The sequence below is a fragment of the Bufo bufo genome, chromosome 1, assembly GCF_905171765.1.
Source record: "Bufo bufo chromosome 1, aBufBuf1.1, whole genome shotgun sequence".
NCBI classification, from domain to species: Eukaryota; Metazoa; Chordata; class Amphibia; order Anura; family Bufonidae; genus Bufo; species Bufo bufo.
In genome coordinates, this window is record NC_053389.1 from 191,128,667 (window position 1) to 191,200,755 (window position 72,089).

Consider the following 72,089-nt stretch of genomic DNA (forward strand, 5'->3'; position numbering starts at 1 on the left):
ATAAGGTATTACCCTTTGGCCTGCATGACGCCCCCGCCACTTTTCAGCAGCTAATGGATATTGTACTTCGTCCACATCGGTGGTACGCTTCGGATTACCTGGACGATATTATCATTCACAGTACCGACTGGGAAAGTCACCTGGCCAAAGTACAGGCCGTAGTGGACTAAGAAAGGCGGGACTAACAGCTAACCCAAAGAAATGTGCGATAGGGTTAGAGGAGACTAAAAACCTTGAGTATGTCATTGGGCGCGGAGTCCTCAAGCCCCAAGTAAACAAAATAGAGGCGATACGGAATTAGCCCAGACCTGCCACCTCTAGACAAGTAAAGTCGTTCCTGGGAATGGAGGGCTATTATATGAGGTTTGTCCCCCATTTTGCCACTTTAGGGGTTCCGTTAACAGGGCTCTTAAAGGGACAGAAGTCCGTGATAGTCCGCTGGAATGACCAGGCGGAAGAGGCTTTCTCCGATTTGAAGTCAGCCCTGTGTGGGTCCCCGGTTTTGGTGACGCCCGACTTCAAGAGGGAATTTGTGGTACAGACCGATGCCCCCAAAGTAGGTCTCAGTGCGGTACTGTCTCAGGAAGTCAACGGGGAGGAGCATCCCGTTGTCTTCCTCAGCCGTAAGCTCACTCCAGCGGAGACCCGGTACAGTATAGTGGAGAGAGAGTGCCTGGCCATCAAGTGGGCACTCGAATTTCTCCGCTATTATCTGTTGGGGAGAAAGTTCCATCTGGTGACCGATCACTCCCCTGTCAAGTGGATGAGCCAGGACAAAGAGAGGAATGCTCGGGTCACTAGGTGGTTCTTGTCTCTACAGAACTTTAAATTCTCCGTGGAACATAGGGAAGGCAGTTTACAGGGAAATGCAGATGCCCTGTCCCGGGTACACTGTCTGGCGTGTGTTCACCCTCTCAGGGTTGAACAAAGGGGGGAGGTATGTAGGAGGGTACAAGGGTCCGTCATTGACGGAAGGTTCGTGTCACAGAGGTTCCTGGCCTCGGTGAGATAAAAAACAGTAATTTTGTGTGTCAGCAGCAGCTAGCGCTCGCTGACACTGTTTTACTTAGTGTGGCTGTAAAGCCAAAACGGGCCGGTTCTTTTTGGGAGCAGCCACAGAGCAGGGTGGGTGGCTGTTCCCCACGTCCAGGCCAGGTTTTGGGCTGGGGTTTAAAAACCCAGCCAGCAGCTCAGCTGGGTGTGGTATGTTCCTCCAAGTGAGAGTGGAGCTGTGAAAGCTCTGTGTTTTTGGGAGCTGCATGAGAGCCGCCTGCTAGGAGTCAGGCGCCCTAAAGCCTTCTGTGGTCTGCCAGGTGATTTATGTTATTTTTGGGAGCTCTTGCTGTGTGAACTAACACCAGGACTCTGTAAAGCATTGTTTTTTCTTTTCTGCCTTTTCTGTGTGAATAAACACTAGACTTTTGTTTTTTCAACCGTGGTCTTGCCTCTGTATTGCGTCTGCTTACCCTGCCTACCAGAGCAAATTCCTACACTAGATATATGATTACATTTTCTCCTGATATCCTTTTCTTATATTAGTCATATCTTATTTATATTCTTTTTGTTTTTACTTTTCTTTTTTATTTTTGTTCTTATTATTTATGGGGTCTTTAATTTATATAGATCTACTATATGTCAATTTCATCAACTGTCTTAAGTGGTATATCTCTCACTAGCTCATTTTCTTTTTGGATCAATACAGGGAGTGCAGAATTATTAGGCAAGTTGTATTTTTGAGGATTAATTTTATTATTGAACAACAACCATGTTCTCAATGAACCCAAAAAACTCATTAATATCAAAGCTGAATATTTTTGGAAGTAGTTTTTAGTTTGTTTTTAGTTTTAGCTATTTTAGGGGGATATCTGTGTGTGCAGGTGACTATTACTGTGCATAATTATTAGGCAACTTAACAAAAAACAAATATATACCCATTTCAATTATTTATTTTTACCAGTGAAACCAATATAACATCTCAACATTCACAAATATACATTTCTGACATTCAAAAACAAAACAAAAACAAATCAGTGACCAATATAGCCACCTTTCTTTGCAAGGACACTCAAAAGCCTGCCATCCATGGATTCTGTCAGTGTTTTGATCTGTTCACCATCAACATTGCGTGCAGCAGCAACCACAGCCTCCCAGACACTGTTCAGAGAGGTGTACTGTTTTCCCTCCTTGTAAATCTCACATTTGATGATGGACCACAGGTCATGTCATTAGATTTTCTTCTTTTATACCCTTTCTTGCCAGCCACGCTGTGGAGTACTCGGACGCGTGTGATGGAGCATTGTCCTGCATGAAAATCATGTTTTTCTTGAAGGATGCAGACTTCTTCCTGTACCACTGCTTGAAGAAGGTGTCTTCCAGAAACTGGCAGTAGGACTGGGAGTTGAGCTTGACTCCATCCTCAACCCGAAAAGGCCCCACAAGCTCATCTTTGATGATACCAGCCCAAACCAGTACTCCACCTCCACCTTGCTGGCGTCTGAGTCGGACTGGAGCTCTCTGCCCTTTACCAATCCAGCCACTGGCCCATCCATCTGGCCCATCAAGACTCACTCTCATTTCATCAGTCCATAAAACCTTAGAAAAATCAGTCTTGAGATATTTCTTGGCCCAGTCTTGATGTTTCAGCTTGTGTGTCTTGTTCAGTGGTGGTCGTCTTTCAGCCTTTCTTACCTTGGCCATGTCTCTGAGTATTGCGCACCTTGTGCTTTTGGGCACTCCAGTGATGTTGCAGCTCTGAAATATGGCCAAACTGGTGGCAAGTGGCATCTTGGCAGCTGCACGCTTGACTTTTCTCAGTTCATGGGCAGTTATTTTGCGCCTTGGTTTTTCCACACGCTTCTTGCGACCCTGTTGACTATTTTGAATGAAACGCTTGATTGTTCGATGATCACGCTTCAGAAGCTTTGCAATTTTAAGAGTGCTGCATCCCTCTGCAAGATATCTCACTATTTTTGACTTTTCTGAGCCTGTCAAGTCCTTCTTTTGACCCATTTTGCCAAAGGAAAGGAAGTTGCCTAATAATTATGCACACCTAATATAGGGTGTTGATGTCATTAGACCACACCCCTTCTCATTACAGAGATGCACATCACCTAATATGCTTAATTGGTAGTAGGCTTTCGAGCCTATACAGCTTGGAGTAAGACAACATGCATAAAGAGGATGATGTGGTCAAAATACTCATTTGCCTAATAATTCTGCACTCCCTGTATTCATATTTCTAGCTTCATTTTCATAGCTACAGATGGTGTCAGTCCAGTTCATAATGTCACTTATAAGATGGAAGAATAAGTAAAACCTTCATTGAGTCCCAATGGTGATATCCCAATCGGTAAATCCATTTTGTTTCCTCCTGTTGCAGTTTCCTATCAATGTCTCCTTGTCTCGGACCGATTTAAATTTTCTGTATTCCCCATACTTTCAAGCTAGAGGGATTTCCTTGATCATAGTTCCTTACATGTCTGGAAAGAGGCGTATTTTCTTTTGTGTTTATACTTCTCAAATGTTTGGAAATACGTCTCCTCAATTCTTGAGATAATAAGATAATGTACAAGAGGCATTATTGTGGGGAAAAAAACATTTCTCAGCTTTTATTTACATTTGAGCAAAAAGTGTCCAGTCAAAAATTATTCATACCCTTCACAAACTGCCACAGTCTGTGGGAAAATCAAAAGTTCTATACCATTCCAAATAGTCCAAGCTGTTCTAAAGCATCCTAATTACCCTGATTAATTGGGAACAGCTGTTTTAATCAACTCAACAGGTGAAAAACAGCAGCTCTCTGCAGTTTGTTTGTGGACAGTTATGGCTAAGACAAAAAAAAAGAGCTCAGTGAGGACCTGCGGCTACGCATTGTGGCTGCTCACAAGTCAGGAAAGGGCTACAAGGTCATTTCTAAATGTTTTCAAGTTCCAGTGGCTACAGTGCAAAGTATTATTAAAAAATACAAGATGTTCCGCACTGTGGAAAATCTCAGAGGAAGTGGTCGGAAGCCAAAAGTGACACCTGTGCTGGCCAGGAGGATAGTTAGAGAGGTGAAAAAAAATCCAAGGATCAGCACCAAGGCCATCCTGGTGAATCTGGGCTCTGCTGGTGGCAATGTCTCAAGGCAGACAATCCAACGGACACTGCACACTGCTGGGTTCCATGGATGCAGACCACTTCTCCAGATAAGGCACACAAAAGCTCGCTTGGCCTTTGCAAAAGCTCATCTGGACAAAGAAGAAGACTTCTGGTCTTCTGTATTATAGTCAGCTTAAACACAAATTGAAATGCTTGGTCACAATTAGGGTTGAGCGAACCCGAACTGTAAAGTTCGGGTTCGTACTGAACTTTAGGATTTTTTTTAACCTGGACCGAACCCGAACATTTTAGTAAAAGTTCGGGTTCGGTGATTTCTCAGCACTTTTTGAAGGGCTGCAGAGCAGCCAATCAACAAGCGTTTAACTCTGTGCCCTTAGAAGCCATCATAGCAATGCCTACTAATGGCATGGCTGTGATTGGCCAGTGCAGCATGTGACCCAGGCTCTATATAAGCTTGAGTCACGTAGCGCTGCACGTCACTCTGCTGTTACAAGTGTAGGAAGAGGATGCTGCTGGACTGGTGATTTCAGGGAGAGAATAGGAGAGAATCTAACTCAGCGATCTACATACAATTAGTTGTGTGGGTGCAGGGCACAATCTTTTTACCCTGCCCTGAGCCCATTGACCGAAAAAAAAAAACTTTTATCCGTCTATTAGTTAGGTGGGTGGCGGCCATTTTATGCAAGCTCAGTGCACCAGCACTGCATCTGAGCTTTGTGACATTCTAATCCAAGCTTGAAAAACTGCACTAATAATCTGGTTGTAAAAAATCACCCTTTTTTGGCAATATACAACATCTGGTGCATTTGCAGGATTAATCAGTGTGCAATATTAGCTAGAAATACAGCCATAATTTTCAGCGTTTTTTAAAACACCCTTTTTGTGCAAAACACGCTATTTTACATCCCTAGCTGTATCTGGACGTGTGAAATTCAAACGTTATATACAGCTTTCATATTCTGTTAATAAATAAAACACTTTTTTGGCAATATACAACATCTAGATTAGTCAGTGTGCAATTTAAGCTAGAAATACAGCCATAATTTTCAGTTTTTAAAAACACACATTTTTTTGGCCAAAATCCACTATTTTACAGCAAGTGTGAAATTCAAGTTTAATATATACAGCTTTCATATTCTGTTAGTAAAAAAACACACTTTTTTGGCAATATACAACATCTGGATTAGTCAGTGTGCAATTTAAGCTAGAAATACAGCCATAATTTTCTGGGTTTTTAAAAACACACTTTTTGGCCAAAATACACAATTGTTGCGCCCTTTTGGCAGCCTTTGCTGCAGATGTCATTGTGAGATACACCCTTTATATATTTGGGTTATATTCAGATATTTTAAATACCGCCATTTTGTACACAAATCTTTAATTGCGGCCTAGTGTGGGTCAGGGCGTGTGAGATACACCCTGTATATACAGGTGTTCTATTCAGTTATTTGAAATACCGCCATTTTGTGCACATATCTTTAATTGAGGCCTAGCGTGGGTCAGGGCGTGTGAGATACACCATTTAAATACAGGGTTTTTATTCAGGTATTTGAAATACAGCCATTTAGTGCACAAATCTTTAATTGCGGCCTAGTTTGGTTCAGGGCGTGTGAGATACACCCTGTATATACAGGGCTTATATTCTTCTATTAATAAAACACCCTTTTTTGGGCAAAATACACAATTGTTGCGCCCTTGCAGCATCAAGACATTTGAAATTCCAGGGTTATATACTGCTGTCATATTCAGTTATTAAACAAACACCCGTTTGGGCAAAAAAAGTTTATTTGGCAGCCTTTGCTGCAGATGTCATTGTGAGATACACCCTTTATATATTTGGGTTATATTCAGATATTTGAAATACAGCCATTCAGTGCACAAATCTTTAATTGCGGCCTAGTTTGGTTCAGGGCGTGTGAGATACACCCTGTATATACAGGGCTTATATTCTTCTATTAATAAAACTCTTCTATTAATAAAACAAACAGTGGTTTGTGCCAGTCAGCCTCAAGCCTGGCCTGGTGGTGTGCGTTAATGGGCGAAATCTCATAGCAGCTCTGGGACTAGCTGGTTTGACACACATCCCTTGCCTGGCGCATGTGCTGAATTTGGTGGTGCAGAGATTCCCATAAAAATTACCCCAATATGTCAGAGCTGCTGCATAAAGTGCGGGCCGTCTGTGCACGCTTTCGGCATTCTCACCCTGCTGCTGCTCGCCTGTCAGCGCTGCAGCGTAACTTCGGCCTTCCCGCTCACCGACTCATATGCGACCTGCCCACAAGGTGGAACTCCACCTTGCACATGCTGGCCAGAGTGTGCGAGCAGCAGCAGGCGATAGTGGAGTTTCAGCTGCAGCACGCATGGATGAGTCGCGCTCAGCGGAACAGCACCACTTCACCACCAATGACTGGGCCTCCATGCGAGACCTGTGTTCCTTGTTGCGCTGTTTTGAGTACGCCACCAACATGGCCAGTGCCGATAACGCTGTTCTCAGCGTAACTATCCCACTTCTATGCCTCCTTGAAAAAACGCTGCTGGCGATGATGGAAGAGTATGTGGCACAGGAGGAGGAGGAGGAAAAGGGATCATTTCGTAGGGTTTCCGGACAGTCATTCCCAAGAGGCTCCAAGGGTGGGTTCCTGCACCCACAAACGCCAGGTACACAATTGTCCAGCCAGGGCACAGTTCTGGAGGATGACGAGGTGGAGGATGAGGAGATGAGGAGGAGGAACCATGTTCACAGCAGGATGGCACCCAGACCAGCTCATGGCCATCACTGGTGCGTGGCTGGGGGGATACAGAGGACACAGACGATACACCTCCCACAGAAGACAACTTGAGCTTGCCCTTTACGCCTTGGAGGTGCTGGCCTCCCACAGAAGACAACTTTTCGTTGCCTCTGGGCAGCCTGGGACACATGAGCGATTACATGCTGCAGTGTCTCCACAACGACCGCCGAGTTGCCCACATTCTAACTTGTGCTGATTTCTGGGTTGCCACGCTGCTGGATCCCTGTTCCAAGGACAATGTACCATCCTTAATTCCGTCACTGGAGCATGATCGTAAGATGCGCGAGTACAAGCGCACGCTGGTAGATGCGCTGCTGGTGGCATTCCCACCTGACAGAGGCACAGTGGAAGCACAAGGCGAAGGTAGAGGATGAGGTCGCCAACGCAGCTGGGGCACCGCCAGCACCTTAGAAGGCAGGGTTAGCATGGCCGAAATGTGGAAAAGCTTTGTCAGCACGCCACAACAACCTGCACCACCAGCTGATATGGAACGTCTTAGCAGGAGGCAGCATTTCACCAACATGGTGGAGCAGTATGTGTGCACACGCCTACACGTACTGAATGACGGGTCTGCCCCCTTCAACTTCTGGGTCTCCAAATTGGGCACATGGCCTGAGCTTGCCCTTTACGCCTTGGAGGTGCTGGCCTGCCCTGCAGCCAGTTTATTATCTGAACGTGTGTTTAGCACGGCAGGGTGCGTCATCACAGACAAGCGCAGCCGCCTGTCCACAGCCAATGTGGACAAGCTCACGTTCATTAAAATGAACCAGGCATGGATCCCACAGGACTTGTGCATAATAGACATGTATACCGGCACTAACCAGCCATTGTTATACTGCAGCGCAATTGCTCATTCTTGTATTTTGGATATTTCACACTCTTTTGGAGTGTACCCTAATTTAAAAAAATAAAATTAAAACCCAAAAACCTGTGTTGGCTACCTCGTCCTCCTCCACCGCCGCTTCCACCTACACCGCTACGTCCACCGCCTCCTCAAACTCCTACTCCATATGAAACTTCACCTCATAAATCAAATTTTTATTTTTATTTGTACGTATTTTATTTTATGTAATTTCACTACTTTGTCAGTTACATTTTCGGGTGAAATTCACCAATTTTTGGGTGTGATGTACCACTGCTATACCTAGTAGACAGGTAAAAAAAAAATATATATTTGTCAGTTACATTTTCAGTTGAAATTCAACAATTTTTGGGTGTGATGTACCACTGCTATACCTAGTAGACCGGAAATTTTTTTTATAATAATTTGTCAGTTACATTTTTGGGTGAAATTCACCAATTTTTGGGTGTGATATACCACTGCTATACCTATTAGACTGGTAAAAAATAAATAAAAAATTCAGTTACATTCTCTGGTGAAATTCACCAATTTTTGGTTGTGATGTACCACTGCTATACTGAGTAGACAGGTAAAAAAAATAAAAAATTTGTCTGTTATATTTTTTGGTGAAATTCACAAATTTTTGGGTGTAATATACCCCTCCTTTACTTAGTTGACAGCTTAATAAATTTCAATAATTTTTCTTTTACATTTTCGGGTGACAATAAACCATTTTTTTCTGTCATAGACACCTGCTCTACCAAGTAGACAGGTTATTAAATTTCAGTAATTTTTCTGTTACATTCTTGGGTTGACATTATACAATTTTAAACGTAAATAAACCCTCCATAGGTGACAGGGAATAAAATTTCTGAAATTCTTCTTTAACCACCTCAGCCCCCAGTGCTTAAACACCCTGAAAGACCAGGCCACTTTTTACACTTCTGACCTACACTACTTTCACCGTTTATTGCTCGGTCATGCAACTTACCACCCAAATGAATTTTACCTCCTTTTCTTCTCACTAATAGAGCTTTCATTTGGTGGTATTTCATTGCTGCTGACATTTTTACTTTTTTTGTTATTTATCGAAATTTAACGATTTTTTTGCAAAGAAATGACATTTTTCACTTTCAGTTGTAAAATTTTGCAAAAAAAACGACATCCATATATAAATTTTGCTGTAAATTTATTGTTCTACATGTCTTTGATAAAAAAAAAATGTTTGGGTAAAAAAAAAATGGTTTGGGTAAAAGTTATAGCGTTTACAAACTATGGTACAAAAATGTGAATTTCCGCTTTTTGAAGCAGCTCTGACTTTCTGAGCACCTGTCATGTTTCCTGAGGTTCTACAATGCCCAGACAGTACAAACACCCCACAAATGACCCCATTTCGGAAAGTACACACCCTAAGGTATTCGCTGATGGGCATAGTGAGTTCATATAACTTTTTATTTTTTGTCACAAGTTAGCGGAAAATGATGATTTTTTTTTTTTTTTTTTTTCTTACAAAGTCTCATGTTCCACTAACTTTTGACAAAAAATAAAAAGTTCTATGAACTCACTATGCCCATCACGAAATACCTTGGGGTCTCTTCTTTCCAAAATGGGGTCACTTGTGGGGTAGTTATACTGCCCTGGCATTCTAGGGGCCCAAATGTGTGGTAAGGAGTTTGAAATCAAATTCTGTAAAAAATGACCTGTGAAATCCGAAAGGTGCTCTTTGGAATATGGGCCCCTTTGCCCATCTAGGCTGCAAAAAAGTGTCACACATCTGGTATCTCCGTACTCAGGAGAAGGTGGGGAATGTGTTTTGAGGTGTCATTTTACATATACCCATGCTGGGTGAGAGAAATATCTTGGCAAAAGACAACTTTTCCCATTTTTTTATACAAAGTTGGCATTTGACCAAGATATTTATCTCACCCAGCATGGGTATATGTAAAAAGACACCCCAAAACACATTCCTCAACTTCTCCTGAGTACGGAGATACCAGATGTGTGACACTTTTTTGTAGCCTAGGTGGGCAAAGGGGCCCATATTCCAAAGAGCACCTTTCGGATTTCACAGGTCATTTTTTACAGAATTTGATTTCAAACTCCTTACCACACATTTGGGCCCCTAGAATGCCAGGGCAGTATAACTACCCCACAAGTGACCCCATTTTGGAAAGAAGACACCCCAAGGTATTCCGTGAGGGGCATGGCAAGTTTCTAGAATTTTTTATTTTTTGTCACAAGTTAGTGGAAAATGATGATTTTTTTTTTTATTTTTTTTTCTCATACAAAGTCTCATATTCCACTAACTTGTGACAAAAAATAAAAACTTCCATGAACTCACTATGCCCATCAGCGAATACCTTGGGGTCTCTTCTTTCCAAAATGGGGTCACTTGTGGGGTAGTTATACTGCCCTGGCATTCTAGGGGCCCAAATGTGTGGTAAGGAGTTTGAAATCAAATTCAGTAAAAAATGACCTGTGAAATCCGAAAGGTGCTCTTTGGAATATGGGCCCCTTTGCCCACCTAGGCTGCAAAAAAGTGTCACACATCTGGTATCTCTGTATTCAGGAGAAGTTGAGGAATGTGTTTTGGGGTGTCTTTTTACATATACCCATGCTGGGTGAGATAAATATCTTGGTCAAATGCCAACTTTGTATAAAAAAATGGGAAAAGTTGTCTTTTGCCAAGATATTTCTCTCACCCAGCATGGGTATATGTAAAATGACACCCCAAAACACATTCCCCACCTTCTCCTGAGTACGGAGATACCAGATGTGTGACACTTTTTTGCAGCCTAGGTGGGCAAAGGGGCCCATATTCCAAAGAGCACCTTTCGGATTTCACAGGTCATTTTTTACTGAATTTGATTTCAAACTCCTTACCACACATTTGGGCCCCTAGAATGCCAGGGCAGTTAAACTACCCCACAAATGACCCCATTTTGGAAAGAAGAGACCCCAAGGTATTCGCTGATGGGCATAGTGAGTTCATGGAAGTTTTTATTTTTTGTCACAAGTTAGTGGAATATGAGACTTTGTATGAAAAAAATAAAAAAATAAAAAATCATCATTTTCCACTAACTTGTGACAAAAAATAAAAAATTCTAGGAACTTGCCATGCCCCTCACGGAATACCTTGGGGTGTCTTCTTTCCAAAATGGGGTCACTTGTGGGGTAGTTATACTGCCCTGGCATTTTCCAGGGGCCCTAATGTGTGGTAAGTAGGTAAATGACCTGTGAAATCCGAAAGGTGCTCTTTGGAATGTGGGCCCCTTTGCCCACCTAGGCTGCAAAAAAGTGTCACACATCTGGTATCTCCGTACTCGGGAGAAGGTTGGGAATGTGTTTTGTGTTGTCATTTTACATATACCCATGCTGGGTGAGAGAAATATCTTGGCAAAAGACAACTTTTCCCATTTTTTTATACAAAGTTGGCATTTGACCAAGATATTTATCTCACCCAGCATGGGTATATGTAAAAAGACACCCCTAAACACATTCCTCAACTTCTCCTGAATACAGAGATACCAGATGTGTGACACTTTTTTGCAGCCTAGGTGGGCAAAGGTGCCCAAATTCCTTTTAGGAGGGCATTTTTAGACATTTGGATACCAGACTTCTTCTCACACTTTGGGGCCCCTAAAATGCCAGGGCAGTATAAATACCCCACATGTGACCCCATTTTGGAAAGAAGACACCCCAAGGTATTCAATGAGGGGCATGGCGAGTTCATAGAAAAAAAAAATTTTGGGCACAAGTTAGCGGAAATTGATTTCTTTGATTTTGTTCTCACAAAGTCTCCCTTTCCGCTAACTTGGGACAAAAATTTCAATCTTTCATGGACTCAATATGCCCCTCAGCGAATACCTTGGGGTGTCTTCTTTCCAAAATGGGGTCATTTGTGGGGTGTTTGTACTGCCCTGGCATTTGAGGGTCTCCGCAATCATTACATGTATGCCCAGCATTAGGAGTTTCTGCTATTCTCCTTATATTGAGCATACAGGTAATGAGATTTTTTTTTTCCGTTCAGCCTCTGGGCTGAAAGAAAAAAATGAACGGCACAGATTTCTTCATTCGCATCGATCAATGTGGATGAAAAAATCTCTGCCAAAAAAAGAAAAAGGAGGGGAAAGGCGTCTGCCAGGACATAGGAGCTCCGCCCAACATCCATACCCACTTCAGCTCGTATGCCCTGGCAAACCCGATTTCTCCATTCACATCAATCGATGTGGATGAATAAATCATTGCCGGGATTTTTTTTTTTATATATACAAAGTGTTTGCCAAAGTATATGAACACCGCCACCTCCTCAGCTCATATGCCTCGGCAAACATATCTTTTACTGCAGAGGAGAAATCTCGTCTTGCAGCGCCGCATACACCAACTTGCGTGTAATGTGACAGCAGCGCAATGCTTCTGTCCGAATGCACATCAGTGCTGCAGCTAGTCGATCGGTTGGTCCACCTGGAAGGTAAAAAAAACAAAACAAAAAAGAAAAAACCAGGCCGCAAAGCAATAACTTTATTAACTTTAGAACAGAACATATTAACTTTTTTTAACTTTTTAAACTTTTTTACTTACCGGTAATTTTTTTTTTGTTTAGTTTTTTTTACCTTTATAGAACAAACCTCTCCTTCCCCATGGGACAATGTGCAAAGCGCAAATCGCCCAAAGATGTGGCGAAGTACGTTATGCACTTTATCCCAGGTGAAAGGAGAGGTTTGCAGCAGCTGTGAGTAAAAGGGCCCTAATAGCCCTGTGTGCCTGTCCTGTGAGATGCAATCCCTATGCTAGGTGTACCTGTGTGTGGTACTTCCGGAAACACTCACCTAAGCATAGGGCAGGGTGGTCAGGGCAGTCAGGACAGAAATAGCGGGTGTCACGCCTTATTCCACTCCTGCTACAGACACGACATTTTTTTCGGGGTGGCGGTTGGGTTGAGGTACCAGCAACGACACTGGGGAAATGTCGCTCGTGTAGACGGCTAACTACACTGGTGGATGGGGCCACGGAACCTCCTGGGTAAAGGAGGTTCGCGATGATCTCTTCCTGGAATTTGAGGAAGGATCCTGTTCTCCCAGCCTTACTGTAGAGAACAAAACTATTGTACAGCGCCAATTGAATTAAATATACAGACACCTTCTTATACCAGCGTCTGGTTCTGCGGGAAACTAAATAGGGAGCCAACATCTGGTCATTGAAGTCCACCCCTCCCATGAGCGCATTATAGTCGTGGACTGAGAGGGGCTTTTCAATGACACGGGTTGCCCTTTCAATTTGGATTGTCGTGTCTGCGTGAATGGAGGAGAGCATGTAAACGTCACGCTTGTCTCTCCATTTCACCGCGAGCAGTTCTTCGTTACACAAGGCAGCCCTCTCCCCCCTTGCAAGACGGGTGGTTACAAGCCGTTGGGGGAAGCCCACGCGACTAGTTCGCGCGGTGCCACAGGCGCAAATCCGTTCTAGAAACAAATGCCTAAAGAGGGCCACATTTGTGTAAAAATTGTCCACATAAAGATGGTACCCCTTGCCGAATAAGGGTGACACCAAGTCCCAGACTGTCTTCCCACTGCTCCTTAGGTAGTCAGGGCAACCGACCGGCTCCAGGGTCTGATCTTTTCCCTCATAGATCCGAAATTTGTGGGTATAGCCTGTGGCCCTTTCACAGAGCTTATACAATTTGACCCCATACCGGGCACGCTTGCTTGGGATGTATTGTTTGAAGCCAAGGCGCCCGGTAAAATGTATTAGGGACTCGTCTACGCAGATGTTTTGCTCAGGGGTATACAAATCTGCAAATTTCTGGTTGAAATGGTCTATGAGGGGCCGAATTTTGTGGAGCCGGTCAAAAGCTGGGTGGCCTCTGGGACGGGAGGTGGTGTTGTCGCTAAAATGCAGAAAACGCAGGATGGTCTCAAATCGTGTCCTGGACATAGCAGCAGAGAACATGGGCATGTGATGAATTGGGTTCGTGGACCAATATGACCGCAATTCATGTTTTTTTGTCAGGCCCATGTTGAGGAGAAGGCCCAGAAAAATTTTAAGTTCGGAAACTTGGACTGGTTTCCACCGGAAAGGCTGGGCATAATAGCTTTCCGGGTTTGCGGTTATAAATTGTGTGGCATACTGGTTGGTCTCTGCCACGACTAAGTCCAAGAGCTCCGCAGTCAAGAACAGCTCAAAAAATCCCAGGGCCGAACCGATTTGAGCCGTCTCAACCCGAACTCCAGACTGGGCGGTGAAAGGGGGAACTACAGGTGCGGCTGAAGTTGGTGACTGCCAATCAGGGTTTGCCAGCACCTCAGGGACTCTAGGGGGTCTACGGGCCTGTCTGCGCGGTGGCTGCGACGGGGTAACTACTGCACGTGCCACCGTACCAGCTTCAACTGCCCTTCTGGTGCTCGCTACTTCACCATGTTGTACGGCAGTGCTGGTACTAGGTCCGGGAAGGGCTGCGCTGCTGGTGTATGCCTCACCACGTGATCCGGCAGCGACAGCCCCACTCTGCTGCTCTTGAAGCGGATCCTGCGTAACCTGTGGTCTAGCGACACGGGGCCGGGTACGCCTGGTGCTGCCAGGGACCTCCACCTCCTCGTCCGAACTTTGGGTCAGAGAGCCACTGCTTTCCACAGGTTCATATTCTGACCCGCTAGATTCGTCAGATGAGGGTTCCCACTCCTCATCCGACTGGGTCAGAATCCTGTAGGCCTCTTCAGAAGAATACCCCCTGTTTGACATTTTGGACTACTAAATTTAGGGGTATTCCCTGAGACTACCCAAGAAAAAAAGCAAACCTGTCTTACAAAGGGGAGGCTAGCGAAGTACCGGAGGCCGCTGCGGTTGATAAAAAATATCAAAACTGATTTTTTTATCGCCGCAGTGCGTGTAAAGTGAATGTGCAGTGATCAAAAAATTATAATTTTTTGTCACTGCGGTGGGGCGGGTGTGGGTGAACGCACGTGTGGGCGACCGATCAGGCCTGATCGGGCAAACACTGCGTTTTGGGTGGAGGGCGAACTAAAGTGACACTAATACTATTATAGATCTGACCGTGATCAGTTTTGATCACTTACAGATACTATAAAAGTACAAATGCTGATTAGCGATACGCTAATCAGCGAATAAAAGTGACTGCGGTGCGGTGGGGTGGGCGCTAACTGACGCTAACTACCTAACCAAGGGGCCTAAACTATCCCTAAAACCTATCAGTCAATACCAGTGAAAAAAAAAAAGTGACAGTTTACACTGATCACTTTTTTTCCTTTCACTAGTGATTGACAGGGGCGATCAAAGGGGTGATCAAAGGGTTAATTGGGGTGCAGGGGGGTGATCTGGGGCTAAGGTGTAGTGTTTGGTGTACTCACAGTTCAGTCTGCTCCTGTGCTGGATCCAACCGACGAAAAGGACCAGCACAGGAGCAGAGAAGCCATATAACAGATCATATTTACTAATATGATCTGTTATCTGGCTTGTGATTCGATTTTTTAAAAATCAGCAACCTGCCAGCGACGATCATTGGCTGGCAGGTTGCTGATGCAATTCTCCTCGAACTTTTGCCGGCCCGCGATGCGCATGCGCGGGCCGGCTGAGACCGAAATCTCGCGTCTCGCGAGAGGACGCGCCGGCGCGTCCACTCGGAATGAAACAACCACCTCCAGGACGCGTCTGTGCGTACAGCGGTCCGGAGGTGGTTAATTGATGCGTGCCACCTCCTTCGATTCAATACTTAAACCTTAACAAGTTGTACCACATTTGCACTTCAATAATTTGTCCCACATTTCCGCGTTACACTTTTGGCCAACATTTGTGCTTCAATACTTTGTCCCACATTTCCGCTTTACTCTTTTGGCCCATATTTGGGGTTCTGTAATTTGTCACGCATTTGCGCCTCAATAACCTTTCCCATATTTCCGCTTTACTCTTTTGGCCCACATTTGGGCTTCTGTAATTTGTCCCACATTTGCGCCTCAATAACTTTTCCCATATTTCTGCTCTACTCTTTTGGCCCACATTTAGGCTTCTGTAATTTGTCCCACATTTGCACCTTAACAGCTTTTCCCACATTTCCTCTCGATCCCCATTTTTTAAAATAAATGTATCTCGCTTAAATTTGGTCTCTTTTTCTCACGCTCCCTCTCCGGCGTGGAATCCTGATTCGCTGATAACCGTGATCAACATGGTAGGCTCAGAAAAGAACATCGAAAGTTGATAGAGAAGATATCGAAATGGATGGTGGATTTCACTGGGGCACCTCTACATAGGTGACAGGAACATAAATTTAAAAAAATTGTCAATTACATTGTCAGGTGACATTTTTCAAATTTTGCTGGATAGAAACCCCTGCTCTGCATAGTTGACAGGGAATAAAATTTTATAAATTCTTGATTAATTAATGCGCGCCACATCCTTTCATTCAATGCTGAAACTTTAAAAAGTTGTCCCACTTTTTTTTTTTTTTTTGAACAATAATTTTTATTAATATTTTCATAAAAATAGGTTACATTCTGAATGAGTACAGTCACATGTACAAAATTGTAACAAAGATAATTTAAGGCACTTGTGAAACTTCTTTTGAGTCACTTTTACACTTTAATAATTTGTCCCATAATTCTGCTCTATAATTTTAAATTTGAAAAAATTAATCCTCCCTTGGATGTGGTCTCTTTTTCTCACGCTCCCTTTCCGGCATGGAACCCTGATTCCCCGCCAACCGTGATCACCATGGTAGGCGCATAAAAGAACATTGAAAGTTGATAGAGCAGATATCAAATTGGTCCTCGTGAACATCACGGGGACGTGCGACATGGTGGGGCAGTAGGTGTGCACACGCCTACACGAACTGACTGACAGGGGTCAGCCCCTGCAACTTCTCCAAATTGGGCACATGGCCTGAGCTTGCCCTTTACCCCTTGGAGGTGCTGACCTGCCCTGCAGCCAGTGTATTGTCTGAACATGTGTTTAGCACGATTGGAGGGCTATATTTCCCAATGTTTTGGGGTGTACCCTTATTAAAAATTAAAATAAATTTAAAACCAAAAACAGTGTAGACTACCTCCTCCTCCACCGCCGCTTCCACCTACACCGCCACATCCACCGCCTCCCCAACCTCCTACTCCATATGGACCTCGTCCTCCTAGATCAAGATTATTATTTTTTATTTTTTACGTATTTTCTGTTATTTAAAGTCATTTCCCTATCCACATTTGTTTGCAGAGCACTGGCCATGCTCTTAACCACATTTTGATGCCATTTGCAGCCCTCTAGCCCTTTCCATGACATTTTTACAGCCATTTTAGTGCTCAAAAGTTCGGGTCCCCATTGACTAAAATGGGGTTCGGGTTTGGGGAAAGTTCGGGTCAAGTTCAGGTGCCGAACTCGAACTTTTTTCTGAAATTCGGTCGAACCCGTCGAATCTGAACATCCAGGTGTCCGCTCAACTCTAGACACAATGATGTTTCCTTGAATTGGCGTAAAAAAGGAGAAGCCTTAAATCCAAAGAACACCATCCCCACTGTCAAACATGGTGGTGGGAACCTAATGTTTTGGGGGGTTTTCAGCCAATGGACCAGGGAACCTAATCACAGTAAACGGCACCATGAAAAAAGAGAAACTTGGCCTTGGGCACCAGTGGACATTTCAGCATGACATTGACCCAAAACACACAGCAAAAGTGGTGAAGAAATGATTAGCAGACAACAACATTTACGTTTTGGAGTGGCCCAGCCAGAGTCCAGACTTGAATCCAATTGAGAATCTGTGGAGGGAGCTACAGATCAGGGTGATGGCAAGAAGACACTTCAACCTGAAAGATTTAGAGCTCATTGCTAAAGATGAATGGGCAAAAATACCTGTGGAGACATGCAAAAAGCTGGTCTGCAATTATAGGAAGCGTTTGATTGATGTAATAGCCAATAAAGGCTTTTCTATTGATTATTAAGAAGGGTATGAATAATTTTGGACTGGACACTTTTTGCTCAAATGTAAATAAAAGCTTAGAAATGTTTTTTTTTCTACAATAATGCCTCTTGTACATCGTCTTATCTTTTGGGAGACACCTATGTCATTTCCCGTCCAAAAATTACTTGCTGGTTGAATAAAAGTAACTTTAAGTCAAAATTTACCAGGGGTATGAATCATTTTGGGCAGCACTGTATAGTTTAGGACAGCTGCATTGGATGGCATATACTACATCTGTGGTTTTACAGTTGATGTAGTCTTTTATTTCATATCTTTTTCCATCAATTGGATTCATAAATTCCTTTATTGGGTTCATAAGTGTACAAAAAGTACCTCCCCGCATAGGTATGATCCCTTACTGACTAACCATGTTTTCGTTTTTCTTTTTTTTTGGAAGTGACCATGTACCAATATTTCTTTGAGGTTTCTACCTTTCCTATATGTAATTGTGGGATTAGTGGATATCACTTCTTCAAGGTCCCTATCTGCTCGCAGGACACGCCAGTGTCGCTTTAAGATCCTATAAATTGTTTGGTGTTGTATATCGAAAGTACCTATACAACGTATTTTCTTTTCTCCTTTATTTTCTGTTTCTCTCAGTATTTTTTGCTCTATTATAGGCTTTATGGAGGACCTTTTTCGGATAGCCTCTGGCCAGTAATCTTCGATATAATAGATTACTCGCATGTTCAAAATCAATTTCATCTGTACAGTTCCGTCTTGCTCTCAAATACTGTCCCACTGGGGTACCTTTTTTAAGTGACACAGGATGAAAACTTTTCCAATGTAGGAAGTTATTTGTTGCTGTCAGTTTTCTATAAATATCTGTTGAGACACTGCCGTCAGGTTAGAGGACAATTCTCAAATCCAAAAAATTTATGCTCTAACGTTGTATTTTTGCTGTAAACTTAAAGCCTATCTCGTTCTCATTTAGACTCTTCGTAAAGTTCAAAAATTCTGTTTCAGTGCCATCCCAAAAAATAAAAATATCAATGACCCCAAAATAAAACATGATTTCTGTGATGTGTATTTGATTCAGTGAATACTATACGATCTTCCCACCACTGTGAGAACAGATTAGCGAAACTCGGCGCACAGATCGTGCCCTTTGCTGTCCCGTTAATCTGTAAATAATATTTACCATCAAATGTGAAATAATTGAGTTAACAAAAACCGTAAAAGTGCAGTGACAAAAATATTGTGCTCCTGATATTGTGTGCCTTTCGTGTTGAGAAATGACTCTACTGCCCTGATGCCCAGTTCATGTTGAATACTAGTATAAAGTGCCTCTACTGTACATCAAAACTGGCTATCAACGTATTTTCATTTATATGTATCTCCTGCAACCTGCCGACAGTGTCCTTCGTGTCTTTAGGTAGGAGGGGAGAGTCTGAACAAATGGAGAAATTATTTAATCAACATATGTACTACCGTAATTCCTTCACAGAAGTTCTGATTCCCGGAGACTATCGGTTGACATTTTTTGTGGATTTTTGGTATTGCATACAATGTTGCAATGGTTGGTTGTGGTCTATATAGAACTTTGAACTCCTATTTGGTAATCAATTGTCTTTCTTTAGCATCAAGAAGTATTTTTTTAAGTTCCCTAATAAATTTTTCTGTCAGATTTTCTTTTAATAGTTGATATGTGGTTGTATCATTAAGCAATGCCATAACCATTGCTACATAATCTTCATTATTCATCAGTACTACATTCCCCCTTATCTGATGGTTTTATCTCTAGGTCATCTCTATCCAATAGTTCTTTAATAGCTTCCCTTTCTTCCCTGGTTAGATTAGCTCCTATATCACTTTTTTTAGATTCAATTTTCTGGAGATCCATGGTAACCAGATCTAAAAACGTTGGGACACTTGCATGTCCTGCGAATGGGGGAGTAAACCTGGATTGTGGAGTCTACTGGTACTAAATGGAGCATAAGGAGGTATGAGTTCTCCTTCTTCTTCTCTAAAGAGCTGCTCGAGGGTATTTAGGGCTTCAGTTTCCTTCCTTTGAATTTCACGTACATCTTTCTCCCTATTCTTAAATTCTTTATGTAGTGCTAGTTTAAGGGCGAACAGATTGTCATCTTTCACCCAGGTGAAACACTCAAAACCTGGCGTTGATGTGAATGAAAGGCCTCTTCTTATCAATGCTTCATATTCTGGTTTTAAAGTTCTACGTGACAGATTGATAATTTGCATCTCTAATTCCTTGGTATTATCCGTTAGGTCTTTTGATTGAGGCTCCATTTGTCCCTGTCTCTCCGTTGTGTGCCTGAGACCAAAAAAGAACTCTGTGCTGTTAACATTGGCATCACTTGAGGGACATTTGGAGCCACAGAAGAAGCAGAGATAGAACATAATATGGAGGGCGATGGCTGTGAAGCTTTATTGTATACATTTATTCCTTGATTTGTAGATTGGCCTTGTTGCCATCCTTGATTAGTATTATAGTTTGGGGGATTTTTTCTCTGTGAATATCCTGTTTTATTTTTCGCCTTCCTCTTTACACCGACTTTTTGGTTTATCGTGCCCCCTTCTGATTCTGAATAGTCAGATTCTGATATGTCAGTATATTGTTTCCAATTAGTTCTAATATTCTGAGGGGACTTTCCTGTTGTTTTAATATAAATATGCCCATATCAAAATCTCGTTTATCTCTATTCCGGTGCTTCCTCTCTTTAATTTCTCCTTGTAGATTTTCAATGTTTTTTGTAATTTAGATTCCAATGTCCCAAACTCAGGCTGTGTCCTCAAAATTTGTATATCTTGAATTTCTTTTTGTAATTGTATTGAAATCTTATTGAGTAGCTTTTTCTCATAGTCAAGAATATATGCTTGCATATGTAAAGAGTTCTCAGTCAGTAGGGATTCCCAGCCTTTAATAAACAAGTGTCGTCTTGATGTAAATTGGGTGTAATGTTTATTCTCATTCCTCTATGTACTATCTTTTGTTGTAAATATGTTTCCAAACTGGTTATTTCCCAGATGGATCTGACATACCGTTTGTATGTCTTCTTAATTTATTTGAAAGCTTGGGTTATGTCCAAAGTGTTTAATATGGGGGATTTCCAGTGGAGAAAACTCTATTTGCTTCCGCTAAGAATGTTTGACTGTTTAATTGATAAGATAGAAAGCCTGCCATAATCTTCATCACCACAAAAGGGAATTCAATAAGAGAGAACTTTCTCTTCTTTTCAGACACCTCTATAAGCTATTCAAAGGTCCAAAAATGAGGGTATTAGCCCTCAATAATTTAGCAATTACAAAATAAAGGACCAATCAGCACCGTGTATGACGCTTATAACATTGTTCATTTAATTACACTTAGTCTTTATGACTATAGAACGTCTATATACACGTGCTATAGTAACTAAGACATAACTTTAAATTTTTATTGCTTTTAAAACCATAAATAAACACACAAAGTGAGACTGATTAAAAATCTCAGTACTTGGCAGAATTTTGCCACATATTTTATCCAGTCTCAAAGGTTAATTCAGCTGCTGTTTGTTTCTCCCAAGCAGATTGTTAGATGAGAAACAATGTAGCCAGCTAGTTGTGCACCTCACTGGCTACATAGCTATCTTGTTTTCTACTCTTTCCCTATATAATTAAGGTCATAAAAATAATGGCTAATTATAATCATGAGTAATATATAATAATGAGGTGGAAGATCATGGTCTGATTAATTAGATATCAAGGAACTAAATGAAATAATCATGGGGATGATAGATATATATAGAGTGGCAGTCATCAGTATCCTTGGATCTAATGCTAGAAGCAGAAGAAAGAAGTGAAGTCCCGTGACATGTGTACTACTGGCCGGGCAGTAAAGAAGATTTCTAAGTCGGCGCGCATGCGCGAAACTCCATTATAGATGAAGCTGCCATAATGATCCTGACACGAGCGGGTAAGTGGGTGACGTGTGGAGAGGAGGTGGCCAATTACTGCTAACCTTGTACCTCCCTTAGCTTGCTATAAGTGAGAGATCCTTGTACATTGGACCCCTGTGCTGTGACATCACTTACCTATGTAATAGAGGTGGTCCCTGCCCCCACCCCCCACAGACATATCTGCCCGATCCCCTGAAGATGCCGGTTTACCGTCGAAACATGTCGGATGGCAGTAAACGTGTTTGTGTATTTTAAACACAGTAGTTAGGTACAGACAACCCGTATCATGACCTAATTATATAGGGAAAGAGTAGGAAACAAGATAGCTATGTAGCCAGTGAAGGTGCACAACTAGCTGGCTGATGGTTTTGAAAGCAATACAAATGAAAAGTTATGTCTTAGTTACTAGAGCACGTGTAAATAGACGTTCTATATTCATAAAGGCTAAGTGTAATTAAATTAACAAAGTTATAAATGTCATACACGGTGCTGATTGGTCCTTTATTTTGTAACCATCAAAATAACTCACACAGCCATTAACCACTTCCCGCAACTGTAACGCCGAAAGGCGTCATTGCGGCGGCTCCCCCAGGCTACGCTAACGCCAATAGGCGTCATCTCGCGTGAGCCGAGATTTCCTGTGAACGCGCGCACACAGGCGCGCGCGCTCACAGGAACGGAAGGTAAGAGAGTTGATCTCCAGCCTGCCAGCGGCGATCGTTCGCTGGCAGGCTGGAGATGTTTTTTTTTAACCCCTAACAGGTATATTAGACGCTGTTTTGATAACAGCGTCTAATATACCTGCTACCTGGTCCTCTGGTGGTCCCCTTTGTTTGGATCGACCACCAGAGGACACAGGTAGCTCAGTAAAGTAGCACCAAGCACCACTACACTACACTACACCCCCCCCCGTCACTTATTAACCCCTTATTAGCCCCTGATCACCCCTGATCACCCCTGATCACCCCATATAGACTCCCTGATCACCCCCTGTCATTGATTACCCCCCTGTCATTGATTACCCCCCTGTAAAGCTCCATTCAGACGTCCGCATGATTTTTACGGATCCACTAATAGATGGATCGGATCCGCAAAACGCATCCGGACGTCTGAATGAAGCCTTACAGGGGCGTGATCAATGACTGTGGTGATCACCCCATATAGACTCCCTGATCACCCCCCTGTCATTGATTACCCCCCTGTAAAGCTCCATTCAGACGTCCGCATGATTTCTACGGATCCACTGATAGATGGATCGGATCCGCAAAACGCATACGGACGTCTGAATGAAGCCTTACACAGGCGTGATCAATGACTGTGGTTATCACCCCATATAGACTCCCTGATCACCCCCCTGTCATTGATCACCCCCCCTGTCATTGATCACCCCCCCTGTCATTGATCACCCCCCCTGTCATTGATCACCCCCCTGTCAGGCTCCATTCAGACATTTTTTTGGCCCAAGTTAGCAGAATTATTATTTTTTTTTTCTTACAAAGTCTCATATTCCACTAACTTGTGTCAAAAAATAAAATCTCACATGAACTCACCATACCCCTCACGGAATCCAAATGCGTAAAATTTTTTAGACATTTATATTCCAGACTTCTTCTCACGCTTTAGGGCCCCTAGAATGCCAGGGCAGTATAAATACCCCACATGTGACCCCATTTCGGAAAGAAGACACCCCCAGGTATTCCGTGAGGGGCATATTGAGTCCATGAAAGATTGAAATTTTTGTCCCAAGTTAGCGGAACGGGAGGCTTTGTGAGAAAAAAATTAAAAATATCAATTTCCGCTAACTTGTGCCAAAAAAAAAAAATTTCTATGAACTCGCCATGCCCCTCATTGAATACCTTGGGGTGTCTTCTATCCAAAATGGGGTCACATGTTGGGTATTTATACTGCCCTGGCATTCTAGGGGCCCCAAAGCGTGAGAAGAAGTCTGGTATCCAAATGTCTAAAAATGCCCTCCTAAAAGGAATTTGGGCACCTTTGCGCATCTAGGCTGCAAAAAAGTGTCACACATCTGGTATCGCCGTACTCAGGAGAAGTTGGGGAATGTGTTTTGGGGTGTCATTTTACATATACCCATGCTGGGTGAGAGAAATATCTTGGTCAAATGCCAACTTTGTATAAAAAAATGGGAAAAGTTGTCTTTTGCCAAGATATTTCTCTCACCCAGCAAGGGTATATGTAAAATGACACCCAAAAACACATTCCCCAACTTCTCCTGAATACGGCGATACCACATGTGTGACACTTTTTTGCAGCCTAGGTGGGCAAAGGGGCCCATATTCCAAGGAGCACCTTTAGGATTTCACAGGTCATTTACCTACTTACCACACATTAGGGCCCCTGGAAAATGCCAGAGCAGTATAACTACCCCACAAGTGACCCCATTTTGGAAAGAAGATACCCCAAGGTATTCCGTGAGGGGCATGGCGAGTTCCTAGAATTTTTTATTTTTTGTCACAAGTTAGTGGAAAATGCTGATTTTTTTTTTTTTTTTCATACAAAGTCTCATATTCCACTAACTTGTGACAAAAAATAAAAACTTCCATGAACTCACTATGCCCATCAGCGAATACCTTGGGGTCTCTTCTTTCCAAAATGGGGTCACTTGTGGGGTAGTTATACTGCCCTGGCATTCTAGGGGCCCGAATGTGTGGTAAGGAGTTTGAAATCAAATTCTGTAAAAAATGACCTGTGAAATCCGAAAGGTGCTCTTTAGAATATGGGCCCCTTTGCCCACCTAGGCTGCAAAAAAGTGTCACACATCTGGTATTGCCGTACTCAGGAGAAGGTGGGGAATGTGTTTTGGGGTGTCATTTTACATATACCCATGCTGGGTGAGAGAAATATCTTGGCAAAAGACAACTTTTCCCATTTTTTTATACAAAGTTGGCATTTGACCAAGATATTTATCTCACCCAGCATGGGTATATGTAAAATGACACCCCAAAACACATTCCTCAACTTCTCCTGAATACAGAGATACCAGATGTGTGACACTTTTTTGCAGCCTAGGTGGGCAAAGGGGCCCATATTCCAAAGAGCACCTTTCGGATTTCACTGGTCATTTTTTACAGAATTTGATTTCAAACTCCTTACCACACATTTGGGCCCCTAGAATGCCAGGGCAGTATAACTACCCCACAAGTGACCCCATTTTGGAAAGAAGAGACCCCAAGGTATTTTGTGATGGGCATAGTGAGTTCATAGAAGTTTTTATTTTTTGTCACAAGTTAGTGGAATATGAGACTTTGTAAGAAAAAAATAAATAAATAAATAAATCATCATTTTCCACTAACTTGTGACAAAAAATAAAAAGTTCTATGAACTCACTATGCCCATCAGCGAATACCTTAGGGTGTGTACTTTCCGAAATGGGGTCATTTGTGGGGTGTTTGTACTGTCTGGGCATTGTAGAACCTCAGGAAACATGACAGATGCTCAGAAAGTCAGAGCTGCTTCAAAAAGCGGAAATTCACATTTTTGTACCATAGTTTGTAAACGCTATAACTTTTACCCAAACCATTTTTTTTTTACCCAAACATTTTTTTTTTATCAAAGACATGTAGAACTATAAATTTAGAGCAAAATTTCTATATGGATCTCGTTTTTTTTGCAAAATTTTACAACTGAAAGTGAAAAATGTCATTTTTTTGCAAAAAAATCGTTAAATTTCGATTAATAACAAAAAAAGTAAAAATGTCAGCAGCAATGAAATACCACCAAATGAAAGCACTATTAGTGAGAAGAAAAGGAGGTAAAATTCATTTGGGTGGTAAGTTGCATGACCGAGCAATAAACGGTGAAAGTAGTGTAGTGCCGATTTGTAAAAAAGGGCCTGGTCTTTAGGGGGGTATAAACCTGTGGTCCTTAAGTGGTTAATGTCTAAGGTGAAATACCGCTACAATCTGACCCACTAGCCTTTAATATTAACACACAGCTTGATGAGAATGAACTCTCATGCCTGGAGTTTCTGACTGGAATTGATTTTGACAATCCAGTCGAGGCTGATCCAGGTTATTTTAAAGGAGGTGTTGGATCCACGTTTTTTCCCCCTATGCCGGCTGGCAGTGTTATTGACAATTTTCATCAGCATATTTTACAAGAAATAAGGGCTATTGTCTACCCCCAGGTACAGAAAAATATCACAAATGGGGAGAAAAGAGCCCTAGAGTGGTTAAAGTAACATGATGATATTATTGTGAAACCGGCCGACAAGGGGGGCAACGTGGTCTTTATGACCAGGGATTATTATGTATCAGAGGCTATTAAACAGCTAAGTGATCAGCTTACCTATGAAAGATTAAAACAGGATCCAGTTGCATGTATTCAGAGTGAGTTAAAACATCTAGTATCCAAGTACATTACCATGGGCTTTCTTCCAAGTAGGTTGTTGGAGAAATTAGTACCTCCTCATCCTATAAAACCCTCATGGTATTTCATACCTAAGGTGCATAAGTCACTGACCCATCCCCCGGGTCGCCCTATTGTGGCCGGGATTGGCTCAGTGACAGAACCATTGTCCCAGTATGCATGACTGGTTATTAAGACCAATATTAAGTAGTGGCCCAGCCTACATCAGGGAAACTAATGATTTCCTCCTCTCTCTGAAACATTTTCACTGGCAGGAGGGTTATCAACTAGTGTCCCTGGATGTGGAGAGTTTGTATACACACATACCACATACTGAAGGGGTGACAGCAGTCATTGAGGTTCTACAACAAGCAGGAAAGAGCTCTCTTTATTGTGATTTCGTGCAGGAAGCTTTGTTGTTTATTTTAGAGAATAATGTCTTTAGGTTTGGAATGGACTGGTATAGACAAAAAGTAATGGGGACTCCTGTCTCATGTACTTTTGCGAATATGTGCCTAGCTAGATTGGAAGACAAATGTATTTTTAATACCAGTAATCCTTACCTACAGTACATAAAATTTTTCCTTCGGTTTGTGGACGATGTTTTTATAATTTGGTCCAGGACAGAGAATATGAGTACTCCACCAACATGGCCAGTGCCGATAACGCTGTTCTCAACGTAACTATCCCACTTCTATGCCTCCTTGAAAAAACGCTGCTGGCGATGATGGAAGAGTATGTGGCACAGGAGGAGGAGGAGGAAAAGGAATCATTTCGTAAGGTTTCCGGCCAGTCATTCCCAAGTGGCTCCGAGGGTGGGTTCCTGCACCCACAAACGCCAGGTACACAATTTTCCAGCCAGGGCACAGTTCTGGAGGATGACGGGGTGGAGGATGAGGAGATGAGGAGGAGGAACCATGTTCACAGCAGGGTGGCACCCAGACCAGCTCATGGCCATCACTGGTGCGTGGCTGGGGGGATACAGAGGACACAGACGATACACCTCCCACAGAGGACAGCTTTTCGTTGCCTCTGGGCAGCCTGGAACACATGAGCGATTACATGCTGCAGTGTCTCCACAACGACTGCCGAGTTGCCCACATTCTAACTTGTACTGATTTCTGGGTTGCCATGCTGTTGGATCCCTGTTCCAAGGACAATGTACCATCCTTAATTCCGTCACTGGAGCATGATCGTAAGATGCGCGATTACAAGCGCACGCTGGTAAATGCGCTGCTGGTGGCCTTCCCATCTGACACCGGGGGCATAGTGGAAGCACAAGGCGAAGGTAGAGGATGAGGTCGCCAACACAGCTGGGGCACCGCCAGCACCTCAGAAGGCAGGGTTAGCATGACCGAAATGTGGAAAAGCTTTGTCCGCACGCCACAACAACCTGCACCACCAGCTGATATGGAACGTCTTAGCAGGAGCCAGCATTTCACCAACATGGTGGAGCAGTATGTGTGCACACGCCTTCACATACTGAATGACAGGGCCTGCCCCTTTCAACTTCTGGGTCTCCAAATTGGGCACATGGCCTGAGCTTGCCCTTTATGCCTTGGAGGTGCTGGCCTGGCCTGCAGCCAGTGTATTATCTGAACGTGTGTTTAGCACGGCAGGGGGCGTCATCACAGACAAGCGCAGCCGCCTGTCCACAGCCAATGTGGACCATCTCACGTTCATTAAAATGAACCAGGCATGGATCCCACAGGACTTGTCCGCAGAATAGACATGTACAGGTCCTTCTCAAAAAATTAGCATATTGTGATAAAGTTCATTATTTTCTGTAATGTACTGATAAACATTAGACTTTCATATATTTTAGATTCATTACACACAACTGAAGTAGTTCAAGCCTTTTCTTGTTTTAATATTGATGATTTTGGCATACAGCTCATGAAAACCCCAAATTCCTATCTCAAAAAATTAGCATATCATGAAAAGGTTCTCTAAACGAGCTATTAACCTAATCATCTGAATCAACTAATTAACTCTAAACACCTGCAAAAGATTCCTGAGGCTTTTAAAAACTCCCAGCCTGGTTCATTACTCAAAACCGCAATCATGGGTAAGACTGGCGACCTGACTGCTGTCTAGAAGGCCATCATTGACACCCTCAAGCAAGAGGGTAAGACACAGAAAGAAATCTCTGAATGAATAGGCTGTTCCCAGAGTGCTGTATCAAGGCACCTCAGTGGGAAGTCTGTGGGAAGGAAAAGGTATGGCAGAAAACGCTGCACAATGAGAAGAGGTGACCGGACCCTGAGGAAGATTGTGGAGAAGGACCGATTCCAGACCTTGGGGGACCTGCGGAAGCAGTGGACTGAGTCTGGAGTAGAAACATCCAGAGCCACCGTGTACAGGCGTGTGCAGGAAATGGGCTACAGGTGCCACATTCCCCAGGTAAAGCCACTTTTGAACCAGAAACAGCGGCAGAAGCGCCTGACCTGGGCTACAGAGAAGCAGCACTGGACTGTTGCTCAGTGGTCCAAAGTACTTTTTTCGGATGAAAGCAAATTTTGCATGTCATTCGGAAATCAAGGTGCCAGAGTCTGGAGGAAGACTGGGGAGAGGGAAATGCCAAAATGCCTGAAGTCCAGTGTCAAGTACCCACAGTCAGTGATGGTCTGGGGTGCCATGTCAGCTGCTGGTGTTGGTCCACTGTGCTTTATCAAGGGCAGGGTCAATGCAGCTAGCTATCAGGAGATTTTGGAGCACTTCATGCTTCCATCTGCTGAAAAGCTTTATGGAGATGAAGATTTCATTTTTTTAGCACGACCTGGCACCTGCTCACAGTGCCAAAACCACTGGTAAATGGTTTACTGACCATGGTATTACTGTGCTCAATTGGCCTGCCAACTCTCCTGACCTGAACCCCATAGAGAATCTGGGAAGAGAAAGTTGAGAGACGCAAGACCCAACACTCTGGATGAGCTTAAGGCCGCTATCGAAGCATCCTGGGCCTCCATAACACCTCAGCAGTGCCACAGGCTGATTGCCTCCATGCCACGCCGCATTGAAGCAGTCATTTCTGCAAAAGGATTCCTGACCAAGTATTGAGTGCATAACTGAACTTAAATTATTTGAAGGTTGACTTTTTTTGTATTAAAAACACTTTTCTTTTATTGGTTGGATGAAATATGCTAATTTTTTGAGATAGGAATTTGGGGTTTTCATGAGCTGTATGCCAAAATCATCAATATTAAAACAAGAAAAGGCTTGAACTACTTCAGTTGTGTGTAATGAATCTAAAATATATGAAAGTCTAATGTTTATCAGTACATTACAGAAAATAATGAACTTTATCACAATATGCAAATTTTTTGAGAAGGACCTGTATACCGGCACTAGCAAGCCATTGTTATACTGCAGCGCAATTGCTCATTCTTGTATTTTGGATATTTCACACTCTTTTGGAGTGTACCCTAATTTTAATTTTTTTTATTAAAACCCACCTCCTCCACCGCCGATTCCACCTACACCGCTACGTCCACCGCCTCCTTAAACTCCTACTCCATATGGAACTCCACCTCATAAATCAATTTTTTTTTATTTGTTCGTATTTTATTTTATGTAATTTCACTACTTTGTCAGTTACATTTTCGGGTGAAATTCACAATTTTTTGGGTGTGATGTACCACTGCTATACCTAGTAGACAGGTAAAAAAAAAAAAAAAAATTGTCAGTTACATTTTCAGTTGAAATTCAACAATTTTTGGGTGTGATGTACCACTGCTATACTTAGTAGAACGGAAAAAAAATTATAATAATTTGTCAGTTACATTTTCGGGTGAAATTCACCAATTTTTGGGTGTGATGTACCACTGCTATACCTAGTAGACAGGTAAAAAAAAATAAAAAATTTGTCAGTTACATTTTCAGTTGAAATTCAACAATTTTTGGGTGTGATGTACCACTGCTATACCTAGTAGAACGGAAAAAAAATTATAATAATTTGTCAGTTACATTTTCGGGTGAAATTCATAAATTTTTGGGTGTGATGTACCACTGTCTTTACCGAGTAGACAGGTAAAAAAAAAAAAAAAAATTGTCTGTTATATTTTTGGGTGAAATTCACAAATTCTTGGGTGTAATAAACCCCTCCTCTACTTAGTTGACAGCTTAATAATTTCAATAATTTTTCTTTTACATTTTCAGGTGACAATAAACAATTTTTTTCTGTCATAGACCCCTGCTCTACCAAGTAGGTTAATACATTTCTGTAATTTTTCTGTTACATTCTTGGGTTGACATTTTACAATTTTAGATGTGAATAAACCCCTGCACTGCATAGGTGACAGGGAATACAATTTCAGAAATTCTTCTTTAATTGATGCATGCCACCTCCTTCGATTCAATGCTTAAACCTTAACAAGTTGTACCACATTTGCACTTCAATAATTTGTTCCACATTTCTGCTTTACACTTTTGGCCAACATTTGCGCTTCAATACTTTGTCCCACATTTCTGCTTTACTCTTTTGACCCATATTTGGGCTTCTGTAATTTGTCCCACATTTGCGCCTCAATAACTTTTCCCATATTTCCGCTTTACTCTTTTGGCCCACATTTGGGCTTCTGTAATTTGTCCCACATTTGCGCCTCAATAACTTTTCCCATATTTCCGTTTTACTCTTTTGGCCCACATTTAGGCTTCTGTAAATTGTCCCACATTTGCACTTTAACAGCTTTTCCCACATTTCCTCTCGATCCCAATTTTTTAAAATAAATTTATCTCGCTTAAATTTGGTCTCTTTTTCTCACGCTCCCTCTCCGGCGTGGAACCCTGATTCGCTGATAACCGTGATCAACATGGTAGGCTCAGAAAAGAACATCGAAAGTTGATAGAGAAGAGATCGAAATGGATGGTGGATGTCACTGGGGCACCTCTACATAAGTGACAGGAACATAAATTTTAAAAAATCGTCAATTACATTGTCAGGAGACATTTTTCAAATTTTGCTGGATAGAAACCCCTGCTCTGCATAGTTGACAGGGAATAAAATCTTCATTAATTAATGCATGCTACATCCTTTCATTCAATGCTTAAACTTTAAAAAGTTGTCCCACTTTTACACTTTAATAACTTGTCCCATAATTCCGCTCTATAATTTTAAATTTGAAAAAATTAATCCTCCCTTGGATGTGGTCTCTCTTTCTCATGCTCCCTCTCCGGCGTGGAACCCCGATTCCCCGCCAACCGTGATCACCATGGTAGGCGCATAAAAGAACATCGAAAGTTAATAGAGCAGATATCAAATTGGTCCTCGTGAACATCACGGGGACGTACGACATGGTGGGGCAGTAAGTGTGCACACGCCTACACGAACGGACTGACAGGGGTCAGCCCCTGCAACTACTGGGTCTCCAAATTGGGCACATGGCCTGAGCTTGCCCTTTACCCTTTGGAGGTGCTGGCCTGCCCTGCAGCCAGTGTATTGTCTGAACGTGTGTTTAGCACGATTGGAGGGTTATACAGTCTTGTGAAAAAATTAGGACACCCTTTGAAAGCATGTGGTTTTTTGTAACATTTTTAATAAATGGTTATTTCATCTCCGTTTCAACAATACAGAGAGATTAAAGTAATCCGACTAAACAAAGAAAACTGAAGAAAAGTCTTTTCAAGATCTTCTGTAAATGTCATTCTACAAAAATGCCTATTCTAACTGAGGAAAAAGATAGGACACCCTTGCCCCTAATAGCGAGTGTTACCTCCTTTGGCTGAAATAACTGCAGTGAGACGGTTCTTGTAGCCATCTACCAGTCTTCGACATCGGTCTGAGGAAATTTTACCCCACTCCTCAATGCAGAACTTTTTCAGCTGTGAGATGTTTGAGGGGTTTCTTGCACGTACAGCCCTTTTCAAGTCACCCCACAGCATCTCAATGGGATTCAAATCTGGACTTTGACTTGGCCATTCCAGGACTCTCCATTTCTTCTTTTTCAGCCAATCTTTGGTTGATTTACTAGTATGTTTTGGGTCATTGTCATGTTGCATGGTCCAGTTCCGCTTCAGCTTTAATTTTCTAACTGATGGTCTCACATGTTCTTCAAGCACCTTCTGATACACAGTAGAATTCATCGTTGATTCTATGATGGTGAGCTGACCAGGTCCTGCTGCAGCAAAGCAGCCCCAAACCATGACACTTCCACCTCCATGCTTCACAGTTGGTATGAGGTTCTTTTCTTGGAATGCTGTGTTTGGTTTACGCCAAACATGTCCTCTGCTGTTGTGTCCAAATAATTCAATTTTGGACTCATCTGTCCAAAGAACATTATTCCAGAAGTCCTGGTCTTTGTCAACTTTATCGCTGGCAAATGTCAGTCTGGCCTCGATGTTTCTCTTGGAAAGCAAAGGTTTCCTCCTTGCACACCTCCCATGCAAGTTAAACTTGTACAGTCTCTTTCTGATTGTAGAGGCATGTACTTCTACATCAACAGTAGCCAGAGCCTGCTGTAGTTCTCGAGATGACACTTTAGGGTTTTTGGATACCTCTTTTAGCATCTTGCGGTCTGCTCTTGGGGTGAACTTGCTGGGGCGACCAGTCCTGGGCATGTTGGCAGTTGTTTTGAAAGCCCTCCACTTGTAGACTATCTTCCGGACAGTGGAATGGCTGATTTCAAAATCTTTTGAGATCTTTTTAAATCCCTTCCCAGACTCATAGGCTGCTACAATCTTTTTTCTGAAGTCCTCTGACAGCTCTTTTGCTCTCACCATGGTGCTCACTCTCACTTCAACAGTCAGGAGCACACCAAACTAAATGTCTGAGGTTTAAATAGGGCAAGCCTCATTCAACATGCAGAGTAACGATCTACTAATTATGTGCACCTGGTGTGATATACCTGTGTGAGATCTGAGCCAATTTAAGAGGGAATACATGTGAGGGTGTCCTATCTTTTTCCTCAGTTAGAATAGGCATTTTTGTAGAATGACATTTACAGAAGATCTTGAAAAGACTTTTCTTCAGTTTTCTTTGTTTAGTTGGATTACTTTAATCTCTCTGTATTGTTGAAACGGAGATGAAATAACCATTTATTAAAAATGTTACAAAAAACCACATGCTTTCAAAGGGTGTCCTAATTTTTTCACATGACTGTATATCCCAATGTTTTGGGGTGTACCCTAATTAAAAATTTAAATAAATTTAAAACCAAAAAGCAGTGTAGGCTATCTCCTCCTCCACCGCCGCTTCCACCTACACCGCCAGTCTCCCCAACCTCCTACTCCATATGGACCTCGTCCTCCTAGATCAAGATTTTTTTTTAAATGTATTTTCTGTTATTTAAAGTTATTTCCCTATCCACATTTGTTTGCAGAGCACTTGCCATGCTCTTAACCACATTTTGATGCCATTTGCAGCCCTCTAGCCCTTTCCATGACATTTTTACAGCCATTTTAGTGCTCAAAAGTTCGGGTCCCCATTGACTAAAATGGGGTTCAGGTTCGGGGTCAAGTTCGGGTCCCGAACTCGAACTTTTTTCCGAAGTTCGGTCGAACCCGTCGAACCTGAACATCCAGGTGTCCGCTCAACTCTAGTCACAATGATGTTTCCTTGATTTGGCGTAAAAAAGGAGAAGCCTTCAACCCAAAGAACATCATCCCCACTGTCAAACATGGTGGTGGGAACCTAATGCTTTGGGGGTGTTTTTCAACCAATGGACCAGGGAACCTAATCACAGTAAACGGCATCATAAAAAAAGAGCAATACATGAGGATTCTCATTGACAACATCAGGCAGTCTGCAGAGAAACTTGGCCTTGGGCACCAGTGGACATTTCAGCATGACAATGACCCAAAACACACAGCAAAAGTGGTGAAGAAATGATTAGCAGACAACATTAACGTTTTGGAGTGGCCCAGCCAGAGTCCCGACTTGAATCCAATTGAGAATCTGTGGAGGGAGCTAAAGATCAGGGTGATGGCAAGAAGACTCTCCAACCTGAAAGATTTAGAGCTCATTGCTAAAGATGAATGGGCAAAAATACCTGTGGAGACATGCAAAAAGCTGGTCTGCAATTATAGGAAGCGTTTGATTGCTGTAATAGCCAATAAAGGCCTTTCTATTGATTATTAAGAAGGGTATGAATAATTTTGGACTGGACACTTTTTGCTCAAATGTAAATAAAAGCTTAGAAATGTTTTTTTTCTACAATAATGCCTCTTGTACATCGTCTTATCTTCTGGGAGACACCTATGTCATTTCCTGTCCAAAAATTACTTGCTGGTTGATTAAAAGTAACTTTAAGTCAAAATTTACCAGGGGTATGAATCATTTTGGGCAGCACTGTATAGTTTAGGACAGCTGCATTGGATGGCATATACTACATCTGTGGTTTTACAGTTCATCTAGTCTTTTATTTCATATCTTTTTCCATCAATTGGATTCATAAATTCCTTTATTGGGTTCATGAGTGTACAAAAAGTACCTCCCCGCATAGGTATGATCCCTTACTGACTAACCATGTTTTCTTTTTTCTTTTTTGTTGGAAGTGACTATGTACCAATAATTCTTTGAGGTTTCTACCTTTCCTGTATGTAATTGTGGGATTAGTGGATATCACTTCTTCAAGGTCCCTATCTGCTCGCAGGACATGCCAGTGTCGCTTTAAGATCCTATAAATTGTTTGGTGTTGTATATCAAAAGTACCTATACAACATATTTTCTTTTCTCTTTTATTTTCTCTTTCTTGAAGTAAGCTGTTTCTCTCAGTATTTTTTGCTCTATTATAGGCTTTATGGAGGACCTTTTTCGGATAGCCTCTGGCCAGGAATCTTCGATATAATAGATTACTCTCTTATTTAAAAGCATTTTCATCTGTACAGTTCCATCTTGCTCTCAAATACTGTCCCACTGGGATACCTTTTTTAAGTGACACAGGATGAAAATTTTCCAATGTAGGAAGTTATTTGTTGCTGTCAGTTTTCTATAAATATCTGTTGAGACACTGCCGTCAGGTTGCAGGACAAATCTCAAATCCAAAAAATTTATGCTCTAACGTTGTATTTTTGCTGTAAACTTAAAGCCTATCTCGTAAATATCATTGTAGACTAATTCAAGCAATACAAGTAAGATCAACAATCCACATAAAAAATTCAGTAATAGTCTATATAACACAATATTAAAAAAAAATCGATAAAAACTTGTTGTTCGAATATATCAAAAATTCCTTTAACCACCTCAGCCCCCTTAGCTTAAACACCCTTAATGACCAGGCCACTTTTTTACACTTCTGACCTACACTACTTTCACAGTTTATTGCTCGGTCATGCAACTTACCACCCAAATGAATTTTACCTCCTTTTCTTCTCACTAATAGAGCTTTCATTTGGTGGTATTTCATTGCTGCTGACATTTTTACTTTTTTTGTTATTAATCGAAATTTAACGATTTTTTTTGCAAAAAAATGACATTTTTCACTTTCAGTTGTAAAATTTTGCAAAAAAAACGACATCCATATATAAATTTTTCTCTAAATTTATTGTTCTACATGTCTTTGATAAAAAAAAAATGTTTGGGTAAAAAAAAAATGGTTTGGGTAAAAGTTATAGCGTTTACAAACTATGGTACAAAAATGTGAATTTCCGCTTTTTGAAGCAGCTCTGACTTTCTGAGCACCTGTCATGTTTCCTGAGGTTCTACAATGCCCAGACAGTACAAACACCCCACAAATGACCCCATTTCGGAAAGTAGACACCCTAAGGTATTCGCTGATGGGCATAGTGAGTTCATAGAACTTTTTATTTTTTGTCACAAGTTAGCGGAAAATGATGATTTTCTTTTTTTTTTTTTTTTTTCCTTACAAAGTCTCATATTCCACTAACTTGTGACAAAAAATAAAAACTTCTATGAACTCACTATGCCCATCAGCGAATACCTTGGGGTGTCTTCTTTCCAAAATGGGGTCACTTGTGGGGTAGTTATACTGCCCTGGCATTCTAGGGGCCCTAATGTGTGGTAAGTAGTTTGAAATCAAAATCTGTGAAAAATGGCCGGTGAAATCCGAAAGGTGCTCTTTGGAATGTGGGCCCCTTTGCCCACCTAGGCTGCAAAAAAGTGTCACACATGTGGTATCTCCGTACTCAGGAGAAGTTGGGCAATGTGTTTTGGGGTGTCATTTTACATATACCCATGCTGGGTGAGAGAAATATCTTGGCAAAAGACAACTTTTCCCATTTTTTTATTCAAAGTTGGCATTTGACCAAGATATTTCTCCGCCCAACATCCATACCCACTTAGCTCGTATGCCCTGGCAAACCAGATTTCTCCATTCACATCAATCGATGTGGATGAATAAATCATTGCCGGGATTTTTTATTTATTTTTTTATATACAAAGTGTTTGCCAAAGCATAGGAACACCGCCTCCTCCTCAGCTCATATGCCTTGGCAAACGTATCTTTTACTGCAGAGGAGAAATCTCGTCTTGCAGCGCCGCATACACCGACTTGCGTGTAATCTGACAGCAGCGCAATGCTTCTGTCAGAATGCACATCAGTGCTGCAGCTAGTCGATCGGTTGGTCCACCTGGAAGGTAAAAAAAAAAAAAAAAAAAAACAGGCCCCAACGCAATAATTTTATTAACTTTGGAACAGACTTGAACTTTTTGAACTGAACATTAACCTTTTTGCTTACTGGAGTTTTTATTTTTTGTCACAAGTTAGTGGAAAATGAGAATTTGTAAGAAAAAAAAAAAAAATCATCATGTTCCGCTAACTTGTGACAAAAAAGAAAAAATTCTAGGAACTCGCCATGCCCCTCACGGAATACCTTGGGGTGTCTTCTTTCCAAAATGGGGTCACTTGTGGGGTAGTTATACTGCCCTGGCATTCTAGTGGCCCTAATGTGTGGTAAGTAGTTTGAAATCAAAATCTGTAAAAAATGGCCGGTGAAATCCGAAAGGTGCTCTTTGGAATGTGGGCCCCTTTGCCCACCTAGGCTGCAAAAAAGTGTCACACATGTGGTATCTCCGTACTCAGGAGAAGTTGGGCAATGTGTTTTGGGGTGTCATTTTTCATATACCTATGCTGGGTGAGAGAAATATCTTAGCAAAAGACAACTTTTCCCATTTTTTTATACAAAGTTGGCATTTGACCAAGATATTTATCTCACCCAGCATGGGTATATGTAAAATGACACCCCAAAACACATTCCCCAACTTCTCCTGAGTACGGAGATACCACATGTGTGACACCTTTTTGCAGCCTAGATGCGCAAAGGTGCCCAAATTCCTTTTACGAGGGCATTTTTAGACATTTGGATCCCAGACTAATTCTCACGCTTTAGGGCCCCTAAAAAGCCAGGGCAGTATAAATACCCCACATGTGACCCCACTTTGGAAAGAAGACACCCCAAAGTATTCAATGAGGGGCCTGGCGAGTTCATCGAATTTTTTTTTTTTTGCTATAAGTTAGCGGAAATTGATATTTTTTTTTGTTTTTTCTCACAAAGTCTCACTTTCCGCTAACTTGGGACAAAAATTTCAATCTTTCATGGACTCAATATGCCCCTCAGCGAATACCTTGGGGTGTCTTCTTTCCAAAATGGGGTCAGTTGTGGGGTGTTTGTACTGCCCTGGCATTTGAGGGTCTCCGCAATCATTACATGTATGGCCAGCATTAGGAGTTTCTGCTATTCTCCTTATATTGAGCATACAGGTAATGAGATTTTTTTTTTCCGTTCAGCCTCTGGGCTGAAAGAAAAAAATGAACGGCACAAATTTCTTCATTCGCATCGATCAATGTGGATGAAAAAAAAAGGAGGGGAAAGGCGTCTGCCAGGACATAGGAGCTCTGCCCAACATCCATACCCACTTAGCTCGTATGCCCTGGCAAACCAGATTTCTCCATTCACATCAATCGATGTGGATGAATAAATCATTGCCGGGATTTTTTATTTATTTTTTTATATACAAAGTGTTTGCCAAAGCATAGGAACACCGCCTCCTCCTCAGCTCATATGCTTTGGCAAACGTATCTTTTACTGCAGAGGAGAAATCTCGTCTTGCAGCGCCGCATACACCGACTTGCGTGTAATCTGACAGCAGCGCAATGCTTCTGTCAGAATGCACATCAGTGCTGCAGCTAGTCGATCGGTTGGTCCACCTGGAAGGTAAAAAAAAAACAAAAAAAAACAGGCCCCAACGCAATAATTTTATTAACTTTGGAACAGACTTGAACTTTTTGACCTGAACATTAACCTTTTTGCTTACTGGTGTTTTTTTTTTTTTTTTTTTTTACCTTTATAGAACAAACCTCTCCTTCCACCTTGAGTCAATGTGCAAAGCGCAAATCGCCCAAAGATGTGGCGAAGTGCGTTATGCACTTTGTCCCAGGTGAAAGGAGACGTTTGCAGCAGCTGTGAGTGAATGGGCCCTAATAGCCGTGTGTGCCTGTCCTGGTGAGATGTGATCCCTATGCTAGGTGTACCTGTGTGTGGTACTTCCGGAAACACTCCCCTAAGCATAGGGCAGAGTGGTCAGGACAGTCAGGACAGAAATAGCTGGTGTCACGCCTTATTCCACTCCTGCTACAGACACGACATCTTTTTCGGGGTGACGGTTGGGTTGAGGTACCGGCAACGACATTGGGGAAATGTCGCTCGTGTAGACGGCTAACTACACTGGTGGATGGGGCCACGGAACCTCCTGGGTACAGGAGGTTCTCGATGATCTCTTCCTGAAATTTGAGGAAGGATCGTGTTCTCCCAGCCTTACTGTAGAGAACAAAACTATTATACAGAGCCAATTGAATCAAATATACTGACACCTTCTTATACCAGCGTCTGGTTCTGCGGGACACTAAATACGGAGACAACATCTGGTCAATGAAGTCCACCCCTCCCATGTGAAGGTTATAGTGGTGGACTGAGAGGGGCTTTTCAATGACACGGGTTGCTCGCTCAATTTGGATTGTCGTGTCTGCGTGAATGGAGGAGAGCATGTGAACGTCACTCTTGTCTCTCCATTTCACCGCGAGCAGTTCTTTGTTACACAAGGCAGCCCTCTCCCCCCTTGCAAGACGGGTGGTAACGAGCCGTTGGGGGAAGCCCGCGCGACTAGTTCGCGCGGTGCCACAGGCGCCAATCTGTTCTAGAAACAAATGCCTAAAGAGGGCCACACTTGTGTAGAAATTGTCCACATAAAGATGGTACCCCTTGCCGAATAAGGGTGACACCAAGTCCCAGACTGTCTTCCCACTGCTCCCCAGGTAGTCAGGGCAACCGACCGGCTCCAGGGTCTGATCTTTTCCTTCATAGACACAAAATTTGTGGGTATAGCCTGTGGCCCTTTCACAGAGCTTATACAATTTGACCCCATACCGGGCGCGCTTGCTTGGGATGTATTGTTTGAAGCCAAGGCGCCCGGTAAAATGTATTAGGGACTCGTCTATGCAGATGTTTTGCTCTGGGGTATACAAATCTGCAAATTTCTGGTTGAAATGGTCTATGAGGGGCCGATTTTTGTGGAGCCGGTCAAAAGCTGGGTGGCCTCTGGGACGGGAGGTGGTGTTGTCGCTAAAGTGCAGGAAACGCAGGATGGTCTCAAATCGTGTCCTGGACATAGCAGCAGAGAACATGGGCATGTGATGAATTGGGTTCGTGGACCAATATGACCGCAATTCATGCTTTTTAGTTAGACCCATGTTGAGGAGAAGGCCCAGAAAAATTGTAATTTCGGAAACTTGGACTGGTTTCCACCGGAAAGGCTGGGCATAAAAGCTTCACAGGTTGGCGGTTATAAATTGTGTGGCATACCGATTTGTTTCTGCCACAACTAAGTCTAAGAGCTCCGCAGTCAAGAACAGCTCAAAAAATCCCAGGGCCGATCTGATCTGAGCTGTCTCAACCCGAACTCCAGACTGGGCGGTGAAAGGGGGAACTACAGGTGCGGCTGAAGTTGGGGACTGCCAATCAGGGTTTGCCAGCACCTCAGGGATTCTAGGGGCTATACGGGCCTGTCTGTGCGGTGGCTGCGACGGGGGAACTAATGCACGTGCCACCGTACCAGCCCTTCTGGTGCTCGCTACTTCACCATGTTGTACGGCAGTGCTGGTACTAGGTCCAGGAAGGGCTGCGCTGCTGGTGTATGCCTCACCACGTAATCCGACAGCGCCAGCCCCACTCTGCTGCTCTTGAAGCGGATCCTGCGCAACCTGTGGTCTAGCGACACGGGGCCGGGTACGCCTGGTGCTATCAGGGACCTCAGCCTCCTCGTCCGAACTTTGGGTCAGAGAGCCACTGCTTTCTACAGGTTCATATTCTGACCCGCTAGATTCATCAGATGAGGGTTCCCATTCCTCATCCGACTGGGTCATAATCCTGTAGGCCTCTTCAGAAGAATACCCCCTGTTTGACATTTGGGCAACTAAATTTAGGGGTATTCCCTGAGACTACCCAAGAAAAAAAGCAAGCCTGTCTTACAAATGGGAGGCTAGCGAAGTACCGGAGGCCGCTGCAGTTGATAAAAAATATCAAAACAGATTTTTTTATCGCCGCAGCGCGTGTAAAGTGAATGTGCAGTGATAAAAAAAATATATAATTTTGTCACTGCGGTGGGGCGGGCGTGGGTGAACGCACGTGTGGGCGACCGATCAGGCCTGATCGGGCAAACACTGCGTTTTGGGTGGAGGACGAACTAAAGTGACACTAATACTATTATAGATCTGACCGTGATCAGTTTTGATCACTTACAGATACTATAAAAGTACAAATGCTGATTAGCGATACGCTAATCAGCGAATAAGGGACTGCGGTGAGGTGGGCTGGGCGCTAACTGATCCCTAAACTACCTAACCAAGGGGCCTAAACTATCCCTAAAACCTAACAGTCAATACCAGTGGGAAAAAAAAGTGACTGTTTACACTGATCACTTTTTTCCTTTCACTAGTGATTGACAGGGGCAATCAAAGGGGTGATCAAAGGGTTAATTGGGGTGCAGGGGGTGATCTGGGGCTAAAGTGTAGTGTTGGTGCTACTCACTGTGAAGCCTGCTCCTCTGCTGGATCCAACCGACGAAAAGGACCAGCAGAGGAGCAGACAAGCCATATAACAGATCATATTTACTAATATGATCTGTTATCTGGCTTGTGATTCGATTTTTAAAAAATCAGCAACCTGCCAGCCACGATCATTGGCTGGCAGGTTGCTGACGAAATACTCCTTTAACTTTTGCCGGCCCGCGATGCGCATGCGCGGGACGGCTCTGACCGAAATCTCGCGTCTCGCGAGATGACGCACGGATGCGTCCAGGAGGAATGAATCAACCACCTTCCGGACGCATCCGTGCGTTAGGCGGTCCGGAGGTGGTTAAACAACTCTGGAGGTCCACATTGGTAATGATAATACAGTCTCAAATGTTTAAGTCTCAATTTTCGATTGATAACACTCCAATATTCGAGTCTCAATTGATTAACAGCTGTGCTGCAACAGCTGCGTCCCGCTGTAATATTAATATTTAAAGCGATCGCTTACTTGAAAGATTATTCTGTCTTCACAGGATCGGTTTGTAGTTGAAAGCACTCGCCCCCAAAATCGACCGAAAATCTTAGTCTCTATTCCAAATGTGGGGTCCATTTACCATACGCGTTTCGGGGTTAGAGTAGTTGACCCCTTCATCAGTGGCTCTTTTATTTCTCCTTGTAGATTTTCAATGTTTTTTGTCATTTAGATTCCAATGTCCCAAACTCAGGCTGTGTCCTCAAAATTTGTATATCTTGAATTTCTTTTTGTAATTGTATTGAAATCTTATTGAGTAGCTTTTTCTCATAGTCAAGAATATATGCTTGCATATGTAAAGAGTTCTCAGTCAGTAGGGATTCCCAGCCTTTAATAAACAAGTGTCGTCTTGATGTAAATTGGGTGTAATGTTTATTCTCATTCCTCTATGTACTATCTTTTGTTGTAAATATGTTTCCAAACTGGTTATTTCCCAGATGGATCTGACATAAACGTTTGTATGTCTTTTTAATTTATTTGAAAGCTTGGGTTATGTCCAAAGTGCTTAATAGGGAGATTTCCAGTGGAGAAAACTCTATTTGCTTCCGCTAAGAATGTTTGACTGTTTAATTGATAAGATAGAAAGCCTGCCATAATCTTCATCACCACAAAAGGGAATTCAATAAGAGAGAACTTTCTCTTCTTTTCAGACACCTCTATAAGCTATTCAAAGGTCCAAAAATGAGGGTATTAGCCCTCAATAATTTAACAATTACAAAATAAAGGACAACTCAGCACGTTTATAACATTGTTCATTTAATTACACTTAGTCTTTATGACTATAGAACGTCTATTTACACGTGCTCTAGTAACTAAGACATAACTTTAAATTTTTATTGCTTTTAAAACCATAACTAAACACACAAAGTGAGACTGATTAAAAATCTCAGTACTTGGCAGAATTTTGCCACATATTTTATCCCGTCTCAAAGGTTAATTCAGCTGCTGTTTGTTTCTCTCAAGCAGATTGTTAGATGAGAAACAATGTAGCCAGCTAGTTGTGCACCTCACTGGCTACATAGCTATCTTGTTTTCTACTCTTTCCCTATATAATTAAGGTCATAAAAATAATGGCTAATTATAATCATGAGTAATATATAATAATGAGGTGGAAGATCATGGTCTGATTAATTAGATATCAAGGAACTAAATGAAATAATAATGGGGATGATAGATATATATAGAGTGGCAGTCATCAGTATCCTTGGATCTAATGCTAGAAGCAGAAGAAAGAAGTGAAGTCCCGTGACATGTGTACTACCGGCCGGGCAGTAAAGAAGATTTCTAAGTCGGCGCGCATGCGCGAAACTCCATTATAGATGAAGCTGCCATAATGATCCTGACACGAGCGGGTAAGTGGGTGATGTGTGGAGAGGAGATGGCTAATTACGGCTAACCTTGTACCTCCCTTAGCTTGCTATAAGTGAGAGATCCTTGTACATTGGACCCCTGTGCTGTGACATCACTTACCTATGTAATAGAGGTGGTCCCTGCCCCCACCCCCCACAGACATATCTGCCCGATCCCCTGAAGATGCCGGTTTACCGTCAAAATATGTCGGATGGCAGTAAACGTGTTTGTGTATTTTAACCCTTTCATGACCAAGGGTCATTGATGCCCCAGTGTCCAGGTCAAAATTTACAAATCTGACATGCGTCACTTTATGTGGTAATAGCTTTGGAACGCTTTTACTTATCCACGCCATTCTGAGATTGTTTTCTCGTGACACATTGTACTTCATGATAGTCATATATTTGAGTCAATATATTTCACCTTTATCTATGAAAAAATCCCAAATTTACCAAACATTTTGAAAAATTCACAATTTTCCAAATTTCTATTTTTATGCTTCTAAAACAGAAAGTCATACCTAATAAAATATTTATTACATAACATTCCCCATATGTCTACTTTATGTTGGCATCATTTTGGAAATGTCATTTTATTTTTTTAGGACGTTAGAAGGCTTAGAAGTTTAGAAGCAATTGTTACAATTTTTAAGAAAATTTCCAAAACCCACTTTTTAAGGACCAGTTCAGGTCTGAAGTCACTTTGTGGGGCCTACATAGTGGAAACCCCCATAACTGACCCCATTGTAGAAACTACACCCCTCAAGTTACTCAAAACGATTTTACAAACTTTGTTAACCCTTTAGACGTTCCACAAGAATTAAAGGAAAATGGAGATGAAATTTCTAAATTTCACTTTTTTGGCAGATTTTCCATTTTATAATTTTTTTTTCTTTAACAAATTGAGGGTTAACAGCCCAACAAAACTCAATATTTATTACCCTGATTCCGCGGTTTACATAAACACCCCACATGTGGTCGTAAACTGCTGTACGGGCACACGGCAGGGCGCAGAAGGAAAGGAATGCCATACGGTTTTTGGAAGGCAGATTGTGCTGGATTGGTTTTCTGAACGCCATATGTTTTTTATTTTTCTGCCGATCGTCTTGTGCAGGGGCTCGTTTTTTGCAGAAGGTGTTGAGGTTTTTATTGGTACCATTTTTGGGTACATAGGATTTTTTGATCATTCATTATTACACTTTATGGGGCAAGGTGACCCAAAAATTGGCTGTTTTGGAACAGTTTTCATTTATTTATTTTTACAGCGTTCATCTGAGGAGTTAGGTCATGTGATTGTTTTATAGAGAAGATCGTTACGGATGTGGCAATACCTAATATGTATACTTTTTCTTATTTATTTAAGTTTTACACAATAATAGCATTTCTAAAACCAAAAAAATGATGTTTTAGTGTCTCTATAGTCTGAGAGCCATAGCTTTTTTATTTTTTGGGCGATTGTCTTAAATAGGGTATCAATTTTTGCGGGACGAGGTGACGGTTTAATTGTTACTATTTTGGGGGTCATAAGCCTTTTTGATCGCTTGCTGTTGCACTTTTTGTGATGTAAGGTGACAAAAATAGCTTTTTTGGCACTGTTTTTTTTATTTATTTTTTATGGTGTTTATCGGACGGGGTCTATCATGTGATATATTTATAGAGACGGTCGTTACGGACGCGGTGACACCTAATATGTGTATTTTATTTTATTTTTCATTTTTTTTATAGGAAAAGGCAATTTCTTTTTTTAATTTACATTTTTATTTATTTATTTATTTTTACTTGTATTATTTTCACATTTTTTTATCAGTTCCCTCTTGGATCTTGAAGATCCAGTGGGGCTGATGGTTGTACTATACTTTGCAATGCTCTTGCATTCCAAAGTATAATACTTCCAGATGTCCTGTAGGTGGCAGCACTGGATGCCTTTGCCATGGCAACCGGACGCTTTTGCAACCATCGGGTGCTGCAATCACAGCGCTGCAGCCCCGATGGTTGAGAGAGGGAGCTCCCTCTATCAACCCTATGGATGCCGCAACCGCGGCATCTATGGGGTTACAGGAGAGTGTCAGCAGTGTCAGCATAGAGCCGCAAATATTGAGGGAGGCTGGGGCAGGAAGGTGAGACTGAATGCATGAGGCGGGGAGGGGGCGGACCGCATCAGGGCAGCTGCCTCTAGGAGATGAGCTGCAGGCGGACACAAGGGGGGGCACAGCCACAGATTGGGGGCACAGATCGGGGGGGGGGGTATTATGATGACCCTACCTGATTTCATGCTCTGATCTGCAGAGCGCAGATCAGAGCATGAAACCGGCATTTTTTTCACTGCCGCGATCCGATTGGTTTGTCTGCACAGACTAACCAATCGGATCGATTGCCGGCAAGGGGCCACTCTGAATGGTCCCTTGCCGGCATTACTGCACTGTATGCTGTCCGTGACAGCAGCAGGGCAGGGGCAGAAGCTTTAATCCAAGCGATTTGCAGCGCTTGGATTAAAGAGCTGCCAGAACGTTTATATACGTGGTAGCTGCACGGGGTATGTGCAGCTATCACGTATATATACAGATTGCGGTCGGGAAAGGGTTAAACACAGTAGTTAGGTAAAGACAACCTGTATCATGACCTAATTATATAGGGAAAGAGTAGGAAACAAGATAGCTATGTAGCCAGTGAAGGTGCACAACTAGCTGGCTACATTGTTTCTCATCTAACAATCTGCTTGAGAGAAACAAACAGCAGCTGAATTAACCTTTCAGAGACTGGATAAAATATGGGGCAAAAGTCTACCAACTACTGAGATTTTTAATCAGTCTCACTTTGTGCGTTTAGTTATGGTTTTGAAAGCAATACAAATGAAAAGTTATGTCTTAGTTACTAGAGCATGTGTAAATAGACGTTCTATAGTCATAAAGGCTAAGTGTAATTAAATTAACAAAGTTATAAACGTCATACACGGTGCTGATTGGTCCTTTATTTTGTAACCATCAAAATAACTCACACAGCCATTAATGTCTAAGGTGAAATACCGCTACAATCTGACCCACTAGCCTTTAATATTAACACACAGCTTGATGAGAATGAACAATCATGCCTGAAGTTTCTGACTGGAATTGATTTTGACAATCCGGTCGAGGCTGATCCAGGTTATTTTAAAGGAGGTGTTGGATCCACGTTTTGTCCCCCTATGCCGGCTGGCAGTGTTACTGACAATTTTCATCAGCATATTTTACAAGAAATAAGGGCTATTGTCTACCCCCAGGTACAGGAAAATATCACAAATGGGAAGAAAAGAGCCCTAGAGTGGTTAAAATAACATGATGATATTATTGTGAAACCGGCCGACAAGGGGGGCAACGTGGTCTTTATGACCAGGGATTATTATGTATCAGAGGCTATTAAACAGCTAAGTGATCAGCTTACCTATGAAAGATTGAAACAGGATCCAGTTGCATGTATTTAGAGTGATTTAAAACATCTAGTATCCAAGTACATTACCATGGGCTTTCTTCCAAGTAGGTTCTTGGAGAAATTAGTACCTCCTCATCCTATAAAAACCCTCATGGTATTTCATACCTAAGGTGCATAAGTCACTGACCCATCCCCCGGGTCGCCCTATTGTGGCCGGGATTGGCTCAGTGACAGAACCATTGTCCCAGTATGCATGACTGGTTATTAAGACCAATATTAAGTAGTGGCCCAGCCTACATCAGGGAAACTAATGATTTCCTCCTCTCTCTGAAACATTTTCACTTGCAGGAGGGTTATCAACTAGTGTCCCTGGATGTGGAGAGTTTGTATACACGCATACCACATACTGAAGGGGTGAAAGCAGTCATTAAGGTTCTACAACAAGCAGGAAAGAGCTCTCTTTATTGTGATTTCGTGCAGGAAGCTTTGTTGTTTATTTTAGAGAATAATGTCTTTAGGTTTGGAATGGACTGGTATAGACAAAAAGTAATGGGGACTCCTGTCTCATGTACTTTTGCTAATATGTACCTAGCTAGATTGGAAGACAAATGTATTTTTAATACCAGTAATCCTTACCTACAGTACATTAAATTGTTCCTTCGGTTTGTGGACGATGTTTTTATAATTTGGTCTGGGACAGAGAATATGTGAAGGGAATTTGTACAGCACCTCAACAATGAAAATTGTATGGCAATGAAATTCACAATGAATTTCGGGGGGTTACGTCTGGTATTTTTGGACGTGTCTGTCATGGTTTGTGGTGGAGAGTTGGTCACAGAGGGCTATCGTAAGCCCACGGCGACCAACTCTCTACTACACCACGACAGTTTCCATCCGTATCCCGTTAAAAAATCTGTGCCGTATGGGCAATTTGTTAGATTGAGGCGCATTAATAGCAAAGATGAAGGATATAAAAAACAAGCACTGCATTTAAAAGAACAGTTATTACAAAGAGGTTATCCTGAACACCTATTGGATGAGAATATAAAAGAGGTTGAGAAATTGTCCCAAGGAGCAGCACACCATATGTGCGGCATCTGCGCTCCTGAACATAGAAGCCCAATGGCTTAGTTAGGTTTAGCGTAGGACCCGCCTGACCTGAGACCACCTTGGCGCTTGGTAGGCGGGCTCAGATGTGTTTTGATCAAAATATATTGGCTAAGTGTCTCAGATATTATCATATCAGAGTGAGGACTTTGTCCATATATAATGCTTGCATCTACTTTACTAAGTGCATTATTATCTTATTTCTGTGATTTTCTTCAATAATATGGCCAGTGACATCCGCAGATTTGTATATCATACCGTGCAGGATGTTTTTATCTTAGTTTTTTCTGTGATTTTTTTGTCTATAGAATATAAAAGAGGTTGAGAAATTGTCCCAAGATGAGTTATTAGCAGGAAAAAGAGGGAATGGTATAAAAGGACAACAGGAAAATAAAAATAACAACAAAAATAGATGTGTATTTTCATTAAAATTTAGCCCAATGGCTAATTCAATACTAACAGCAATATTTAAACACTGGGACATTCTGAAAAAAGATGGGGGTCTGAAAGGCATAGTGGATGAAAAACCGTTAATTACGTATAGATATAGCCACACAATAAAAGATAGGATTGTGAAAAGCAGATTCCTGGGAGAAAAAAAGATCAATTGGTTGCAGGAGAGGCAACTAAAAATGCGGCAGTTGTTCGCTATGTGAACATACTGTAATTGCCAAAAAAAGATTGTTAAAATAGGTCCCATCACAAAATGGAATACTAGTTTCATAAACTGTAGGAGCACTTATGTAGTGTATGTTTTGATGTGTGATTGCGGCCACTTCTATGTAGGAAAAACCATCAGATGTTTATTTGATCAGGGAACATTTTAAGTTTATAAGGACGGGAAAAGGCTGCCCCAGACTAATTTACCATGTGAGAAAGGTACATGGAGGGAATGTGAAAGCACTTCAGTTTGCTGGAATAGAGACTGTCCCACACTCAGTTCAGGGAGGAGACAGACATCGCACCCTTCTGCAAAAAGGGTGTTGCCAGCGGTTTAGACATTAATGGTTGTGTGTTGAGTTATTTTGAGGGCACACCAAATTTATACTGTTATATAAACTGTATACTGACTACTTTACATTGTATCAAATCTTCAGTATTGTCCCCTGAAAAGATAGAATACAATATTTACAACAATGTGAGGGATGTATTCACTTTTGTGAGATACAGTATATTTTGCTTGCTTGTTTTCTAACTTTTATCTTTTCTCTGTTTTGATACAGCATTTCTGAGTGATCAGCCAGGAATGTCAAACATGAAGAAGTATCACATGATATTAATCTTCATAGCATTTTTTGCTATAATAAATGTGTCCTACTGGTACAATGTTAAATATAATAAAGGGATTTTTTCTACAATCTGTAATGATATCATTGAAGAAAACCTACCTCAGATTGCAATAAATACCATTCGACCATTAAAGGGTATAATGACTATAATACCCCAAGGACGCCTAGGGAACCAAATTGGGGAGTATGCAGCTCTCTTCGCTCTAGCAAAAATGAATGGCTATCGAGCCTACATTCTCCCAGATATGCATCAAGAGCTTTCCTCGCTATTCAAACTAAATTTACCTTTAATATCCATGGATTCTGATAAACGTATCAAGTGGAAGGAATACAAACTTAACAACTGGATGTGTCCTGAATACCATAATATCACAGGAGACAATGTAAAACTCAAGGGTTTTGTGTACTCTTGGACTTTCTACCATGATATAAAAAGTGAACTCATGGAAGAATTTATATTCCATGATTTTGTCAAAGATGAAGTCAACACCTATCTTGCAAAAGTGAGGGGTAATCGTAAAAATGTAACATTTGTTGGAGTTCATGTTCGTAGAGGGGACTATGTGAAACTTTTTGTTGAACAAAAGAGAGGTGTCTTAGCAGACCAAAAGTACCTGCAAAAGGCCACAGATTACTTCAGGAACAAATATCAGAACCCAGTATTTGTGGTGGCCAGTAATGGTATGGACTGGTGTAAGCAAAATATTAATAATTCCTTAGGAGATGTTTACTTTGCTGGAGATGGCAATGAAGGTTCCCCTGCTCGGGACTTTGCACTTTTGGCCCATTGTAACCACACCATCATGACATTTGGGTCATTTGGTATTTGGACTGCATACCTGGCAGGTGGTGAAACTATGCACTTAACTAATTACAATTCACCTGATTCATCATATCTAAAATTTGTGAAGTATGAAGCAATTTACCTTCCAGAATGGATTGCTGTCCCTGCTGACCTATCTGAATTACTGAAAAACAAGAAAATTGCTAAACAATAACATATTTGTAAAATCTTTGATGGTGAAGAGCACCTCAGGACAGGATATATATATATATATATATATGTAATGACTTGTAGGGCTAGCTCAGCTGAACGTAATGATACCTTTCCCTTAGCGATTTACTCCTTTATTCTGGAGAAGTCTTTTTAGCAATATACAAGTGACCAGTTAAATGCACCAAGGGCGGGCCCAAGCCACTTTGAGCACCCTTGCTACTCCTGCTTCTTCTACCAGTCCTTCCCTTTCCTTCTTGACTGACACGGCCAGGTTCCTGCATCATTATCTCACCTGGCCCTGTTATAGTGGAGAGGGGCCCCATTACAAGTCCTTGTTATACCCCTGAACTGGAGCATTTCTTATTCCTTCCATATTTTTTTCTATCAAGGCCTTAACATGAATTATAGACATAACAGCATAAATGTTGAGGAGTTAGGTCACCCTGTAAATAAGACTTTCACCCACATGCAAGGTAACACAAGGCCACTCAATCCCATCTTGTAGTCCTTGATTTCAATAACAGAATGCAAAGCCTGCATCTAAAACAATCATTGGAAACTTATTTGAAAGACAACTTCTTTAGACAACCAGTGGTGGACTAGGGTTCCTGGGGCCCGCCAGAGGAAGTTATTCTTGAGGCCCAACCCTATCATCAATAAAGTTTAACAGGTTAAAGTGATTGGCTCCAAAAGCAGTCAAATTGGTCCTTACTTTGGATCTTTGGGGCCTATTATGGTGTATCAGAGCCTGGGCCCACTGAAGGATCCTCTGGTTATTTGGTGGGCTAGTCCGACCCTGTAGAAAACCCAGTACCGTGTAGGTTAGGGAAGGTGTCATGGTCAAGTATCATATAGTTGGCAGCATTTGCAGTTTTTTCTAGGGACATTTCAGCTTTGATAGGGCGTATTTTATTGGGGCCAGACTCATTAGGGACAGAGTTTTGTGCGTGCAGCTTTCCATAGGGCATGGTTTGCCAGAATAAACACTGTTAACATTATTTAAATATTCTCCATACAGCAGGGAGGGATTGCCACTATAGTGATCTCAGATACCATATTAAATTTAGTTTTAATTATACAGACTCCAGGCCTCCAAATGTATCTGATCCCATTCCAGACCCAAAAATGATTCTTACCCAAGCAGACATGATAACAAGTGTAATGGCTGAAACTGGTATTACGTTTGGCAGTCTGGTCTGGTTGATAGTTCAATTCTTTATGCACTGTGGTACACTTGTAGCTGCATAATGTTGTGCACTATTATATATAATTAGTAGAGTTGAGCGGACACCTGGATGTTCGGGTTCGACGGGTTTGGCCAAACTTCACAAAAAAGTTCGAGTTCGGGAGCCGAACTTGACCCCAAACCCGAACCCCATTGAAGTCAATGGGGACCTGAACTTTTGAGCACTAAAATGGCTCTAAAAATGTAACGAAAAAGGCTAGAGGGCTGCAAATGCCAGCAAAATGTGGTTAAGAGCATGGCAAGTGCTCTGCAAACAAATGTGGATAGGGAAATGACTTCAAATAACATATACGTAAAAATTAAAAATAATAATATTGCTCTAGGAGGACGAGGTGCATAAGAGGTAGGAGGTTGAGAAGGCGGTGGATGTGGCGGTGTAGGTGGAAGCGGCGGTGGAGGAGGAGGAGGTAGCCTACACTGCTTTTTAGTTTTAAATTTATTTTTATTTTTTTAAATTAGGGTACACCCCAAAACATTGGGAAATATAACCTGTGATAACCCCCTCCAGTCGTGCTAAACACACGTTCAGACAATACACTGGCTGCAGGGCAGGACAGCACCTCCAAGGGGTAAAGGGCAAGCTCAGGCCATGTGCCCAATTTGGAGACCCAGAAGTTACAGGGGGCAGAACCATCATTCAGTTTGTGTAGGCGTGTGCAAACATGCCGCCCTACCATGTCGCACGTCCCTGTGATGTTCACGATCCAATTGGATATCTGCTCTATTAACTTTCGATGTTCTTTTCTGCTCCTACCATGTTGATCACGGTTAGCGGCGAATCAGGGTTCCACCCCAGAGAGGGAGAGTGAGAAAGAGAGACCACATCCAAGGGAGATCAATGCATGAAATTTAATTGTGATTGAGCGGAAATGTGGGAGAAGCTATTAAAACGGAAGAGTTGAAGGAAAGGAGGGGGCGCGCGGCAATTACCCACTCCCGACTCGGGGAGGTAGTGACGATAAATAACAATACAGTACACTTAAGATGCCCTGTTATTGTAATGATTAATAAAAAATTATAGGGAATGTCACTGGGGTATTTTGGATTTGGAAACATTAGACAGGAGATGCCCTGCTGCCACTTTGTTGACGATAGATAACTTCTGCCTGATCGCACTTCCCTGTGACGTCCACCATCCATTTGGATATCTTCTCTATCAACTTTCGATGTTCTTTTCTGGTCCTAGGGAGATAAATGGATGACATTTTATTTTGATTGAGCGGAAATACCGCAAATGTGGGACAAATTATTGAAGCGCAAATGTGGGACAAATTATTGAGGCGCAAATGTGGGACAAATTATAAAAGCACAAATGTGGGACAAATTATTGAAGCGCAAATGTGGGACAAATTATTAAAGCGCAAATGTGGGACAAATTATTAAAGCGCAAATGTGGGACAAATTATTAAAGCACAAATGTGGGACAACTTGTTAAAGTTTAAGCATTGAATAAAAGGAGGTGGTGCGCATCAAATAAAGAAGAATTTCTGAAATGTTATTCCCTGTCACCTATGCAGAGCAGGGGTTTATTCACGTCCAAAATCGTAAAATGTCAACCCAAGAATGTAACAGAAAAATTTGTGAAATGTATTAACCTGTCTACTTGGTAGAGCAGGGGTCTATGACCAAAAAGAAATGTTCAATGTCACCCGAAAATGTAAAAGAAAAATTAGTGAAATTTATTAAGCTGTCAACTACGTAGAGGAGGGGTATATTACACCCAAAAATTGGTAAATGTAACCTGAAAATGTAACAGACAAATTAGTGATTTTTTATTACCTGTCTACTAGGTATATCAGTGGTACATCACACCCAAGAATTTGTGAATTTCACCCGAAAATGTAACAGACAAATTAGTACATTTTTTTGAACCTGTCTACTAGGTATAACTACCCCCAGACGAAGGCACGCCAAAACGCGCGTTGGGGTAGCGTCATCCTGGGAGACATAGCACACAGTCTTTTTTTGGTGAGTCTCTGTTCCTTCTTACCTATACGGCATTTGACTCAGGATATTTTACACCTGGTCTCTACTGTGGTTTGTTTTCCATTTTTGCTGCACTCGCAACACAGATCCTGCTGTAGTAGATTTTCTGCCATGTAGGTTTATTCTTTTTTGACTGTTGACTCACCTGGAACTAGGTTATTTTTTCGTCATTGCGCCATATATACTCTATTCCATTGATCATTATTTTTCACAATTGATACGTGTGCTATCCCAGGGTGGTGCTCTTTTTCTGCTCCCATTCACTTTTTAATGGCATATCATGTATTCCTTTCTTCATATATATATTTTTTAATCATGTTATAATAAAAAAATTTCACTATTGGTACTATGAGCTCCGTTCTCTTGTTTTTTTGCTTGTTTCACTCGGGAGCTGGTACAGAGTCACAACTACGGGTGTCCTTTGTGGCTACATTGGGTGGACACTGTTTTCCATTTTCCCATTTGGACACTTTTGGTCTCTTTTTTATTATTCTAGGTATAGCAGTGGTACATCACACCCAAAAATTGGTGAATTTCACCCGAAAATGTAACTGACAAAGTAGTGAAATTACATTAAATAAAATACGTACAAATTCAAAAATAATATATTGATTTATGAGGTGGAGTTCCATATGGAGTAGGAGTTTGAGGAGGCGGTGGACGTAGCGGTGTAGGTGGAAGCAGCTTTGGAGGAGGACAAGGTAGTCAACACTGGTTTTTGGTTTTAATAAAAAAATAATAATTAGGGTACACTCCAAAAGAGTGAAATATCCAAAATACAAGAATGAGCAATTGCGCTGTAGTATCACAATGGCTGGTTAAGGTCGGTATACATGTCTATTCTGCACAAGGTACGGACAAGTCCTGTGGGATCCTTGCCTGGTTCATTTTAATGAACGTGAACTTGTCCACATTAGCTGTCACGGCGGACAGGATATAGAAACACAGATAAATAAACAAACAAGTTTCTAGGCGAGAAGCTGGGGATCAAGGTCACCTCCTGATAAATCCCTACCAGCTCTCCCTATACTGCTAAGCCCACGTTCAGACCCTTAAGGTGGGAATAACGTATCCTTCGTGCCTGGGCTGAGAATACCCTAAAAATCCCTAAGATGATGAAAGGGGAAATAGAGGCAGCCTGCTCCCTCCAAACCTGGATGGGCAGGCGTCTCTCTAACAGCCTAGACAGCAAACCACAAGAGAACAAAAAAACAACTTATCTTTTGAGCAGGAACAGCCAATCCTTCCTTCCTTGCAAACACAGAGCCAGACAGAAGCTATAACCCGCAGGGAACACTGGGAGTGGGTGTGATTTAAACTGAAACTAATGACCCCACCCAGTGCACCTGAAGGGAGGCGGATCTAGATTGACTGCAAAACAAAACAAAAGGCTAGACACGTGCTGCTAATCTGGAAGACCTCCGCACATAGCCTGAGCAGGGCATGACAGTACCACCCCTTCTACGGGTGACCTCCGGACACCCTATCTATTTACAATGACCCTTCACTACGTGTTGAGACACAATTATTATTTTTATTTTATTTTACAAATAGCTGTCTCTAGATTAACACGTGTGATGATATACTAACTTAAAACATAACATTTAATATATTAGTTTATTAAAAAGTCTTCACACTGAACTAACATTTTAAAATTATCAGCTCAGCCTGCTGACTAAGTAGTGATTTATGTTTTGGATCAATAATAATGATTAAAGCGTCTAGGATGCATGTGGAGGTGCCGCTGACTGTCTAGTTTTTTGGGAGTCTGCTTGGCTACTTTGTATTTTACGGCCAAGACAGATGCTTACTAGTACCAGCTCTGTTATGCCACAGTGCTGTGGTCCGTCACAGTAAATTGGTGCGCTCTCACTCCTATCTGTTAATGACAGTAGCTGATGCACTGTTACTCCACAATCTCACCCTATCTGACTGCTAATATGATAACTCTTTATCACGTATTCACTGCAGGCTCGGGCTGTCTAAAACACATGCTATTACAGCCCTGGCCCAACCTTATCCGGGTGAGATCTGTGAAAAGCCTTCACCAGACGGCTGGCACTAACATCCTGAGCTGGAACCCACATCCTTTCCTCAGGGCCGTATCCCCTCCAGTGTACCAGGTACTGAAGGGAACCCCAAAGAACTCTTGAGTCAAGAACCCTGGAGATCTCGAACTCTAAATTTCCATCAACCAGAACAGGAGGAGGAGGCAAAGGCGATGGTTCCACCGGTTTCACATATTTTTTCAGTAAAGACCTGTGGATCCTCCAAGTCTGCGGAAGATCCAGATGAAATGCCACTGGATTGACCACTGCAGATATTTTGTACGGTCCAATAAATCTTGGACCCAGTTTCTAAGATGGCCCTCTCAGTTTAATATTTTTAGTAGACAACCACACCAGATCACTCACACACAGGTCTGGACCAGTCATACGTCTCTTGTCAGCCATTCGCTTATACCTCTCACCCATCTTCTTCAAATTCACTTGGATCCTCCGCCAGATAGAAGACAAGGCAGAAGAAAATCTCTCCTCCTCTGGCATCCCAGAGGAACTAGTCCCAGAAAAGGTACCAAACTTAGGATGAAAACCGTATGCGCCAAAAAATGGCAACTTAACCGTGGACCCCTGCCTACGGTTATTCAAAGCAAACTCTGCTCGGGACAAGAATGAGGACCAGTCCTCCTGATTCTCAGCCACAAAGCACCTCAAGTAGGTCTCCAGGTTTTGATTAGTATGCTCTGTCTGCCCATTCGACTGCGGATGAAAAGCCGAAGAGAACGAAAGTTGAATGCCAAGCCGAGAGCAGAACGCACTCCAAAACCTGGAGATAAACTGTGTGCCCCTATCAGAAACCACATCCGAAGGAATGCCATGCAATTTCACGATATTATCCACAAAAATCTGCGCAAGAGTCTTGGCATTGGGCAGACTAGCTAACGATATAAAGTGAGCCATTTTACTAAAACAGTCAACAACCACCAAAATTACTGTCCGTAATAAAGTCCATAGACAAGTCCCCATTGACAAAGGAAGAAGTGAACCAGCAGGTCGAGTATGAGCAACCTTTGACCGTGCACAGGTTTCACAGGCTGCCACGTAATCCTCAACGCTCTTACGTAACCCAGGCCACCAGAACCCCCGGGACACAAGATCAAAGGTGGACTTACCACCAGGATGTCCAGCAAGGACAGTATCGTGATGTTCCTTGAACACCTTATATCGCAATCCGTCAGGAACAAACAACCTCCCTGGGGGACAAAAAACAGGAGCCCCCTCCTGGGCTCCCAACACCTCCATCTCCAATTCGGGATACAGAACGGAGACCCCCACCCCATCAGCCACAATCGGAGCAGGATCCTCTGAATCACATCCCCCGGGAAAACTGCGAGACAACGCATCTGCCTTAATGTTTTTAACCCCCGGGCGAAAAGTAACTACAAAATTGAACCTGGTAAAAAACAGTGACCATCTGGCCTGTCTAGGGTTCAGACGCTTGGCAGATTGCAGGTAAGCCAAATTCTTAAGATCCGTATATACAGTAACGGGGTGAGACGCCCCCTCCAACCAGTGATGCCATTCCTCAAAGGCCAATTTGATGGCCAGCAATTCTCTATCTCCTACATCAAAATTCCTCTCGGCGACCGAGAGTTTCTTGGAGAAAAAAGCACACGTAACCCATTATCCAGGAGATCAACCCTGAGACAGCACTGCTCCAACCCCAACTCTGATGCATCAACCTCCACCACAAATGGCTGAGACACATAGGGCTGCACCAGAATGGGAGCAAACCCAAAACATTCTTTAATAGTCGAAAAGGCCTGCAATGCCTCATCCGACCAGACAGAGACGTCGGCGCCCTTCTTAATCATATCGGTTAGAGGTTTTACAATGGTAGAATAGTTCAAAATAAATTTTCTATAATAATTAGTAAACCCCAGAAACCGCATCAAAGCTTTCTGATTCTCCGGTCGGTCCCATTCCAGAACCGCCCGGACCTTTTCGGGGTCCATACGAAAACCAGAGTCAGAAAGCAGATGACCCAGAAACGGAAGCTCCTGCACAGAAAACACACATTTCTCTAATTTGGCATATAATTTATTCTCCCGAAGGATCATCAAAACCTGTCTCACGTGATCCTGATGGGTCTTCCGATCAGGAGAGTAAATTAAAATGTCATCCAAGTAAACTACTACGAACCTCCCCACAAAATGATGGAAAATGTCATTGACGAATCGCTGAAATACCGCTGGCGCGTTCGTTAACCCAAAAGGCATAACTAGATTCTCGAAATGTGTGTTGGAGGCCGTTTCCACTCATCCCCTTCCTTGATTCTGATCAGATTGTAGGCCCCTCTTAAATCCAACTTGGAGAACACCTTGGCTCCAACAATCTGATCAAAAAGATCGGAGATCAAAGGAAGGGGATACGGATCACGGACCGTAATACGGTTCAATTCCCGGAAATCCAAACAAGGTCTCAGCGATCCATCCTTTTTCTTTACAAAGAATAAACCCACTGCCACTGGAGACTTAGATGGCCTAATATGACCTTTTGCCAAACTCTCGGCAATATACTTCCGCATGACCTCTCTTTCAGGTTGAGAAAAATTGTAAAGCCGAGACTTTGGCAACTTAGCCCCTGGGATAAGATTAACTGGACAATCATAGTCACGATGAGGGGGCAATTCCTGAGCCCCACCCTCCGAAAAGACATCCGCAAAATCTGAGAGATACAGAGGTAGAGCCGTAGTAGACACCCCAGAGATAGATGTGCCAAGACAATTATCTGAACAAAACTCACTCCAACCAATGATCTGTCTTGCTTGCCAATCAATAATTGGGTTATGTTTTGTCAACCATGGTAACCCTAAGACTATAGGAGCGGGTAAGTCCTTCATGACAAAACAAGACATAATCTCAACATGTGAATCACCCACCCTTAACAAAATACCATGAGCAATATGAGTGAGACTCCTTTGAGAAAGAGGGGAAGAATCAATTGCGAAAACCGGAATCTCTCTTTCTAAAGTGCAAGTACTTAGACCCAGATTTTGAAGAAAAAGAAAATCAATAAGGTTTACCCCAGCACCACAGTCAATGAATACTTCAAATAAAACATTTCTTGAGTCTAGCGCCACCATAGCTGGAAGGAGAAAACGAGTACTACACGGAGCTTGCATACCTGCTTGCTCCACCACTCCATTCACACTGCCAAGTGTCAGGAATGTTTCTTTTTTTTCTTTAAGTAAACCTCTTGGTGATTCTTTCTCATCAACATGCGGTTTAACGAAAGGACAAGCAAAAATAAAATGACCACTTTTCCCACAGTAATAACATAGTTTATGCAACCTCCTAAAGTCTCTACGACCAGAACGGAAAGATACCTGACCCAGCTGCATGAGTTCCTCCCCTACCCCAGAGTTACATGTAATATCACCCTGGGGAGCAGGTGAGACGAAACCACTCACAGAAGGGATCCCTTGCGCGGAGGGAGCCTTACACCTCTCTCTAATACGTCTATCTAACCGTACTGCCAAAGACATTGCATTCTCCAATGTATCCGGGTACTCATGGGGCATCTTTCAATCTCTCAGATAACCCCTGACAAAACTGACTACAGAACGCGGGGTCATTGCACTCTGACTCGGTAGCCCATCTCCTAAACTCAACGCAATAAGCCTCTGCAGTATGCTCACCTTGTAATAAATTGCGCAATTTAGATTCCGCCATCGAGACCCCATCTGGATCATCATTTATTAATCCCAAGGCTTTAAAAAATTCTTGCACCGACCGGAGGGCCAGAGAACCGGGCGGCAGAGAAAAGGCCCAGGATTGCGCGTCCCCTTTTAACAGAGAAATGATTATACCAACCCTCTGACTTTCATCACCAGAAGATGATGGACACAGCCGAAAATACAACTTGCATGATTCTTTAAAGCGGATAGAGTCATCCACACCCCCTGCAAATCTATCAGGGAGCGCGACTTTAGGCTCCCCATAAATTTGACTTGCACCTGATGCCAGAGCATTCTGACACTGTGTGACCGAATTACGCAGATCCGCAACCTCTAGGAATAATCCCTGCATGCGATCAACTAGCGCATCAATTGACTCCATCTCAAAACCGCTTAGCAATGGCAGTCAAAGTATTGGCAGGTTATAATGTCACGGCGGACAGGATATAGAAACACAGATAAATAAACAAACAAGTTTCTAGGCGAGAAGCTGGGGATCAAGGTCACCTCCTGATAAATCCCTACCAGCTCTCCCTATACTGCTAAGCCCACGTTCAGACCCTTAAGGTGGGAATAACGTATCCTTCGTGCCTGGGCTAAGAATACCCTAAAAATCCCTAAGATGATGAAAGGGGAAATAGAGGCAGCCTGCTCCCTCCAAACCTGGATGGGCAGGCGTCTCTCTAACAGCCTAGACAGCAAACCACAAGAGAACAAAAAAACAACTTATCTTTTGAGCAGGAACAGCCAATCCTTCCTTCCTTGCAAACACAGAGCCAGACAGAAGCTATAACCCGCAGGGAACACTGGGAGTGGGTGTGATTTAAACTGAAACTAATGACCCCACCCAGTGCACCTGAAGGGAGGCGGATCTAGATTGACTGCAAAACAAAACATGTGTGCCAGGCTGCCCAGAGGGAACGAAAAGCAGTCCTCTGTGGGAGGTGTATATTCTGTGTCCTCTGTATCCCCCCATCCATACATCAGCGATAACCATGAGCTGGTCTGGGTGCCACCCTGCTGTGAACAAGGTTCCTCCTCCTCCATCTCATCCTCCTCATCCTCCACCTTGTCATCCTCCAGTACTGTGCCCTGGCTGGACAATTGTGTACCTGGTGTTTGTGGGTGCAGGAACCCACCCTCGGAGCCACATGTGAATGACTGGCTGGAAAGTCTACGAAATGATCCCTCTTCCTCCTCCTGTGCTACATCCTCTTCCATCATCGCCAGCAGCATTTTTTCAAGGAGGCATAGAAGTGGGATAGTAATGCTGAGAATGGCATTATCGGCACTGGCCATGTTGGTGGAGTACTCGAAACAGCTCAACAAGGAACACAGGTCTCGCATGGAGGCCCAGTCATTGGTGGTGAAATGGGGCTGTTCCGCAGAGCGACTCACCCGTGTGTGCTGCAGCTGAAACTCCACTATCGCCTGCTGCTGCTCGCACAGTCTGGCCAGCATGTGCAAGGTGGAGTTCCACCTTGTGGGCACGTCGCATATGAGGCGGTGAGCGGGAAGGCCGAAGTTACGCTGCAGCGCTGACAGGCGAGCAGCAGCAGGGTGAGAACGCCGAAATCGCGTACAGACGGCCCGCACTTTATGCAGCAGCTCTGACATATCGGGGTAATTTTTAAGGAATCTCTGCACCACCAAATTCAGTACATGCGCCAGGCAAGAGATGTGCGTCAAACCGGATAGTCCCAGAGCTGCTACGAGATTTCGCCCATTATCGCACACCACCAGGCCGGGCTTGAGGCTCACTGGCACCAACCACTCATCGGTCTGTTGTTCAAGGACCGTCCACAGCTCCTGCGCGGTGTGGGGTTTGTCCCCCAAACAGATATGTTTTAAAACTGCCTGCTGTCGTTTACCCCTGGCTGTGCTGAAGTTGGTGGTGAACGTGTTACGCTGACCGGATTAGGAGCCGGTAGAGGATGAGGAAGCGGAGTAGGAGAGGACGCAACAGGAGGCAAACTGAAGCGCCCTGCAATCCTCGGTGGTGGAAGGACATGCGCCAAACTGCTATCCGCTTCAGGCCCAGCCACCACTGCATTTACCCAGTGTGCTGTTATGGAGATATAACGTCCCTGACCGCAGTTACTGGTCCACGTATCCTTAGTGAGCTACACCTTGCCACAGATGGCGTTGCGCAGTGCACACCTGATTTTGTCCCCCACTTGGTTGTGCAGGGAAGGGATGGCACACCTGGAAAAGTAGTGGCGGCTGGGCACGACGTATTGTGGGACAGCCACCGCCATAAGGCTTTTAAAACTCTCCGTCTCCATCAGACGGAATGACAGCATTTCAAAGGCTAGTAATTTTTAAATGCTGGCATTCAGGGACAGGGATCGCGGAGGGGTAGGGGGGTACTTCCTCTTCCGCTCCAGTGTTTGGGAGATGGAGAGCTGAACGCTTCGGTGGGACATTGTGGAGATGCTTAGTGACCCAGATGGTGGTGTTGCTGGCAGATCCTCTGTTTGCGGGGTGGCAGGTGGCACTGCCACTCCAGAGGTGGATGAAGAGGCCGAGATTGCAGCAGAAGAGGAAGCAGGAGGAGCCAGAGACCTTTCTTGGTTTTTGAGGTGTCTACTCCACTGCAGCTCGTGCTTTGCACTTAGAAGCCTGGTCATGCATGTTGTGTTCAGGTTGAGAACGTTTATGCCTCACTTCAGGCTATGATTGCACAGAGTGCAAACCACTCGTGTCTTGTCGTCAGCACATTGTCTGAAGGACTGCCACGCCAGGGAACTCCTTGGAGCTGGCTTTGATGTGCTAGGTCCCTTGCTGCGGTGAGCAGTAGCAGGCGTACTGTCTAGGGGACGGCCGCTCCGCTTTTGCACCCTACTCCCTCTTCTGCTGTGCTGGTGGCTCTGTGCGACCACCGCCATTTCCTCCGAACTACACAGGTCACTCGCATGACCTTGATTCCGTGTGGGGTCATCTACCACCAAGTCTTCACCCCTGCCCTCCTTGTCAGTTTGCACACTTTCGAAAGCCCCAGCAGTTGGCACCTGTGTTTCGTCATCATCCGAGACGTGCTGCGATGGTCCTCCCATGTAATCATCTTGAAACATAAGTGGTTGGGCATCGGTGAACTCAATCTCTTCCACTTCTGGGGCAGGGATAGGTGGATGGCCCTGGGAAACCCTGCTAACAGAGTCATCAAAAAGCAGAAGAGACTGCTGCATGACTTGGGGTTTAGACTGCTTGGCTGATTTGCAAGGGGGTGAGGTGAAAGACTGATGGACATGAGCTGCAGGTGCCAACTCTGATCTTTCAGTAGGAGACTGGGTGGGAGACAATTTGAAGGAACTGAAGGCACTGTCAGCAACCCAATCTACTATCGCCTGTACTTGTTCTGGCCTCACCATTCATAGAGACGCATTAAGCTCGACCAAATACTGCTGCAGGTTCTGTCGCCTACTCGCACCTGAGGAAGGTGTTTCATTTGTGCGTGTAGCTGGCACAGATTGACCACGTCCTCTCCCTGCAACAGGAGCTCCACCAGCAGCACCACGACCTGAGCCACGTCCCTTATTTGACGCTCTCCACATATTTCTCAAATTTAGGATCTTGCCCTAAATGGGTGTTTAATAATAGCAGAATAGAACGACAGTATGTAAAGGGTGTATCTCACACGTACAGATCCAGATTAGGCCGCAATGAATTTTTTTTGCCCAAAATGACTGTTTTTCAAATAACAGAATAGAACCACAGTATCTAAAGTGTGTATCTCTGTATAACAGAATATGACAGCAGTATATAACACTTGAATTTCACACGTGCTGATGCAGCAAGGGCTGTAAAATTGTGCATTTTGCCCAAAAAGGGTGTTTTATTAATAGAATAATATCACCACATTATCTAAAGTGTGTATCTCACACATACAGATCCAGACTAGGCCGCAAATTTAAGTCTTTTTTGCCCAAAATTGTTGTTTTTCAAATAACTAAATAGAACCACAGTAAGTAAAGGGTGTATCTCACACGTACAGATGCAGACTAGGCCGCAATTAAAGTTTTTTGTCCAAAATGGGTGTTTGTTTAATAACAGAATATGACAGCAGTATATAACCCTTGAATTTCACAGGTGCAGATGCAGCAAGGGCTGTAAAATTGTGTATTTTGCCCAAAAAGGGTGTTTTATTAATAGCAGAATATAACCACAGTATCTAAAGTGTGTATCTCACACGTACAGATACAGACTAGGCTGCAATTTAATTTTTTTGCCCAAAATTGTTGTTTTTCAAATAACGGAATAGAACCACAGTATCTAAAGTGTGTATCTCACAATGACATATGCAGCAAAGGCTGCAAAATTAACTTTTTTTACACAAAATGGGTGTTTGTTTAAAAACAGAATATGACAGCAGTATATAACCCTTGAATTTCACACTTGCAGATGCAGCAAGGGCTGTAAAATAGTGTATTTTGCCTAAAAAGGGTGTTTTTAAAAACCCAGAAAATTATAGCTGTACTTCTAGCTTAAATTGCACACTGACTAATCCTGCAAAGGCACCAGATGTTGGATATTGCCAAACATGGGTGTTTTTTCAAAGCCAGAAAATTATTGAAGTTTTTAAAACTTGTTTTTAACAATCACAGATGCAGCAAAGGCTGCAATATTAAGTATTTTGAAAAAAAAGGGTGTTTTTTTTACTAACAGAATATGAAAGCTGTATACAACGCTTGAATTTCACACGTCTAGATGCTGCAAGGGCTGTAAAATTGTGTATTTTGCCCAAAAAGGGTGTTTTTAAAAACCCAGAAAATTATAGCTGTATTTCTAGTTTAAATTGCACATTGACTAATCCTGCAAAGGCACCAGATGTTGGATATTGCCAAAAATGGGTGTTTTTTCAAAACCAGATTATTATTGCAGTATTTCAAGCTTGGATTTGAATGTCACTAAAGCACAGATGCAGTGCTGGTGCATTGAGCTTGCATAAAATGGCCGCCGCCGCCCACCTAACTAACAGACGGATAAAAGTTATTTTTCTCTGTCACTGGGCTCAGGGCAGGGTAAAAAGATTGTGCACTGCACCCACACAACTAAATCTATGTAGATCGCTGAGTTTAATTGGAGTTCTGATCACAGATTCTGTCCTTGTTACGCTGAGCGCTCCGGGTCCCCTGCTGGCCTCGGAGCGCTCACAGCGTATGCCCCCAGGCAGCACTCCAGCGTCTCGGCGTGTGCGTCCTCGCTCTCTAGGGGGCGCACGCGCCGGGACTCTTAGATTCAAAGGACCAGTGCACCGGTGATTGGTGCCTGGTCCAAAGGGGTTATTAAGGGTTAAGGTTGTGAGAGGCAGTGCTGACTTAATTAGGCTGCACCTGTGCACTGCCCATTTATACCTTCTCCTCCCACAGCTTTCTGCCGGATCTTTGTGCCTTGTGCCTCAGAGAAAGCGTTCCTTTCTATGTTTGTTTGCCTTACCTGTTGCCGTACCTGTTGCTACCGTCCACTCGCCTTTGAACCTTTGCCGCCTGCCCTGACCGCTGCTACGTCCGACTTCGCTCTTGCCTTCTCCCTGTGTACCACGCCATATCACCAGCCAGAGAGGTCGAGTTGTTACTAGGGGACACGACCTGGTAGTTACCGCCGCAGCAAATCCATCCCGCTTTGCGGCAGGCTCTGGTGAAGACCAGTAACTGCTTAGAACCGGTCCTCTAGTACAACCCGCGCCATCGCCTCTCTGGTCCAGAGGATCCACTACCTGTCCTGCCGGTACGTGACAGTAAGATCCGGCCATGGATCCCGGTGATGTTCCCCTGCCAAGCCTGGAGGACCTCACCACCATTGTGGCCCAGCAGGGTCAACAGCTGGCCCAGTTGACCGCTATGTTGCAGCAGCTCCTGCCTTCTCTGCGTCAGCCAGCTCCTCCGTCTGCTCCTGCTGCATCACCTCCGCCTGCAGTTACCAGCGGTTCCAGAATCCGTTTGTCCCTACCAGACAAATATGACGGAGATCCTAAGCAGTGCCGTGGGTTCTTGTCGCAGTGCTCTCTCCACCTCGAGCTCCTGTCCGACCAGTTTCCTTCTGAGCGAGCCAAGGTAGCCTTTATTCTCAGTTTACTGTCCGGGAAGGCCCTGGCCTGGGCTACACCACTATGGGACCGCGCAGATCCTACCACCACTTCCGTCCAGAGCTTCTGCCTAGAGTTCCGGAATGTTTTTGAAGAGCCTGCCCGGGTTACCTCCGCAGAGACTGCCTTGCTAAATTTGACCCAAGGAGGTTCTTCCGTGGGTGACTATGCCATTCAGTTCCGCACCCTGGCCTCTGAGCTGAACTGGAACAATGAAGCCCTTTGCGCCACCTTCAAGAAAGGACTTAACAGTAAAGTAAAGGACGTTCTGGCTGCACGTGAGCTTCCTTCCACTCTTAGTGACCTCATCTTGCTGGCCACTAGGATAGACAAACGTTTCGCCGAAAGACAAGAGGAACTCCTCCTTGAAAAGGAAAAAGCTCGTCCTAGACGCTTTCCTCGTCTCGCTCCCGTTTTTCCGCATCCACCTCAACCCGCTACTGGGTTTTCCACCGCGGAAGCCATGCAGGTGGATCGGTCACGCTTGACTCCGCAAGAACGAAGCCGCCGCAGAAACGAGAACCTGTGTCTGTACTGTGCCAGTACCGAGCACTTCCTTAGAGATTGTCCTCTCCGTCCACCACGTTCGGGAAACGCTCGCACCTAGTAAGCGTGGGAGAGGCGTTGCTAGGTGTGGATTCTTCCTCTCCTTGTCTCATCATACCCGTGCAGCTGATCATCTCTTCCAAGTCCTCTTTCTCTGCAGCCGCCTTCTTGGATTCCGGTTCAGCTGGCAACTTCATTCACGCCTCCTTGGTTGACAAGTACCGTATTCCAGTAATCCATCTACCCAAGCCGTTTTTCATCTCTACTGTTAACGGTGAGAGACTCTCTGCCACCGTGCAGTTCCGTACCCAGCCTCTGCAGATGGACATCGGAATATTTCATACCGAGACTTTAGAGTTCTTTGTCCTTCCCTTCTGTTCCTCCGAACTCCTCCTGGGTCTGCCGTGGCTTCAACGTCATAGTCCTGTCCTGAATTGGTCCACCGGTGAGATCCTGCGTTGGGGCTCCTCCTGTTCGGACCGCTGTCTCAAGCCTGCTCTGGTCAAACAGAACCCGCAAGTTTCTCCGCCTTCTGGGCTGCCCAAGCCATACCATTCCTTCACGGATGTCTTCTGCAAGAAACAAGCTGAGGTTCTTCCTCCTCACCGATCCTATGATTGCCCGATCGACCTGATACCCGGTTCTACTCCACCTCGGGGCAGAATTTATCCTCTCTCTCCTCCTGAGACTCTTGCCATGTCCGACTATATACGTGAGAACCTACAGAGAGGATTCATAAGAAAATCTTCTTCTCCTGCTGGGGCCGTTTTTTTCTTCGTGACAAAAAAAGACGGCTCCCTCCGCCCCTGCATTGACTACAGAGGTCTTAATAAAATTACCATCAAGAACCATTACCCTCTGCCTCTAATCTCTGAGCTATTTGATCGTCTCCGAGGGGCTAAGATCTTTACTAAATTGGACCTTCGAGGGGCCTATAATCTGATCCGTATCCGTGAGGGAGACGAATGGAAGACCACCTTTAACACAAGGGACGGCCATTTTGAGTATTTGGTGATGCCCTTCGGCCTCTGCAACGCACCTGCTGTCTTCCAGGAATTCGTCAATGACATTTTCAGGGACTTACTTTACACCTGCGTGGTCGTATACCTGGATGATATCCTCATCTTTTCCTCCAATTTGGATCAACACCGGGTCCATGTGCAACAAGTTCTTACTCGTCTTAGGAGAAATCGCCTGTACGCTAAACTTGAAAAATGTCTTTTTGAACGGACCTCCCTGCCTTTCCTGGGATACATTATCTCAGCCCAAGGACTTCAAATGGACCCAGCCAAACTCTCGGCGGTTCTGGATTGGCCACGTCCCTCTGGCCTCCGAGCCATACAAAGATTTCTGGGCTTTGCGAATTACTACAGGCAATTCATCCCTCACTATTCCACTCTGGTAGCTCCTATCGTGGCTCTCACTAGAAATGGAGCTAACCCCAAATCCTGGCCTTCCCAAGCCGAGGAAGCCTTCCAGTCCCTGAAATCTGCCTTTGCCTCTGCACCCGTTCTCTCTAGACTAGATTCCACCAAGCCCTTCTCTCTTGAAGTGGATGCCTCCTCGGTGGGAGCCGGAGCTGTCCTCACCCAGAAGTCTTCCCGGGGCAAAACTTCAACTTGTGGCTTCTTTTCAAAAACATTCTCTTCCGCAGAGAGAAATTACTCCATTGGGGACAGGGAACTGCTGCTATTAAATTGGCACTGGAGGAATGGAGACATTTACTCGAGGGGGCCACACATCCTGTGTACATCTTCACGGACCACAAGAACCTGGCTTATCTCCAGTCTGCTCTGAGATTAAATCCCCGTCAGGCTCGTTGGTCTCTGTTCTTCGCCCGCTTTAACTTTGAGATCCATTTGTAAGAACATTAGGGCAGATGCTCTGTCTCGCTCCTCTGATGTGGTGGGCGACGAGTTAACACCTCGATATATTATCCCTCCAGAACGCCTTATTACAGTCGCTCCCGTGGACCTGCGCCTTCTTCCTCCTGGCAAATCCTACGTACCTCCACGTCAGCGGCTGCGAATCGTCAAGTGGGGCCACGCCTCCCCTTTTGCCGGTCATCCAGGGGTGCTAAAGTCTCTCCAACTAGTCTCCCAAAGGTACTGGTGGCCTTCTCTGGAGAAAGATGTCTCGGACTTCGTCCAGGCCTGTATGATTTGCGCCCGGGATAAATCGCCTCGCCAGAAACCAGCGGGTCTCCTCTTGCCTCTACCTGTTCCTGAAGTTCCCTGGTCTCACATCGCCATGGACTTTATTACAGATCTTCCCTCCTCCCATGGCAAGTCCGTTATTTTTGTCGTGGTGGATCGCTTCTCCAAGATGGCTCACTTTGTACCCCTGCCCGGTCTACCCTTTGCACCCATGTTGGCCAAACAATTTTTCCAACACATCTTCTGTCTCCATGGCCTTCCCAAACATATTGTCTCGGATCGTGGGGTACAATTCGTCTCCAAATTCTGGAGGGCTCTATGTGCTCAGCTCGGGATCAAATTGGACTTTTCTTCTTCGTACCATCCTCAGTCTAACGGCCAAGTACAACGGGTGAACCAGATTTTGGGTGACTATCTGCGTCACTTTGTATCCTCACGCCATGACGACTGGGCTGATATACTTCCCTGGGCGGAGTTCTCCTACAACTACAAACAATCCTCTGCCTCTAACAAGTCTCCTTTCTTTGTAGTTTTCGGCCGTCATCCTCTTCCACCTCTTCCGCAGTCTCCCACTCCTTCTTCTGTACCTGCCGTTGACAGTCTTGTACAGGATTTTTCCTCCATCTGGCGAGAAACCCATGCTGCTCTCCTCAGAGCTTCCGCCCGTATGAAGGTTCAAGCTGACAAGAGACGCAGATCTCCACCGGAATTTCGCCCGGGTGACAAGGTGTGGCTCTCCTCTAGGTACATCCGATTTAGGGTCCCAAGTTACAAGTTGGGCCCTCGTTCCTTGGGACCCTATATAATCAAGAGTCGTATCAATCAAGTTTCTTATCAGCTCCATCTTCCTCCCTCCCTCCGAATCCATAACTCCTTCCATGTCTCCCTTCTTAAACCTGCTGTCTTTAACCGTTTTTCTCCCAAGCTTGTTTCTCCCACCCCTGTCGCCGGTACCTCCGATATATTCTCTGTCAAGGAGATCTTGGCGACCAAGATCTCCCGGGGGAAAAGATTTTTTTTGGTCGACTGGGAGGGCTGCGGTCCTGAGGAGAGGTCATGGGAGCCGGAGGAGAACATCCTGGACCGCAGTCTCATCCGCAAATTCTTCGGTACCAAAAAGGGAGGGAGACCAAAGGGGGGGGTACTGTTATGCTGAGCGCTCCGGGTCCCCTGCTGGCCTCGGAGCGCTCACAGCGTATGCCCCCAGGAAGCACTCCAGCGTCTCGGCGTGTGCGTCCTCGCTCTCTAGGGGGCGCGTGCGCCGGGACTCTTAGATTCAAAGGACCAGTGCACCGGTGATTGGTGCCTGGTCCAAAGGGGTTATTAAGGGTTAAGGTTGTGAGAGGCAGTGCTGACTTAATTAGGCTGCACCTGTGCACTGCCCATTTATACCTTCTCCTCCCACAGCTTTCTGCCGGATCTTTGTGCCTTGTGCCTCAGAGAAAGCGTTCCTTTCTATGTTTGTTTGCCTTACCTGTTGCCGTACCTGTTGCTACCGTCCACTCGCCTTTGAACCTTTGCCGCCTGCCCTGACCGCTGCTACGTCCGACTTCGCTCTTGCCTTCTCCCTGTGTACCACGCCATATCACCAGCCAGAGAGGTCGAGTTGTTACTAGGGGACACGACCTGGTAGTTACCGCCGCAGCAAATCCATCCCGCTTTGCGGCGGGCTCTGGTGAAGACCAGTAACTGCTTAGAACCGGTCCTCTAGTACAACCCGCGCCATCGCCTCTCTGGTCCAGAGGATCCACTACCTGTCCTGCCGGTACGTGACAGTCCTATTCTCTCCCTCACAGCAGCATCCTCTCCCTACACTATGCACAACAGAGTGACGTGCAGCGCTACGTGACTCCAGCTTATATAGAGGCTGGGTCACATGCTGCCTGGCCAATCATAGCCATGACATTAGTAGGCGTGGCTGTGATGGCTTCTAAGGTCATACAGTTAAACGCTTGTTGATTGGCTGCGGCCTTTCAAAAAGCGGCAGGAAAGCACCGAACACCAAACCCAAACCTTTACAGAAATGTTCGGGTCCGGGATCCAAAAATCCTAAAGTTCGGTACGAACCCGAACTTTACAGTTAGTATTCGCTCAACCCTAATAATTAGAGATGAGCGAATCGAAACTGACAAAGTCGAATTTGCTACGAATTTCTGGAAGAATTCAATTCTGAACGAATGCGAATTTTCTCTCACTTCGTGGGAACGAATCGCAATTTTTCCTAACAAGGCAGCTACAATGGTGGCTAAAATGGCAAGTACAAGTGTCAGGAAATGGGGCAAGGAAATCTGGGAAGAGCGGGATGACCCATAATGCCATGCATGCAGCCAATCAGTAGCCAGCCAGCCCGGTGATGTCACAGCCCTATAAATATGGTGGCAATCTCAGATTCTGCCATTCACCATCTTACTTTGTTCAGGGACAGACGTTTATGCAGGCGCTAGGGAAAGTGAAAGAAAACCTCATTGCGAAAAAAAAAGTGTTTATAAGTGCACGATAAGGATAGGGAGGAATCATTTCACATCATCTAAGTGCAGGGACAGATGTTTCAGGCACTAGGGAGAGTGATAAAGAAGTGCATCTTAGTGCAGGGACAGACGTTGCAGGCAGTGGTGTACCTTCCATATAGGCAGACCACGCAGCTGCTATGGGGCCCGTGAGAAAGAGGGGCCCGATGTGGAGGAGAGGCCCCGCCCCCTAATTGCTCTAAAGCTAAAGGACCTTTGATGATGTCATCACAGGTCCTGTAAGGGAACTGCACAGTGTAAAGTGTAGTTCCCAGGTTAGAACAGTACATCTACCAGGACCTTTGATGACATCATCTTCAACATCACAGGTGCTGCAGAATCTAGCAAAGGAACTGCACCAAAAATGGTGTAGTTCCTATGTTTGAAAGGTACATCTGCCAAGACCTGTGATGACATCATCACAGGTCCTTCAACCCCTAACAGCAAGTATAGTAAGTTCACAATCAGCTCTGCATCGATCTATACAGACTGGAATGGAGTGGTAAGAGAAGGTCCTCAACTTCTCGTCATTTACCCCCCCATGCCCTGTTTTTACTCATTGCTCACTCATGTATAATATTTCAGACAGTTAAAGTGACCACTACCTCATGTACACGTCCTCACACACACAGTGACCATAATAAATAACTGACCACATATTTCTGTAAACACTGCATCTACAGTATTATACCTTGTATGTCTCACATCAATACTCTGCTCTGTATATATATATATATATATATATATATATATATACACACTGCATATATTACACAATATTATAGATGCAATATGTACAGATATATAGTATATACAGCAGTGTACTGATATGTAAGGGACGAGGTATAATAGATGCAGTGTGTACAGGTATATAGTATATACAGCAGTGTACTGATATGTGAGGTATGAGGTATAATTTATTCATTGTGTACAGATATATAGTATATACAGCAGTGTACTGATATGTTAGGTAGGAGGTATAATAGATGAGGTGTGTACAGGTATATAGTATATACAGCAGTGTACTGATATGTGAGGTATGAGGTATAATATATGCAGTGTGTACAGATATATAGTATATACAGCAGTGTACTGATATGTGAGCTACGATGTATAATAGATGCAGTGTGTACAGGTATATAGTATATACAGCAGTGTACTGATATGTGAGGTATGAGGTATAATATATGCAGTGTGTACAGATATATTGCATATACAGCAGTATACTGATATGTGAGGTACGAGCTGTCAATACACTGCTGTATTTACTATATACCTGTACACACTGCATCTATTATACCTCGCACCTCACATGTCAGTACAGGGAGTGCAGAATTATTAGGCAAGTTGTATTTTTGAGGATTAATTTTATTATTGAACAACAACCATGTTCTCAATGAACACAAAAAACTCATTAATATCAAAGCTGAATATTTTTGGAAGTAGTTTTTAGTTTGTTTTTAGTTTTAGCTATTTTAGGGGGATATCTGTGTGTGCAGGTGACTATTAATGTGCATAATTATTAGGCAACTTAACAAAAAACAAATATATACCCATTTCAATTATTTATTTTTACCAGTGAAACCAATATAACATCTCAACATTCACAAATATACATTTCTGACATTCAAAAACAAAACAAAAACAAATCAGTGACCAATATAGCCACCTTTCTTTGCAAGGACACTCAAAAGCCTGCCATCCATGGATTCTGTCAGTGTTTTGATCTGTTCACCATCAACATTGCGTGCAGCAGCAACCACAGCCTCCCAGACACTGTTCAGAGAGGTGTACTGTTTTCCCTCCTTGTAAATCTCACATTTGATGATGGACCACAGGTTCTCAATGGGGTTCAGATCAGGTGAACAAGGAGGCCATGTCATTAGATTTTCTTCTTTGTTACCCTTTCTAGCCAGCCACGCTGTGGAGTACTTGGACGCGTGTGATGGAGCATTGTCCTGCATGAAAATCATGTTTTTCTTGAAGGATGCAGACTTCTTCCTGTACCACTGCTTGAAGAAGGTGTCTTCCAGAAACTGGCAGTAGGACTGGGAGTTGAGCTTGACTCCATCCTCAACCCGAAAAGGCCCCACAAGCTCATCTTTGATGATACCAGCCCAAACCAGTACTCCACCTCCACCTTGCTGGCATCTGAGTCGGACTGGAGCTCTCTGCCCTTTACCAATCCAGCCACGGGCCCATCCATCTGGCCCATCAAGACTCACTCTCATTT

The 72,089-nt window shown here is 43.4% G+C and overlaps 1 protein-coding gene across 1 annotated transcript; it reads left to right on the forward strand.

Moving 5' to 3' along the window:
- Window positions 1-48,551: 48,551 nt before the first annotated feature.
- LOC120999020 (galactoside alpha-(1,2)-fucosyltransferase 2-like) lies at window positions 48,552-49,592 on the forward strand. The gene has a single exon (XM_040429926.1). The coding sequence runs from the start codon at window positions 48,552-48,554 to the stop codon at window positions 49,590-49,592; it is 1,041 nt and encodes a 346-aa protein (XP_040285860.1).
- Window positions 49,593-72,089: the final 22,497 nt, after the last annotated feature.

Coding starts and splice junctions, on each gene's coding strand:
- LOC120999020 (XM_040429926.1), top strand. CDS start 48,552: ATGTCAAACATGAAGAAGTATCACATGATATTAATCTTCATAGCATTT.